Here is a 67,399-nt window from a genome sequence, read left to right as displayed (position 1 = left end):
TCTACTTAATAGCGTGAAAAAGGATACTTATAGGGTCTTTTGTAGTCATCGGAGACCTCTCCAGCTCCTCTCACATCAACGGTACAGCTATGCAGCTCCCGGACCGATGGTTCACCTAGCTGCTCGTAGGTGTAAAGACGTCGTGGCTGTCTTACCCTCACAGGTCTTGATGGCACGGCTGTAAGCGCTCTTTGCTCTCCTTCAGACTCTGTATCAGAGGCTGGTGAACCCTCCTGGGGCTCTGGCTCGCCTCCAGGAACTTCAGCGGCAACAACGTCCGGCTGGTGAGCAGGCATAGCTCTCTCTTCATGCCTCCCTCTTATTAGGAGTTCTCTTGCAGCTGCTCTGGTGACAGGGGGAACTGGTTGTTGTGCGGTCCATACACCAAATTCTTCTTCACTTGAACTCTCAGTGTTGGATCGTTGCAGCTCTGGCTGGACTCTCAGTCTCCTTGTTTGAGCTTGACGGGGACTTGAGCTTGGCTGAGGAATGTCTGCTGGAGGCTCCTCTACCAGGTAAGGGCAGGACAGTAACAGATTGCGGTGCAACACTCGTCTCCTCCCAGGACCTCGCAGGGGCTCGACTGCGTAAACAGGACTGTCTGGACCCTTCCTCTCACTCACAACATAGATGTTCTCCTCCCAATAACTCCGCAGCTTTCCAGGACCACCTCTAGGGCTCAGATTTCTAACTAACACATGGTCACCAAGCTGAAGCGTAGAACTCCATGTGCGCTGGTTGTAGCACTGCTGCCCTCTTCTGGCCGATTTCCACATATTTTCCATGGCTATGGCATAAGCCTGTTGCATGGCTTCCCTCCACTTCTCTGCATACACCACCACAGACTGATGTTCGTTCTCCTTTCTCCTGCGAGGGATGAGCAGATCAATGGGCAGAGTAGGCTCCCGGCCAAAGAGGAGGAAGAATGGAGAAAATCCAGTGGCTTCATGGGCAGTTGAGTTATATGCATGGACAACTTTACTCAGATGTTCTTTCCAGCGTGCCTTCTGGGTGTCTGCCAGTGTCCTCAACATGCCTAGCAATGTCCTGTTGAAGCGTTCCGCTGGGTTAGACTGCAGATGGTAAGGAGACGTACGGGAGTGTTTGACACCAGAATAACTCTCAAGCCTACGGAAGAGCTGATTTTCAAATTCTCTCCCCTGGTCGTGATGAATTCTTGATGGAAATCCAAAGCGAAGAACAAAGTTTAAGATTTTCTTGGCCACCGTTTTCCCAGACTTGTCTCTCGTAGCGTAGGCCTGCGCATATTTTGAGAAGTGGTCGACAAGTACCAGGATGTACTCCTCCCCACCGCTACTCTTCTCCAAATGCAGGAAATCAATGGAGACCATCTCGAACGGGGCTGATGTTTTGATACTCTGGATTGGTGTCCGAGTGACTCTATTTGGCTTTTTTCTCTTTAGGCAGCAGCAAACACGTGTGACATGATGTTCAATGTCTTGCCTCATTTTCGGCCAGAAAAAACGTTCGCGTGCCAAGGTGACAACTCTATCTGCTCCCAAATGTCCCATATCCTCATGCAGGTGCTTATAAATAAGGGCCCTCATGGACTCTGGAACAACCAACTGTGCCCGGCAGGCTGTCTCCCTCCAAAGAATTCCATCTTCATCTACATGCAAGCAGGGCCACTCTCTGAGCAGGTGTCGAACTGGTGCACTCTCTGCCACTTTTTCTTTGTACTTGAGGTACAGCTTTTTCTTCAGGCACAGGTTATGTGGCTATGGTTAAGTCAGACCCTTGTGCTGCCTTGATGTCTCTAACTGCCAAGGGCTGAACAGGTGGAAAAATGCTGACCTCTTCTGGCAGTGCGTCAATGTTGCAGGTGACAGCTGATATCCAGTTGATTTCACCGCTGCTCTCTCCTTGCACACCCATCCCAATGCATTCAATGTCCTCTTGAGGGCATTCCTCAGAGCACTCTTCGATGAGTGTGTGAATAGGTCGGTGTCTTGACAAGAAATCTGCGTCACGATTTGCAGTCCCAGGCCGGTACTTAATTGTAAACCGGTAGTCAGCCAACTCCGCAACCCACCGATGTCTTGTAGCATTGAGCTTCGCAGATTTGGTGACATAGGTAAGGGGATTATTGTCACTGTACACGGTAAAGTGGGGTGCATGTAAGAGATAGTCCCGAAAGCGCTCCGTAATAGCCCATTTTAAAGCCAGAAACTCTAGTTTCCCAGAATGGAGTTTATAGTTCTTCTCCGTGGCAGACAACGTTCTGGAGCCGTACCCAATTACTCTGAGGACTCCCCCTTGTCTCTGATAGAGAACCGCGCCGAGTCCTTCTTCTGAAGCATCCACGTGTAGGATGAAAGGCTTCTCAAGGTCCGGATAGGCCATCACTGGTGGATTAATCAGGTGGTTGACACGTTTTTGAAGGACTGCTTGGTGAACTGTGGTCCACTGCACTGGATGTGATGGGGGAAGCTGAGCTGACAGACCACTTGAGGGCTTCTTTTGGGGTCTCTTTTCTGCAGACTTGGGCCTGGAGAGAAGGTCAGAGTGGCTTTGCAGTTCTCGAGAAGTCTTGGACGTATGACCTGTAGTAACTGAGGAATCCCATCAACTTCCTCACATCTCTGACAGTAGATGGGGTCTCATATCGGAGAGCTTGGACTGCCTCTACCTCTTTGGGGTTCATCCTGTAGCCTTCAGCCGAGACGATGCGCCCCACATAACACACCTCAGGCTTGAAGAACTCACACTTTGTTGGTCTCAGTTTGATGCCAGATAGTTTTTACCGTTGGAGCACCTGTCTCACATTGTGTACATGTTGGTCGAAACTATGGCTGAAGACCAGGACATCGTCGAGGTAAGGAACACACACTTCATCTCTCAAATCCCCAAGACAGCTTTCCATGTAGCGCTGGAATGTGGCTGGGGCATTTGGGAGTCCAAATGGAATGCGTACCCACTCATATAGTCCCCAAGGTGTAATAAAGGCGGTAGATGGTCGGCTCTTCTCACTCACAAAACCTTGATGGTATGCCTTTCCTTGATCCAGGACAGTGAACCACGAGTTGCCCCCGAGATTCTCCAGAATCTCCTGGATCCGAGGGATAGGATGGCGATCGGGCAAAGTTTTTTGGTTCAATAGTCTGTAATCCACACAAAGACGGAGACTCCCATCTTTCTTTTAGGTGAAGAATAGTGTGAACATGATTCCCGGATCCATCCTCTACTTAACAGGTCTTGAATATGTGCCTTTACTTCCTGATAGAGGTGACGTGGGATGGAATTATATGTCCTTTGCACTGGGATATTGTCCTTTAGCTGAATGTCCATTTCCAGTCCTTTAATACATCCCGTGTCCCAGTCATCTTTGGCAAACACTTGACTCTCCTCCTTCAACATTTGCCGTACTTTCTGCTGCTGTTCTTGGGAGAGATGACTCAGGTCCACAGGCGGATCCCACAGCTCCCCTGATGGCATCTCAGTAGAGTGCTCCGTTACATCTGTGGTTCCTCCCTTTGGTCTTTGCTTAGGTTCAAGTGGGTATACACCGTCAACACCATGCAGCCAGCCAAGTGTGGTGCGGCCCCACAGTGTGATGTCTCTGTCAGTTGTATTTTCCACCGCCACCATAAATCGTGTCTTGTCCTGGGGGAACACAACAAGCTGCTCTCTTACTTTTAGCCCACTAGGCCATGGTGCCTCTGGGTTGGGCTCCAGCACAGCGTAAGTTACCCCCCTGTTGACTTGTCCACAATACACATTTAGAATACTATTTTGGGGTATAGTGATGGGGCGTCGGCTGAGGTGAGCAATGTGAGGGATACTCTCGGGTTGGTGCTGCTTTAACACAGACAACACAGCATAAGCAGTGCGACGGCCCACCTCTAAAGCTGAAGAGAGCCTCTGAACCATGTGACCCACTGGGTTACAGTTCCCAGAGGCGTCACTGGTTAGGGCCAGCTCTTCTATGACATTGAATCCAATTATTGGACACTCCAGGTCACTGCTGGCCACGAGGACAGGAACAAACACGGACTGCCCGCTCATTCCTGGGACAGCCTTGTGAGCCAAGGTGAACTCTACTTCAATCCACCCCTCATAGGGGATTTCTGTCCCATTCGCTGCAGACAGGTCAAGCCCACCTTCTTCGAGGAGCTCCGCCACTGGTCTCAGTTGGGCATGCGGCAAGTTCTTTGCTTTCCAGTCCACTCCAACAATTGACACTTGTGAGCCACTGTCCCATAACACAGTTGTGTCCACACCATTTAGAGAAGCTCGAACCAGGCACCTTCTTCTCACTAGCTTAGCTGTGTCTCTGCTTGCTAGTTAGAGGGGCAGCCTGGCTGACCTGGACGCCAAGTTTACCATGACGTACTGTGGTATTTATCTTATTGAGCGAGGCATAAGTAACTTTACGACAGCCAATTGCCCAGTGATCAGAACTGCCACATTTAAAACAGTGGTCACACTTGCCATCGGGGTTCGTTGTCTGGCAGCGCTGACATTTCCGGAAGATCGGTGGTCTCTGCTGGAACCTGGCTCTTCTGCCATATGGTCGGCTGAACTTCTCTACTGGTGGGGGGCTTGGGGCTTGGTGAAGGCTGGAGAGCTGGGTGGAAAGCTGCTGAATAGCCTCACAGATTGCCTTATTGCCCTGGTCTACTTTTTCCAGGAGTGTCTCACGCTTGGGGGGCTCAGTGGACTTTTTGCTGGTGAGTGTCAAATCAGGACACTCTCGGTCCATGTTAAATTCCTCCCCCACTGCTGAAACTCTGGCAGCTCGTGACTTGGAGATGGCGGCTAACTTGTTTCTTCTTTCCATTTCCAAAGTATATGCATCTGTAACTCTCTCCAGCAGCACCTCAGACACTTTTGGGTCCCGCAAATATGGCTTTAAATCAGTCCTGATTGTGTCATTCATCAGACCTGTAAGGACGGTCTGCAGGAACTGGTTCTTTATTAATTCAGGGCTATATTTGAGTCCAGTTTCAACCCTTTCAGATGCAAACAGAATCTGCTGCCTTAAGTCCATCACTCTGAGAACAAACTGAATGGGCATCTCCCTGGAGTCCTGTGCTGCCCTAGTCAGAGAATAATAAAGTTCAGTAGCATCTTTTTCAATAAAGTGCGTCCTCAGAATTTGTCTCAATGCACAAAGAGTCAAGTCCACTCTGCTTTCCAGGTAGCTTTTTAATTTTATTCCTGGACCAATGGCCTGAATTACAGCCTCCACAATGTCCGCCTCACTGTATCCTTTATTTAGGGCTTTTTGGATCTGCCTCTCCAAACTAGTGTAGCCAAGTTTATCCTTTTGATGTGGTTCACCAATTTGCCCAGCAATTTTTAATTCCTTTCTGTAAAACTGGTGAACAAAGGCTGGATTTGCATTATAAACGGGAACACTCACGTTAGAGGCAGCAACTGGAAAGTTGGACACGTTAGGCACGTTTTGAGCGTTAGGTGCAGTACCTGATGAGTCCAGCAGAGAGAGCTCTTGCATTGGAGAAGCAGACGGAGCTGACGTCTTTAGTTCGTCAATGCGGTCACAAACTCGGAGCAACAGAGACATTCCTTCATCCTCCAGCGAAACGATGTCTTCTCCTTCCAGCTTGTGGAGGATAATCCTTCTCATTTTGCGGGGTAAGTTCTTGTCCTCTTCACTTAAAGTTAATTCCAACATTGTGCACAGATCATAGAGTTCCAAAGCAGGCAAAGTCAATAATTTCTCCTCGATCTGTCCGAGCGTCTCTTCCCAGGTCACGGACATTCTCCGACCGGTAGACATGATTTGTGCTTTTACCTTAGCGTGTAGGTTTAAAAGCGTTTTAGTCCTTGTGAATGGGCCTCAGCGCTGTGGCTTCTCAGCTGGTGGCTTACGTCACCTCCACTCAGCTGTTCACCACAGGGGTGTTGTCCCGATGCGATCTCCAATCCAGGTCACGGCACCAAGATTTCTGTTGCACCCTTGAATGATATGACGATACAATCCGTTTTGCAACTTTTATTAAGTCCACGGTTCAGAATAACACATTTGAGGCACGCAGGGTACAACACCCACAACACACCTGGGCCACACTCAACACAAATGAATAGGCGTGGCTGACCTACTTTTAACGCCACACGCCGTCCAGGTACAGCCCCTTTCATGAACGTTCACTCTAATTAAAGTGCTCCGTGCTAACATGTACAATCTAACACACAAAAGTAATAATAATTTAGCAGTGTATTGTACCATCACAATTAAATATCAGCATAATAAACTAGATGAGCAACAAACATTTTTGATGAAGGCATAATCCTGGTTTTTATGTTTATAGTTTACAGAAATGTTGACCCCACAATAGTTTTATATGACATACTGCCACAAATGACCGTTTTTGTGACGTTCAAAAAAAATGTTTGGTTAGAAAGTATTTTTACATACTTTGAAATAGTAAAGCAAAAAATGAATTTAGAACTATTGCACATTTTTATTATAAACATTTTCATTTTTGATCGGATTGGAAAGGTTTCATGGTCCACTTTATTTTTTTCATTATAGGATTTAAAGGCTCTATAACATGGCCAGCTAATTAAAATGTCCCTCACAAAGAGTTTAGAGAAAACAAAGACACATCTCTAGAAGCTCACAGAAAAACTGATGATGACAGGAAGAATGAGGACAAAGGCACAAAACAATAGTGTTATTGTTCAGAGAAATAATCAGAGAAATCTGGCAGCATTTAGCAGCAGTACGTGGAGGGACATAACCTGTGATTTTACGCCATCTAGTGGTGGATATTGGTTATTTCAGAAGAAAAAAAAGTGTCAATTCTTTTATTTTTTATAAAGAATGTCATGTCACAAGAAAAAGTTGTATTTTTATCATCTAAATATACTCATTAGGATGTATAATCTGCCACATCTCACCATTTGCTTATGAATAAATAAGTCTAATGTTTATGGTTGTTATCCAAACAAATACTACTACAAATAGTAATGTACTGACAAAATCAAAACGATAATATTAACTTGTCCTGTTCATAAGAAGACTAAAGGACTAAAGTAGTGTACTGAAAATCAAAACGATAATATTAACTTGTCATGTCCATAAGAAGACTAAAGCAAACACATTTATATCATTTCATTTTATTAAAATTTTGACTCAGCAACATTCAGTGTGTGCAGACAGCTGTTCATCCGTCTATTACTAAAAATGATTGAAATGTACATGATCAAAGAACAAAACAACTCATATATATGTATATTACAAAGCAAACATAACGGCAGGTGTGTAAAAAATGACATCATCAAAACATGAATGACATCAACAAAGAACATGAACATAAAATATATGTTTTTAGGTTGGGCACTACTAACATACATACTACAGTATGTATGTGTAAGTGTGTATATATATATATATATATATATATATATATATATATATATATATATATACACAGTGTGTGTATATATATATATATATATATATATATATATATATATATATACACAGTGTGTGTGTGTATATATATATATATATATATATACTGTATGTATATATACTGTGTATACACACACAGTATATATACATACAGTAATATATATATATATATATATATATATATATATATATATATATAAAATTACAGGAGAAGAATGAGAAGAATGAGTAAAAAAGCTTTTTACGTAAAGAGCTTAAACACCACAAAATCAAGTATAAAAGTGGAAAATCACTGGAAAATTGATTATGTAAATCTAAAATATACACAACCAGTCACTTAATAAGGCAGTCCAGTCAGCATATATGCACACATAAAATAACACAACTTAAAAATCTTTCCAACCCAGCAAAACATTATTGTTTTTAGTGCAGTGATACAAAGTGTTCATTTGACATCCAGTAATTTTTCATATCATAAAAGACTGAGTTGGTTTGTACGTCTTGAGCTGTGAGGAGCAGAAAGAAAACTCTATGAACTACTTCCTGTAATTACCAACTGGAGTTATCAGCGACTTATCAACACGAGCTAATGGTGAGCCAGATTCATAGCAGCAATCAAAACATGGTCTGCTGTGATAACAGTGGCTTTGATCACTCACGTTGCGAGAGGGAGGAGGAGGGGGGCTGTACGGTGAAGGGCTGAAACACAATGTCACACTTCTTTAGAGCATAGAAATCAACCAACAGACAATGTTAAGAAAAATACACTCACCCTTTTGACTTATTCTTTTCTGTGGGAAAAACAGGAAATAAGTTACGACAATGAGCAATTACACATTAAATTACACATCGACTTACAACGGTGTAAACCTGCGTGTGAAAGGCTGATTGTCTGGAGCCCAAATGTTTGAGTGATTTAGCCTTAGAATTGGGAATTAAATTGCTGTATACATATATAATAGAGGAGGGTCCATTACCTGCTTGTATCTTAATGTTCCACAATATGGCATCATATTATCTAATTACATGTGGGGCTTTTAGAGCAAAAATCCCTTGAAAAACATGCACTCTTACACATATCTGACCTGTAACTAGGACTGGTGGTGCCATCAGTTTGTCTCCATGGCGATAACATCTCCATGGAGACAAGCAGCTGGAGAACCCCCAACCAGAAAAGTTACATAGTGAACCTTTAAAAAAAATACTAATTACCCATGACTGTTTTCACTTAGGTAGTAATGACTGAAAAGAATGGTTCTATCATTCTTTAAAGGCAAAAGTATAACTTAATATTCCATTCCAAATTGTTTACAATATGTTCAATGTGAGGATTATAAAATACCAGTATACTAGGCCAGGACAGTAAATCTTATTTTATCAACCTTTATTGAACAAGGAAAGTTCCACTGAGATTAGGAGTCTCAGAGGGGAGGAGCTTATTGTGCAGGGTTTTAGTAATAGAGGAAACCTGTGCAGACACGAGCAGAACAAGCAAAGTCCACGCTGAAATGCCTCCCGGGAAGTCAAACGCAGGACATGGTGTATTGCCACGTTTTTACAAATACATGACCACTAAACATGTTGAGCAGGTGCAGTAAAGACTCACTTCCACAACATCCTCTGCGTCGACAAACACACACACAGATGCAGCAGAGGATGAAGAGCGTCACAAGGCCGGCGGCTCCAGCGATCAGGATGGTCAGATTCAACGGATCTGGACAAACACATTCGCTCGATAAGAGTGTTTACGACTGCTTTAAAATGCATCAAGGTAAAAAAAATACTTACAGTCAATAATTTTGAGTTGTTGGGCCACACAGCTCTTGGGCGCCCCGGCATTGTTGGAGGACTCACAGCGATACATTCCCGCGTCGAGTTTGGAGACGCTCTTAAACTTCTGCTCCACACCAAACAATACGTCAGTCAGTGCATGGTAAAAGATGTAATGCAAAATGCTAATTGTTCTCTCTGTTTGACCACTCCTGAGTCTGTGATGATGAATCGCTCCTGTCCTGCTCTGCACTGTGTTTAGTCTGATGTGGTCTGTTCAATAATCGTTCTAAATACATTCTAAATAAATCATTGTGTGCCCATGTTTCACTGACCAGAGTGCCTTTGCTGGGGTCTATGTTGTACGGCGTGTCCTGTGTAGCTGTCAGGCCTTTGTTGTCCTTGTACCAGCGGTATGTGGCAGGAGGCACGCTCAGCTTGTCCTTACAGTGGAGCTCGAGACTGGAGCCCACAAACACTGGACTGGGCACCTCACAGGACGGGATATGAGGAGGCACTGACAAGAGAACAGCACGGATCAAAGGTGAATGTGTATGGTTGTGAGTTCTAAAGACAAGGGAAAGCTTGAATATGTTGGAAGGAAATGTCAGTAAGGATGTACATACACAATATAAGGATTATACCTAAAACATTTAGGGTGACTGTAGCTTCCCCAAGGTTTACATGATCATCACTAGCAGTGACCTCACAGCGATAATCCCCTGAGTCCTTCTGAGTCACCGAGTGGATGGTGAGTGTGGCTCCCTCGATCTTAGCCCGAGATGCATAAGAGCCTTAATGAGAAAGTGAAGTAAATCTGACATTATTTCAAATATATGCACTAATAAGATAATTGTGGGAATGTCTTACTTGTAAATTTATTGTTGAAGTACACAAATGTCACGCCGTTTCCTTTTTTCTTCCACTCAATCCGAGGGTTTTGGTCCTTCTCTGTCCTGAACTCACAGGACAGCACAGCATCTGGAAAGAAGGCAGCAATATAAGTGTAAAATATTATATTTAGAGCAATGGATGTGAGTGGTTCTGAATCTCACCAGTGTGTTCATGTACCTCTACATTGGGTTTACTGCTGCTGACTGCCACTGACAAACAAGCAGGGCCTGAAGGAAAGGGGGAAAAAGCACTTCAAATGAATCGGTTAATGCTGAGAAAAGGGACATTTCTCCTTCTTCTCTCTCTGAACAGTAAGAGCCAATAGACCCCGGTGGTGCCAGGCACAGAGGAGGAATGTGGGAAAGACGGATGACTCTCTGACAAGACGCTCAACCCTGACCAGATAACCTCCTCCAAGGGTCTGTCCTGCTCTCAGGCACACAACAGAACAAATGCATTTCAACCTAACAGGCAATAAACCACATTATCCAGAATTCCAATCAATATAAACATTAAACAAGTATAAAAACTGTTTTACAAATGAATAGACATTTTGTATATATTTTTGGCAGTCATTTTTGAAAACAAAGCTGATCTGTGTGACAGTAGTAACCTTATCCTCCTCAGCTGGCCTCGCTGCATGACTTTTGATCACTGCTCTGACCAACTCGACCCTCAGCACATTTCACAACATAAACACACTAAATTAATTCAGCAAATATAACTTTCAATTAACCTAAGACACCCACATGATCCACACTTAAACTTCTTAACCTTCTCAGTCAAAACAGCACAGGACTGTGTAAATGACGGAGAGCTTCTGCTGTTAGGGGTCCCATTAAAAGATCCAAGTAGAACTGGAAAACTGGTAAGAAAAAAAATATTTCCTGGTGATGCTTGGTGGGTCCTGGGAGAGCACTATTGAAATGTACTTTGCAGTGTCATAAATGAATATAATAAACTACTGTTTTTCTTCAAAGCATAATTAATGAGACATTGATGGCCTTTCTCACATACATATTATAGATATTATAATATCTACAGATGGACACATCATTTGTAATAATTTGGTGAAAGGTATTTATTTCTAAGTTACATTGTCCTTTCAAATAGATAAACCAGTTGAATCATTTCCACAAAATGGTTATATTGTAGGCGTTGAGAAATTGTCCTATCGCGCCAAAACTATTTAAAATAATGTAGTTGCCTCTGGGTGGATGAAACAAAGATCAAAACACAAGGCCGCTGTGATGTAAGTTAACTACAGACATAAAGTTTGTTTGGAAAACGCCGTTTGCCCAGACAAACATCAAATACGTGTTTCAGAGATGAAAAGTGGCCTTTAAATCTCCGTCTAATTAGCACAGAGGTCAGCGGAGGGCTATCTCCCAAATGAAACGCTGGGATCATGGCAGCATCCAAACCAGATCTGCTCTATCTCCGGTTCAAACGCCGTCACAGCGACTGTAACGTAAACACCGAGCCACGCCAATTAGACCGATCCGATCTTTGCGCGCGCAGCCCGACACCCGCGGCACCCGCGGCACCCGCGGCACCCGCGCACACGCAAACGTGCACAAAACCATCCATTTATTCTAATAATGTAATAATCCTATAGCCAACTATTCACAACACCGCGTCAGCATATCCGACTCAAGTAAGACCATGCACTTCTGTTACATGGCCCACATGAAGTAAACTGAACATGGCTTTAACAGTCGAATTGAAAATAGCAGTGATATTGTTTAGTTAAAGTGTGAAACATGAGTAGTTACAAAGGGTTCGCTCAGCCACACATGATTATTTCAACTGATATACATGCAGCATATTCCAACTAATTGCATTTAACAGTACAGCTAATAAAAAGAGGAGATAAGTCTCACAGAACAGCAGGGTGATGAGAAGAGGCCGTGTCAGCATCTCCAAAGTCAACAGATCTGCGTCCCGGGACAGCGGTGCACTTCAGGCTTGGAGTCTGGAGGAGTTGGTAAAGTCTGGATGAAGGAGGTCTTCAAACTTTGCAGGGTCTTCACGTTACATCTGCTGCGGGGGCGGGCACGCGCGCTCTGGACACGGCCCTGAGAGGGGCTTTTGCTCAAATAAATACAAAAAACAACTGCTGCAACACTTATACTTATAACTGGATTAAAATATGATCCCTGTTCCGCGTGTTATAACGTGCCCCACATTTAAGTGCGTTTTGAAGGATGAAATCATTCAATGGAGAAACAAAAGGAAAAAAGAAATAATGATAATAATTGTATGCAGAAAAAAAGATTAAACCAGAATTCAGTCAGTCTCAAGACAATAATTCCTCAAAGATAATTATTTGTTCAAATACAAAACTGAGCTGGGTTAAAGTTCATGGGTGGACAGTTGTAATCAAAGGTGCAGAGATGGGACAGCTGCGGCCCAGCTACTGTGTCCTTGGCTATTGGGTTTCTGTGCACCAGAGCAGCACACAACATCACATTGTCAGTGAGTCGTCCTGTGCACACGTGCTCACAGTTGGTGCTCACACAGAGAGCCGCAGACAAGCTCTCCTCTCAGACACGTGCACAAGAAAGAACACACACTCAACCAAAGACACTGAGACTCTCAAACCCTCAGCAGCACCTGTTCTCCATCTACAACCTCAGCTGCTGCGCTCATGTAGACCTAATGTCATATAACACACACTTGACACATCAGTCACAGCACAACTGGGCCACAAAACAAACGGTACATTCACACAGAATGCTCCCGACACAACTCAAGGGGTTGTTTGAGTGTGTGGGATTGAAATCACTCAGTTACTGGGTTTGACTATGTCTGAGTTAAGTCTCAATCTTTGCACAATTTTGTTTCATGTATCTTAAAATTCCAGCCCTGGAGCCAAGTGCACACATAACCGTGATGCAGTTGTGTCCAGGGACTCCTTTGATCTGAGCGAGGATCATGGCCTACACTTTAGGACTATTGATACGAGAACAGGCAAATACGGCAGTTTGCTCCAGAAACATACTGACATCAACACTAGCTATAAACTGTAATAATACCTTTAGTGTCTAGCCTATGATAATATAAAGCATCTTAACAAAGTACTTTGAACTGCTCCTATCATGACAGTCCCAGCAGGAAGAAGGAAACAAGTTTTGACAGGAAGAACAGATACACATTAACTAACAAGGTATTAAACCAACTGCCAGATTGTGAGAGTAAAGATAAAACAAACCATAAACCCACAGATAAAACTGGAGTACAAATAGAATTGACTTTGCTAATACAGATCATTGCCATACAAAGACAAAATGAAGACACTTGCACTGCTCTCTGTAGTTCTATCAGGTAAGTAACATATCCATTACCGTTATATTACTGTGGTGTTCTATGATCTCTTTCTGCTTTTAAATGTAAATTAAAGGACATTTTTAAGGATTTGTGTAACTGTTTTCCGAACAAATGATTCGTTCTTACGCTGCGTATTAAAGTTAATGCAAATATTAACTGTTTTCTGTCCACGCACTTTCCCGTTATTGTTTTCTAGTACACTCCAACATGGTAAATAATTAGTAATATAATAATAATTAGTTTTTAACATTTTGCCAGGTGAAATGAATACAAATTATTAAAATATTGAAAGAACTACTTCTTACAATCAAAAAATATTTGTGTATTATTGACATTATAGACACTTAAAGAGGTTGACTTGAATGCAGTCACCTATTTATGTCAAATTTGGCAAATATATCAAATCATTATTTCTCAAGACTTGCGTTGTGTCCTTCTATAATCTGAACAGGACCCAGGCATGATCTAAGTGACTCCCATCCTAATTTTAGCAGCATTGTTGATTGTCACTTCCTGTTTGCAGTTGCTTTGGGATTGCCGGTTGAGCAGAAGGAGGCACAAGCTCCTCTTCCTGCAGCAGACCAGCGCCCTCTGGTGGGCGACCTGTTGCCTGTCATGGGCCATGTGGTGGTGGAAAACCCTGCACCTCAGCCTAAACTCAGCAAAGAGCTCCAACTGTCTGACCCACAGCTGGATAAAAAGGAGCAGATGGAGAGGCCAGAAGTCCAGATGACTGAATTTGTCGAGGACCCACAAGTTAAGACAGATTCAATCGGAGACAACAATGAAATAGCAACAGAGAAAAAAGATGAACTAGTTGAAGAAGTGAATTTAGAGTCTGAGTTTACGGAACTTGAAGATAACAGGGGGCTGTGGTGGAATCTGGAGCCAATGGCAGAAACTATTGAGACTGTAGAACAAGATAAGGACAGTGAACCCAACGAGGCCAAATACGACTTTGAGCAGCCTATTATGGAGCTGGAGCCTTTGATCAATGAGGAGGATCTGCAACGTGACGAGCTTTTACACACGGACAATGGTGTGTATGAAGAACCAGCAATGTTCTTGGAGCCAGATGGCAATGGAGATCAGTTCATGAATGAGCAAAATGCACCACTCGCTGTGGCCATGGAAGAAGAAGGCCCTATGTTCGATGCACTGGGAGGACTTTCCTCCAGTGATGAGCTGTTTATGAGGCTGGAGTCTGAGGAACAGGCTGACATGCTGCCATCTGTGGAGCAAGTGGTGCATGGTAAGATCTATATAACCTACACCAGTCATAAGGAACAAAGACTCACAATAGGCCTATGTTTAATGACTTTTTGCCCCCCACGTGATACCAAAAAAGGTTGTAGTAGAAGTCATAATAAGGAATAGTAGGAGTAAAGCGTATAATACATGCCAATTATTATTAAGTTGCAGAGGGTTAAATTCAAACGTCTTCCAACAGCTTGAGCTTGCTAGTGTAACTGTGGCCTTCTGTAGGGTTAGTACTGCAACAAAGAGTGTAACCTAACCTTTAATCCACAGGGCGGCGCTCTTGTTCTGGTGTTGCGCTTCAAGGGAAGTGTTTCCAGTTTTTCACAAATCCTAAGAAAGCAGCTGAGGCAGAGGTAACACCATTAGGCAATAAACAATATACAGAGTTAAGCTCACACTGCATTATGTTTATGACTGTTCTATCTTCAGATTTTTTGTCAAGAAAGTTCCCCTGGTGGCCACTTAGCTTCGATCACAAGCCTAAACGTCCACAATGAGATGATGGCACTGATGAGGCGAAATGGAGGCACCAGGAGGACGTGGGTTGGTGGGATTCGCTTCTTGGATGTAAGTGGCAATGATAAGTACATTCAAACAATGCAAATTAATTATTAAGTGAATAAAATGTGCCATTCTGTGTCAGACTGATCGTTTTGTGTGGTTGGATGGATCTCACTGGGGCTATGCTGATTGGTTGTGGGGCGAACCAAACAACACATCCAATTTAGAGGAATGCGTGGAAGTGCTGGCATCAGGTAAGTCTCAACTGCAACACACACACACATATATATATATATATATATATATATATATATATATATATATATATATATATAGTTATGATTACAAATACTCAAAATTGCTTAACCTTTTGTGTGTTACTCAGGAAAGTTCAATGACTTCACATGTTGGGAACCTCAGGCCTTTATCTGCTCCTACCCTTATCTGTAGGCTAAATGTTATAAATAAATGTACAGATGTTTGTATAAATAACAATAAAATTATAATATATAAGCATCAGTTATGTTCTCATTTGTTTATTATACATTCTCAACTTGGAGCATCCATATTTCAGAATGCCCTTTGTGAAATGTTTGATTAGAACAAGCTGATTACAGAGCTATGGTCCATAACTTCATCATGTATGTCAAGTTAAATACACACACCACATCAACATTTCGACTGGACCCAAAATGAAAACTGGGCTGGACCAGGAACGAACCAAATCCAAATTAGGAATAAAATTGGCTGTATGTGTGAATGGACCCCACATGTGTTCAAATGTCATGATTCTGTATGAAGACTGTGTGTTTCTGTATAGATTCAATGGAGGAGTGTGTGGGTCGGGTTGTGAAGAGCAGGATTTCATGACTGTATGTGACTGTCTGGTGACTTACTTGCTTTGTATTTGCGTATGTCAAGTAATTCTATAAAAATAGATGATCCTTAATGAATAAATTTAAGCCTATAATCTGTCACGGTACAGTATTTGGTATTCATTATTCCTATTTGGATTAGGTATTCGATACAGAGCTGGATGCTTGATCAAGTATCCCTTAAAATTTGTGTTAAAGGTTTTACTAAAATTATGTTTTGAATATGTAGGATGATAAAATGCATTGGAATTTCATGTTCACAATGTGCTTGATATCAGAATACATTTGTCATATGAATAAGTCACCTTTCCAGCTCAGCAGATTCAGCCTTGATGCAGTAGTTGAGTATGTATTTACATCTAGAACTCTGCCATTTATAATGAAAATATATTGCTTATAAGGTCACAAAATGCATCTCTGTATTAAAATGTGTATTGCCAAGAATATTTTGAGAACAGGCCTAATTTCTATACATTATTCATACTCTGTGAATGGTTCTTCATAATCTTGTGAAGTCTTAGTCTTAGTGTGGCTTCAGCTCACCCAGAGGTTTATGCACTTGTTTCTCTTTGTGGCACTGCTGTTAGTTAATCATTCACTATAATATATCCTAACCTCCACTTCATTATGTTTGGGTACATTTGATTAATATCTTTTGTCTTGTAGCAGCTGGGCCTTTTGTATACCAGTTCACACCTCACATTTAAATAGCAGGAGCTTAACACTTATTAATGGATGCACTGACACGCTAGTACTACACATGTCGCTTCTGTAAATCCTTATGGGACTCACATGTTGCAGGGAATGAAATGTTCCACTGGCACACAACCTTTCCGTGACATCTGGACATGGAGGTGAGGATTACCAATTCAGCAGTGACAACTAGTAGCTCTTTATCCCCCTATTATTGTTTTGGCCAGTTCCATATATATATATATATATATATATATATATATATATATATATATACACCACACATATTGATTCACCCACAACAAACACACACTAACAGCATGGGTAGTAGTAATGCTTTAAAAACATGCCCTGGGCTTTTGTGAGCCTTTAAGGCTGACTATTGTTCTTTTACCCGGAAAGGTGACTTTGGGTGGATTTAGGAGGCTCCAACGTGCATTTCCAGTCTATTCTTAGTCATATAGTTTATTGTAAGCTTTGGAGTAAATAATAGGGGTAACACATTTTATATTTAGACCATACATACTATTACAAGTATAAGAATTTTAAGATGCCCTGCATAGTGACTTGAAGTCTTGAAGATATTACTAATCATCACTAGTGAAAACAAACCAGTATAAATAAAGTTGTATTTAGAAAAGTTGGCATAGCTATCTACAGATCTTGAAACTCCTGAAATCCCAATTTGTTTTGTCCTGTTACTAAAGTGTGTATTGGCATGACTAGACATCTGTCTCCCCAAGTCATTTGTGTTACATGCCCTAGTATTTGCTGCTTCCATTTGCAGCGATGAATTCTCTGTGCTCAACTCTGAGGCATGTCTGTATAATCCCAAATCCATCAAATGCCTCTGTCTCAATGGCCACCCATAAAATGTTTGCATTGTGCGTGGCCATTCCAACTATGTCTACTATCCTTTCACAGGACAAAAATGTCAGCACTTATCGCTGCACGCTTTGTTACTAAACACTAAACTCGGGGGTTAAAAAATAAATAAAAAATAATAATTTTAATTTTAATTTTAATTAAAATACTAGTTAGATGATGAAAAAGTCTCCAAAGGAATAAACGTCCAGTAGACAAAGAGCAAGTTACTAGACTTGAATTACTATATTGCATCCTGGTTTGCATGTTAATGTCTTTAAAATCCATAGTTTTCAAACAATAAATAGCTAAATAATCAGTTAAAAAGCAATTTAAGTAAGTGAAGCAATTAAATTAGATATCAGATCAACACAAAAATACATAATTAGCTTTGTAAATAGCACTCACATCCCAGCCCCTCAAAAAAGTAAGTAAAAAAATATATATAAATATTACAGCGCGCAGGGACATAAATTCATAATTGAGTTATGGTATTTCTGTTGGGACATGGGACCCCGGCCATGGTCAGGGGTGTGTCATGAACAATACTGCATCTATAAACATGAGCACATAACAGGCCATAGCACACACCCAGAGGAAAGCAAGAGTTGACCACTTTCCACAGGTAGGTAACTTTTCACATTTCTTATACATCAGTTGTATTGTGTGTGTGATTGGACAAATTATGTTGTAGTCATAGAATGTACACTCTTTTTTCCTTTTTGAGCCAATATCTGGAACTTAGCAGAAGATAATGTCTAAGTGACTGCTTTTCTGTGAATCAGAGTGGGTTTCATCAGAGGCGTTCATACCATCCGTGGTATATTCATTTGAGAACACAGCGTTTCCATCTTTCTCCATACTGTTAATAGATGGAGACTCTATCAAAAAAACAGACTCTGCTGGACAGACGGACTGAAGAGGAGCAGAAGCTGGCTGAGGAGGGTATGCAAAATCAGTGAAATATCTTTTAAGGGGCACACAATATTGAAAGGAGTAATTTGTCTTCAACAGACCAAAAGCTTATGGCTGTGGAGGCTCTGGACCGCCGGAATAATTGGGAGCCCAGTGTCTTCTACTCATTGGGAAAAGAGTCCTTCTGTTTTGTGGGACATGACATCAGCATCAGAGAGTCTATAGATACATATGGTGCTTTGATATGGCCTGGGGTAAGTGTAGCATTCAGGGAAGTAAAACTAATGCTCGTTTGTTGATATTATAACTGCAATTTGTTTATAGTGTGTTGCTTTGTGCCATTTTTTGGAGAATAACCAGCAACAAGTTAACCTTATGGATAAAGCAGTCCTAGAGATTGGTGCAGGGACTGGGTTACTTTCCATCGTGGCAAGTCTGTTGGGTAAGTCATGTTTTGTGGTGAAAATGATCTGTTGAGAATTAAGATCAGAGGAGATAAGTCAGTCTAGTCAAAGATATTACAGTATATGAAGATCTAAGCGTGACAGAAAACGGAAAATGTTGTTAGTAATCACAATATAAAAATGACAATCATTACACCATTTTATTTCCTTAGGTGCCTGGGTGACAGCGACTGACAAGCCAGATATTTTGTCCAATCTGACCTTTAACCTCTTGCGAAACACAAAGGGCCGCACACGCTACACTCCTCAGGTGGCTCCTCTGACCTGGGGCCTCGACCTGGACAGGGACTTTCCACAGCCGTCTTACCACTACGACTATGTGCTAGCAGCAGATGTGGTCTATCACCATGAATGTTTGGAGGAATTACTGAAAACCATGCATCACTTCTGCAGACCGGGTAGCGGCACAACTTTGTTGTGGGCCAACAAGATCCGTTTTCAGTCCGACCTAAAGTTTACTGAGTGCTTTACAGGGAATTTTAACACTGCAATGCTGTCTGAGCTCCCCCAGGAGGACGTCAGGATATATATGGCCACAGCAAAGTGACAGAGCATTTGGTGTAGTGACAGTATTTCATCTGTGGTTTAAACTACTCAAAATAAATTGTCTCTTAGAAATTATAAAATGTTCACACATTTTTTTAAATCATTCTTTATTATTCTGATTGACATTCCAAAAGTGTTTGACAACATGGTATGGTAGTGAACTTTGTTCATGTTTGTGTGATGTGTTTAAAATCAACTAATACATACAATTTCTATAAACTGTATTGATTACAATCAAAATAAAGTTCATGCTGGAAAAGGTTTGATAGTGTTTGAGGACACATTTCCAGATTACATGACGACAGCAGCAAAAAAAAAAAGTTTAAGTTATATTATACAAAGCCTAAAGGTGCACTATGTAACTTCTCTGGTGGAACCTGATTGTTTCCATGGTAAAAGTAAATACTTAGCCCTGAGTGTTACCTCACTTGTCTTCAGATGATTTGATGAAGATTATTATAGGCCTACTATAGAACATTCCAGGTAAAGCAAACACACAAGTGGCAGACTCCACTGGAATGTTACATAGTGCAGCATTAACACTAGATATTATTAAAAAAGGCCTATATAATCAGTCACAGGGGATCCATGACTCAATTTGTTTCAACTGAGCAACTCTTTTGTGTGGCAAAATTACTTTAGGACATGCAGCATGTGGAAGACTTTGGTTGCTCTAAAATTGACTCCCTACGGAGGTCGTTAGGGACTGTTCCGTCTGGACCCCAAACATTCAGCTCTCCATAAATGCCCATTTCGATCATCTCTTCCTGCCATGGGATGGAGATGTTGCCTGTGGAAAACTCGTCAAAAAAGGTCTTGTCATGATCATCTAGGGCAACGCCTTTTACAGAGGAAAAAGCACCAACGTCATCCAAACTTTTAGCATACACCACTTTGGGATCAGGTACAAAAGGAGGAGCCAGGATGCCTGAAGAAGCCGAAGAAATATATTTTAACAAGACACAAACAAACACATAAAGTTTATTATTTATTTTTTAATTTGATGTACCTTCATTCAACTTCCTCCAATTGATATTTTTAAAAAACGGATGTGCACGGAGTTCATCACAGCTTCCATTTTTGAAGCCCATTCTATTGCTAGCTTCTTTTGCCAACAAGCCTCCACAGAGACCTTTAGCATCATCACTGAATATGTCACTGTATGCAACTTCCAATGTTAGCATACGCTCCTTCATTTCCTCCTTTTCCACCTAAACAAGAACAGTTATTTAACCAATACATTTTTGACAGAACGCTGTACAAATACCAACCTTCTCTCCTCTGTTCCTAAATGGGTTTTTAGCAGCGATAAACTCAAAGAGAGTTACACCAAGAGAAAAGTAGTCACAAGAGTGGTCATACTTCTCTCCTTTCAGCATTTCGGGAGGCATGTATCCTGTGCATGACAGAAAGACAACCATTTGAGAGTGTGCAAATATCTAATATAAGTTGAATTTCATCTTTGCACAAATACCTGGTGTGCCGGCATAACCCTTTGTCATCGTCTTCCCCTCTTTCAGCTCTACTGCTAGGCCTAAATCTGATATACGTACATTTCCTGAAACAGAATGATTTAAGTTAAAATACAAACACAGATAGAAATTCATGAAAAGTACAGTTACCGTCATTGTCTAACAACACGTTTTCAGGCTTCAGATCCCTGTATATGATTCTTTTCTGGTGTAAATGCTCTAAACCCTGGATTATTTGAGCAATGTAGAAACAGGCCCTTGTTTCATCAAACCCTGGGTTGTTCTCATCCACCAGGTAGATATGGTATCTTTATAAAACAGAAACACAGTTATTGATGAATAAAAAGCAATTAAACAGTATGAATATGCACAGATCAAACAAAAACAATTAATATATGGCAAGTATTTAGATTAGGTTACATACAAAAAGTAATGTGTTATCTTAAATTAAAAAAGCACAATGAGTTTATTATTTCCATTTCTTGTACTAAAAAAGGTCAAGTTACTTGAGATCTCCACCATTCATGATCGTCATAACCAGACAAAGTTCCTCTTTAGTCTGAAAAGCATATGCGAGGGACACAATGAAGCGACTGTGAACCCTCTCGAGGACGCGCTTCTCCACCATCGCGCCCTGAGAAACATACAAATGAAATCTACATTATAAAAACAGGCAAATCACGTTTTCAGCTTCAGCAACGCCAATTACACAAAAAAGTACAGGCCAAATGAAGCAAAAGGCTATGTGCAAGTTTGCAGGGCGTGACATTCAGGTGAGCTTTCAAGCCCAAGTAATCTCATCTCTGCCAATTAGATTTGTAATACAGGATAAAGACAGGGTAATGGGCCAAGATGAGTAAACCAGGACGTCCCATGGAAGACGTGAGCCATTTGTCAATTATATTTGTCAACTATTTATGTAACAATTACTCAGCATTACAGTATTGCTCTCTATTGCAGGAATATATAAACTACATTAGATCTGCATTCGTCTCAGAAAAGCAAATGTTACTCACCTCAAATCCTTTCCTCTTCTTCAGTCTCTTCTTGTTTAGTTTTTTACAGGCATACAGTTTTCCTGTGGCTTTCATTTGACATGCTGATACCTCCCCGAACCCTCCTTTGCCCAGCACACGGAAATCCAGGAACCAGTCTGCATCCATGGGCTGCATTTCAAGCCACTTCCACTGCAAAAATCTCTTCAGGTACATACTTTCTAAAAAGAAAGTATAGGGTGCCTCTCGCAGATATTTTAATGTCGAGGCCAGTGAGGGGGCAAACAGACCATCGCCTGCGGCCTCTTGAGCTTCTTTCACTTTAGCTACGATCTCCTCAGGGAGAAATGGACAGTAATGCTTCGCAGAAGCATCCATGTAGCGCTGGACTATCTTTGAGGCCTTCTTGACTCTTTCAGAGTCTTCTGCCATATCGTAGTCCTCGAGATCCTTCCACAATCGACAAGCTCCATGATATTCCTGCTTGGAATCAAGAAATTCCCTGAACAGACGTTTGCCAATGGGCTGATCTACACATGTAGAATCAAAAGCCAAATCCAGAGTTTCTCTCAGGTCCTCACACACAGTGATGTGCGGTAGTTTGAGGCGTGAATGGTACTTCTTATCCCGCGCTGCTGCTGAATTAGAGCCATCAATACTTCCTCGAGCATTAATGTAGGCTGAATTTGCAACCACTGTTGTTAAACCACCGATATCCATGGTGTAGAGCAAATGATCATGCAGCAAAGACAGTCGCGAAACCCCTAAAAACTAAACTAATGTGTAGACTTTGGAGACGTTGCAGATGCCTGTGGAGGTTGGGGTCTGAACTAGTTACAAGGACTGTAACAGGAGGATGCCACACACACCTGAGTCAACACCTTTCAATAATCCTAACACCTTAATGCCCCAGACAAAGACTCAAGCTCTTGTAAGAACAGAACAGTCGGCATCACAAAAGGTCAAATAAATATATCATGCATGTTCTCCTGCATATACATATTTGACCATGTGAAGAGTCACTGCAGATTGTATGTAGGCCTGTAATGTGCATTGTATTATCTTTATCATTTTAGATGTTGACCGTGTTTCTTAACAAGCCTTCCAAACAATATGTAGTGGACAGTCAGCCCTTTTGATCACAATAAGACACATTTAACACATCAACATATCATAATATATAAAGAAATGATTATAGAAGCAAATTAAAACAATCTATATTTAATTTGAAAACTTATTAGATTACACAAAACGTATTTGGAAGAGTCAGTACACATTGCTCAGTTTAAAAGAGAGATCTTTGAATGGGTACATAAAGACCTATACAAACACATTTGTTACAACAGTTTTGGTAGGTCTATTTTACCACTGGCCTCTACAGGATACTCTACACTACAATTGTCATAAGATTCTTACACGTAACAAAGCTTATTTACCTATTAAGAACCTGTGTTATGATGGGGTTTACCTTGCTGGTGCCATTATTTTGCAAACAAACACTACCAAGGCGTTGCAGGGCAATGTAGGAAAACTCTTTAAGAATACAAAACAAATCTAGCAAACATGAAAGCAGCTGCCTACAGAACAGAAGGAAGCCAGCCCAACACAACCAGGGTTAAGAAATCAGTTCTAAGTTTTGCTGGAACACAAACAAAAATATATTGACAAAATGGTGCAGCCACATTGTTGGATGGTATGTCAGCCATATTAGTTGAGTTATCAAAGTCCTTGGTGTTGCATCATCAGCATGTTAAAGCAGACAATTTGACCATCCTGCAACTTTTGATCACTGGGTCTGCCGCATGTTCATCGCAACAGAGAAAGAAATTCCAAGTACTACATTATACATTCTCCAACAGCAGTACGTTTTACAGATGTTTCTAGAGGGATGGCTTATCAAGACTGGACATAGTGACTTTGTTGAGCAACAGTTCCCTTCAACACCTCAACGGTGCAGGTGCTTGTGATTCAAACACAGAAGTAAAGGCGCATTACACACCTGCGTTTCTTTTTCTCCACTGAACCTCTCCCCTGAGTAAACCAGAAATGCAAGCATTGAAAACTGGGGAAAGGGGACTAAATTCCCACAGGTGATTTTAAGGACTGTGCTTGTTGGAGTCAAGTGTAAATAGGTTAGTCTTCATCCTCATTCTCATCATACTCATCCTCTTCATCATCATCTCCCATGTAAGACACAGGAGTCTCCACACGTGAGCCGCTGTAGTGAGAGTCATTTGAGCTAGAAGCCATGGTGCCATCAGTACAACCATCGCTGTCAAAACAATGTACAAAAGGTTACAGTGTAATACTTGTGTTGAGGAAATGAAAGTCTGTAAAGAGATCACACCTGCTAGCAGGGTATCTGGCTCCATTAGCAGAAGAGCCACCAGTCATGTAAACGTTGCTAATGGGTCCCTTGGCCATCTCTGTAAGGAAACATAATTTGAGTAGATTTTAGAGCTGGCAATAGAAACCGTTCAGTCGTTAAACTCAGAAAGGTTTATTGCCATTGTCGAACAGAATTCACAAACAAGGAACCTTCTTTGGCAAGGTGCAAAATACAACAATGAATAGAAACGGTAGCAAAATATATCAAAAAGGACATGCGTACAATTTTACAATTTACAGAAAATAATAGACTTGGTCTGAATATATACACAATTTACAGTTGGTCAGAATCATGCAAAAATGAGCAGTACAATGAATGATTATTGGTTTGAATAATAGCTAAAGTGGCAGGTGTTAAGTGTTCATGTGTCCAATGGCAGAGGGAGCTATGATTAATGCCTGTAATTCATGAAATCTTAATGCACTCACTGAAAAAACATTAAAAAACGGTGCCCAGCAACAAACAGATAGTCTGCTTAGCATGCCACATATTTGTAACATGGTCAAAATGTGTGCATCAACGTACTCATCCATTTTAATGCTTGAGCATGCGACCTGCTGTGTCAAACATATTATCCCCTTTCCATGGAGAAAGGTAAGGGAGGAGTTCCAGTGTACCTCACTCTAGGGCTACAACAACTATACTAATAGAGGCTAGTTGACTATTTTTACAGTGATAGGACAGCATATACAGTATGTATGGAAAAAGCAGCAACAATTCAGAACCCAGTTTCACATCCAACAAAATCTGTTAAAATATTGCTAGAACTCCTGTTATTTTGACTTTAGTTGCTCTCTACTGCCCCCTGCTGTCTAAGAACCTGTCGCTGTTGGGCCTCTGCAGTTATACATGCTTTGTTATACTAATGTTGACAACTTCTCAAGTCCCTAAAGTGTCACTTATAAACAGGAAGTTGAAACCAATGAAGAGGCCCAATGCATCAAGCAGCTAACCTACTAGCTCATGTATGAAACTTTAACTTAAATATAAAGATATACCATATTATGCTCTTCGTTGAAATCTAAAAGATTCACACATACAGCCTAACCTGGGAATTTACCTGGCATTTTGCCAGAGCAGCAACATGAGTGAATGAAGCATGAACTGAATTCCCTGCACATCAGGATTGAGTAATTTCCCTGGTAACTTACCAGGCAGGACTAGGTGTACAGTGTGAATAAAGTCAGTGCTGAGTGTTTTGGTAATCTACACATTGCAATTTTCTAGGAATTATGGGTAAATAAGGCTGTCTTTGATACTCACCAATAACATAAGGCTCGAGGGCTTTTGGCACCAAACTGCGTGCAACCTTTAAGTCCTCTGGAGAACATTTTCCCACCTCCAAGCCACAAGCCATACCCATGCGTTTCAACACCTCAATATCGTCGTGGATCTCAAACATGCTATCAAAATTGAACAAATACTCAAACCTACAAAAGAAAAAAGGGATTTGTTTAATGAAGATCAATGATTTGTTAGTTCTACATAAGTTTGAACAAAGTAAATACTTGTCATTAGAAATGCTACAGTCAATCACTGTCTTCTTGCTGGTGTTGACAATAATGAATGGAAGATGTATAATTGAATTTGGAGGTGGAGGTCTATTTGCCTGTTGTTCAGTCTGTCTGTTCCGTTGCACCAAGTTCTTGAAAGCTATTTGCTGTACAGAAAGAAAGATAATTTCAGTGAATATAGTTTCCAAAGTCAATTAAGGAATTCAATTAAAGAAGAAATATATTTTTATTATTACAAACAATAACTTCACACCTGTAGAATGAGCTCCTGAAGCTGTGACTGTTTTTGTTTTATCCTTTCGAGCCGCCTTTGTCTCTCCACCTACATTTAACATAATGTTTTGATATGCAAATATTAGAAACAAAAAAACAACAGAAATTAAACTAACACTGCAAAAATCAGAGTAATATTGAGTATTCTTACCTCAAGGTTTTGGCACTCCTGAGCGGAGTTAGTGGGTAAACCAATCCACTTGATTTCCTTCTTCTCTTTTGAGATTATGTTCATGGCCATCAGCACATTGAGTGCATCATAAACACGCCTCCGAATGTTTTTCTGGTCATACACATGCTATAATAGATCGAAATTACAAGATTTTAATCGAAGGTCCAGCATAATGTTTAAATATATTTCCAGAACTTACTGCGTCATTAGGGGACATGTGGTTGTCTGCAGCTGAGCTGAATTCTGCAACAAGTTCATCAGCCACTTCATTGTAGGTTGTGACACCTTTCTTTTGTACCTTCTCACAGACTTTCATAGAGAAATGTCTCAGGCCTTTGCCATTCTTCTCTCCTTTCTTCCCACGTTTACTAGAGACACACTTGTTAGTTATAATTTTCAAAAGGACAAATGTTTTTTGACCAGCATACACTTACCCAGATGACCAAGGAGAGGCATCTGGTGGTTGGCTCTGTGTAAGGAACTGAGAACTGGGAGTGTGTGGACTGTTTATCAATATTGTATTGGATACAGTTGGCCTCTGTGGTGTTCCAATCACCTAAAATATACATACAAAAAGAATGTTAGAAACACATTACAGTAACCAATTAAACATGCTGTAAACCGCTCTTTTACAAAAGTGATATACAAGCTAATATCTGTTATGTATGTATAATATCTATATATAAAATCAGATGATGGGTATAATCCTGCTGACTGTAGAATTGATAAGCTTAGGATCAAGTGCCTTTATCTTTCTTGTGTCTGGTCACTGCACATGGTCTATCACCAAGTATTCTGAGTGAGCACAGTGAAATGCCAGTAACAGAACTCAACAACTGTGTGTAACTTACCATGTGTGGTATATGTTGCATATGTGCAGCAATATTTACATTTGATGGCCCAAGTGTTTTTGGTAGCAATTGCTTGGCCACAGGGGTAACTGTGGGCTGAACAGTGACCAATGACAGGACACCTGTTTGGAAATAAAAGTTAGAAACAACTATCTTGAAATAAAAAACAAATGCAATGTTATTTTGTGCAGTATATTGTATAGTATATTGCACAATACCTTTACTAGGACTCAGATTCTGATCAATAAAGACCTTTAGTTCTCCATTTGTTTCAATGAGACCAGCCTAACAAAACAGAAATATGCCATCTTAACAAGCTTAGCTTAACATTCATGTCAAAGGATGAGTTATTATTACTTACATCTTTTGCCATGATCCCAAAGGACCAAGGATGTTTAGCTTCAGTTTACAACTTCAAGTTCCTTTTGTCACTTTTCAAGCCCTTGAAATTCACAGTATAAACAAGCACATTGTGAATCAACTTTCGTTTTACTTGTTAAAGTTATGCTCTCCAACCAATGTCAAAATCAGCACTTTTGTTACAAGTAACTGAACACATTTGATTACATCTTTACACAATTACTTACAACTCTACAACTTTTAAAGTATTCAAGTGTCCTGGGGCCTGTACTAGATATCGATCTCGTATAGAACTTTTGCTTAATGTCATGAAACATGCTTTAAAGCTTCGCCATTTTGTGTGGACATAATCAATGCAACGGAACATAGTGGCGAAAGATACAAGTACCGCACTCGTAAAAAGAACCTTTAAACATCTATAGCCAATAGCCAGTGTATAGTTTTGTTCAGTAAAGCAGGCTAACTGTTCTGCTAGCTGTTAGCTGAGCAAGCTAGCGCACGTTTTGCACGGGTTGGAATTGCTCAAATGTGACCTTTGTAGGACCGATTCATATAAATATACAATTGAACACATTAGTTCATAAAATGATTTAAAACCTAAGAGGTTTAAACAAATTAGTATAGGTGTTTTGTGCACTTACGAGTGCACTCTGCTGCTTCTTCGACGGCTGTTTTTGTTGGCATTGAGTTTGGAGGAAGAGGAGGTCTAAATCCCCACAGAAACAGGAAACTACAATAATAGGCTTTAAATCTGCTTTTAATGCCTTTACTAAGGGGTACATCTGTTTAAATTGCCTTTAGAATATCATATAAACCTTAACCTTATAATGTTACAGAAATACAAATAACAGAAGTTTGGTGGCAACAACAGGCTTCTACAATAGGCCAAAAGCAACACAGTAATTAATAGAACTAATGGGCTTTAAGAGGACAGTTTTGATGTAATTTGCACCCATAGTAATGACGCACATATTACAATTGATGAAAAACCGGCATCGACTATCTTTGTCAAAAAAATAAATATATTTAAAGCAAGATTTTACTTGTATTTTGATGTGAAATATCTTTGCACATCTAATGGACATCACTATTTACAAAAAATACTTTTGATGAAGTGCAGGACTCACATAGTAGGACTTTTATCCACAAAAGAACTGACACGTTTAATTTGTCGTGAGCCCGCTACCGTGTGTTCGTGTTTTGGTAAAGAATTCGTATTATCGGCCAATGAAACATGCACTTTGAATTAACCTTGCACTCCCGCTTTCCGTTTGAAGTGAATCCAGTTGTGATCTAATAACCAGATTTATACTTCTGTTGCGGTAATGATCATAGCCTTGTTATATTGTAACGATCCATCCAACTGTCAACATGATCGGCTCTCTCGAGTCTACGCTTTGTTAGCCTCGCGGCGTTAATGGGCTAGAAGCAGGCTAGGCGCTAACAGAACCAGCTGTCACAATGTTACATGAAGTAATTACAGCCTTGAATGCAGCACGACTACCATGACGGATCATAAACATTCTTTAAAACAAACGAATAGCAGCGATTGGCCGGGCTACATTTTGCGTAAACTAAACTTGTGATCTGAGGCCAGGTCTTACCGGGGCAGTCAACACCAGGGAGCTAGCAGCTAGTTAGCTTCTGTATCCACTCGAGGCTAAGCTACTACAACAGTGCGTCTCTCAATTGGATCTTGGCGGTGCCTCGTTTGATTGGACAGCGTCGATGAGACGAAAGCAACAACCTTTTTTCAGGGGCAATCTGCCTGCGCCGTATGATATATGGAGACAGTGACCCCTGTCGTTCAGGAGAAAAAGTGCATCAACTGTTTCAAACATCACACAACTAAATCAAAAACATTAACTGGAGATCAAAGGATCAGAAGAATCAGAAAACACTTTCATCACAAGTTAAAGAACCTTTGGGTACAATAGAGCCGCATTCACACCATTAACATGTAGTGCCTTAGAGCCTTGGCAAAAAATAAGATCAGATGTTAAACTAGTTTTTGTTTTTGTCAAAACAATATGAAATCTGAAACATAAAAGTTTAGATATTAGCGTAAAAAATGTCCCAGTGCGGGGTAATTGAGCCATGTCTTGGGTTGAATTGAACCACTTCAGAATCAGGTTTATTGCTATCGCCAATTAACATAATTCACAAACATAGGAACTTGCTTTGGTGATTCAGTGCAACATAAAACAAAGAACAATGATAAAACAACCTATATAAAATCAAAAGGGGCATGCATTAAAGAAAAACAATATAAATCTGCTATATTATAAAAATAGGCTTACCATGTATACAAAATGTACAGTTAAATTTAGTAAAATGTACAGATGTAGTGCAAAAAGGGAATAGTGCAGTAGAAAGTAAAAGGTGCAGTGTACTTTTGAACCAAAACTAATAAAAGTAATGTTCTCATCTCAGAACGGGTGTTTTGAAAAACACGGGGTCATTTTTTTCAATACAAAATTCTAGTAGGTATTAGTATACACTGTCAAGGCTCCATAAAATGGGTATTCGCAGAAATGATCTTGAAATGTCAAAATGCCACAAGTACTTTGATGCTCTATACGATTGTCCTGCAGACTTCATACAGGACATGCCGTGTGGGAGAAATGTGTCTGCAACTGTTTAAATGTATAAATGTGTAAGTGTTTTGTCAATTAATTCATTAATGTATGTTTTTGGTTCTTGTTTTTGGTTGTTGTGCTTAGGTCTCTGCACTGGCTCCTGTGACTCAGAGAATATACTTTAAAGCAGCTCTGCTTGTGTACAAGTCTCTCCATGGCCTAGCACCAAAGTACATCTTGGACATGTTAGTGCCATATGAACCATTTCAGACTCTGAGGACCTCAGGGTCCAGCCTCCTGCTGGTGCCAGAGTCAGGACTAAACATGGGGAATCTGTGTTTCAGTTTTGTGCTCTCAGTCTTCCTGAAGATGTGAGACAGGCTTCTAGGCTGACATTGTTCAAATCCAAGCAAAACACTGTTTTGTTTAGATGTGCATATGACTGAAATGATTTTCTTTGCACTCTTCTTTTTTATGTCTTAAACTGTTTTGTGTTTCTGTCAGGTCTTTTTCCTGTTGTGTGAAGCGCTTTGAATTGCCTTGTGTATTGTACTTTCCAAATAAACTTACCTAATGTAATTTTCCATGTTTCTTTCCCTTGTTTGTTATTGGGAGTGGGGTGAATAAACAGTGCCTTGTTCAGCTCACAATATTGTGACTTTTTTTGATAAATCTTTTTTAAAAGAGAGATTTACCTAAATTGTTTACGGTATGTTTTATAGCTTGAAAAATTAGAAACATGACAAAAAAGATTTCCTCCAAATAAAATTGCTTTTTTTGCAAAACTGCTTTTGTAATTTCAGACTGAACATATAACCGTTTCCTTTCCAATGTGCACAAACATTTGGACAGGATTCAAGGCTGCATGCTTTCAAGTTATGATGTGATGACATATGCCAACAAAATAGTATAGCTTTCGAGACTTAATGGATGGCTTTAAGTTAAGAACTATTTTCTTAACTGCACTGCTACAAAGATTTTGCTTGACAGGACAGTGTAGATTCAAATGGGAGAGCGTTCAGCAGTTTGATAGTTTGGATTCAGTCTCACAATGCAGCAACTTTCCCCCTTTATCCAAAAAAGTTACAATAATTGTATTTTTATTATTATTATTATTATTATTATTGTTAAATGTGTTAAGACTGATAAATGCCATCAAGTATTTTGTACAAACACGATGCTCAAATGTATCTAAAGGAAAGGTGGGGAAACAGACTTAAATGTGAGAATGAAATTTCCCCATGTGGGACAATAAAGGAATATCTTATCTTATCTTAATAAAAAAAATGTAAATAAAGACCCACATCTAATTGCCTGTTTCTTTACCCAAAACAAGAATGATGTTTCTTACATCCCAGTTATTCCATTGTAAGTGTTCATGTGTTTGGGGATTATTGCTCTCAGAAATATAGGCATCCCCTTTAATAACTGCCATGAGTGTTCTGGACGAGCACTTCCGCGCATGCGCATCATGAACAATACTTGGGCTCTCAAACTGGTCTAACAGCGGTGCGAAAATGGTAGGTAACCAAAATAAACATTAAGCCAATCGCAGGACTTGGCTTACTTAAATGTACATATCCAATATTGTGATGATACCCAAAATCCACAATGCCTTCCATGCCTTCAGTTTGTAAGGGATAGCTCTTTGGTACACTGCTGTTATAGGGAAGGAAGGTCAGTGATATTTTGAGAGCAGCCTAGCTAGCTCCTCGTCCCGTAATAGTCAATCAAGTAACTTCATTTATAGCAAGTGTTCAGCATTTATACGCTGCAAGTTGCGTCACAGTATCCAATCTTTTATAAACATACTGTCAGTTTATGCCTGTTATTAAGCTATCATACATTTTAGCTTACACGTTCTGGCTAATTTGCTAACGCTAGCTAGTCACTTACTAGCACTGGCTGCATATGTAGAGAGGTTGCTTAACAAAAAGTGCAACTATAACAACCACAAAATTATTATCTACATACTACAAGTCCAAAAACTCCCTAAATGAAACAGAACTAGGTAAAGGCAATACAAGGCGCTCTAAACAATGAGTTTTGCACTCAAGCCAATCTCCGATTTCAGGAAACGCAATCCTCAGTTTGGTGTCCTGATAACTTTGATAGCTCTTACTTATTGTCAAATATGGTTTTGTTCTTAAATCATAAAGTGTTTTTAACTGGTTAAACATTTGGAGGACAGAGCAGTGTGTTTTATTAAATATGTTTGTGGCAGAGATTTGTTACTCTTCATCTCCACGATGATGGCATCTCATTTCCCTACTCATGTTACGTCTAGCAGTAGTTTCTGAGGAAGCTTTTTTAAGTGGGAGGGGGAACAGCATGTGCCTGAGAATCCACAACATTCCCCTTTCGAAATGTCCATACTGTCTCCGAGTTAGATATAACCAGCGGCCCTTCATACGAGCTGTAAACTTAGAGGTCATAGAGTAATCTTTAGAAGTAAGATTTTGTTTTCAACGTTTTCCTGAATGTGCATAGATCTATGTACCTCCTTGTGTGTTTTGTTTTTAGCATTGCTATGTTTTTTCTGCTGCTGGCTCTGATTTCAATCCCAGTGCCTGACAGCCCCTGTCCTGTTGTGCTTCTACAGCATAAGCTGAAGTCTTCGCAAAGGGACAAGGTACGGCAGTTCATGTCCTTTACACAGGCTGGGGAGAAGACAGCCGTGTACTGCCTAACACAGAATGATTGGAAACTAGAGGTTGCTACCGACAACTATTTTCAAAATCCAGACCTCTACTGCAAGGAATCTATGAAAACATCAGTAGACCGCAAAAAGCTGGAGCAGCTTTATAATCGCTACAAAGGTAAGTTTTGAGTCAGTAATTTACAGCAGTCAGCAATTCTGATTTACACACCTCTTGTTTTGTTTTTTTCAATAGACCCCCAAGATGAAAATAAGATTGGTATAGACGGAATTCAACAGTTTTGTGATGACTTGTCGTTGGATCCCACCAGCATCACTGTACTTGTTGTTGCCTGGAAGTTTCGTGCTGCCACTCAGTGTGAATTTACCAAAAAGGAGTTTATAGATGGCATGACTGAGCTGGGGTGAGTGTTGTCATTACTAGTTTCTGACATGGCCACCCGCCCAGGGACATAAACAGTGCTCAGGGTATCTTTGGAAGTTCTTTTTAGTGACTCCTTGGAGGGAGGGCTTCTATTTATAGCTTCACTAAACTGGCTGCAGTGCTTGGAGTGCTTCAAACAAGTAAAAGGTTGCATTTGCTTGACATCACAACTTTCTAGTGTTTAAAACTGATCCCAAGGGCAGGTCTTGCAGCTTAAATGTCATATTACAGAGTTGTAGACCTGGTTTATGGTTCTTTTCTCTGTAAAAACTGGCCTCTGTCAGAATAAATAAAAAAAAGTGAAATAATTTTCACACAAGCTTCAGAAAGTTTTACCATTATTCAACTCCAAAGACTAGATTGTTGACAGTTGAAATTACTTCAAGCCATCAGATTCAGATGTCAAGTTTATTAAGCTAATTTGTTAGCATTAAACGACAAGGAGCGCACAACTCCAAGCTTTTAAATGTATTAAAGTAGGGTTTGTCTTTGGACATTTGAAGTTTATGTGTCATGTTAGTGATTTGCTTTCAGCGTTGCCACTTCTGTGACGCAACAACTCAGTTGGGTTTTATTTGTGATTGAATCTTTTCCCAGATGTGACAGTCCGGAAAAGTTGAAGGCACTTTTGCCAAGATTAGAGCAAGAACTTAAAGATAGCGGAAAATTTAAGGACTTCTACCAGTTCACCTTTAACTTTGCAAAGAATCCAGGACAAAAGGGTCTAGGTAAGGACAATAACATGAAGGAAATTAAGCATCCAGATATTTCCAATGAACTCAATGTTTTGTTTACTTTTTACAGATCTGGAAATGGCTGTAGCTTACTGGAAGCTTGTTCTTTCAGAACGATTTAAGTTCCTTGACCTGTGGAATAAATTTCTATTGGTGATCACAATACATTTTTTTCAAATCCATACTGTATATCTTGATGTTATAGCATACTTTACATGTCATTTTCTTTCTACTTGCTCTTATCCATTATAGGAACATCATAAAAGATCCATTCCTAAAGACACATGGAATCTATTGTTGGACTTTGGAAATATGATTGCAGATGACATGTCTAACTATGACGAGGAAGGTGAGTGTCTTTAAAAATGCAAATCTCTTAAAACGTACTGTATATCTTAATATTCTTTTGCGTCTCTTTTAGGAGCATGGCCTGTCCTTATAGATGATTTTGTGGAATTTGCACGCCCTATCGTAACAGGATCAAAGCGCAAAACTCTCTAATTTATATACCAACTCTGGACGCCCAGGTTGTTTTCTTTTACAGTGACTTCATAGTTTTTTAAGACTTGTACAAAAACAAAACTTGTAAACTTCACCATAAAAACAGAAGCACTTGAAACTGTCAGGAATCCACCTCACAGAGAGCAGTGAATAAAACTGGCCACATTCTTGTCCTTGCAACATGAGATGTGGGTTGGACATCGCCAGTCACACCTTTTTCTGTGGTGGAAGCTCAATATCCTGGAGTACCTTAGCCTTGCCTCTGGATGAGAGTAACATGCCCGCCAGGACACCTTAGCTGTGATGATAGCGGCTCCAAGAGAAGGTTCACTGGGTCTGCCTGAAAAAAACCAAGGCGAGAAAGTTGTGTGTTTTAAGATTCTTCAAAGTCAACTTCGTTATGTTTGTAAAGCTCTGGGTGACCGTGCAAAGCTCTAATGTCTTGGGACATAGTGCTCACTACACCAGCACAAGGACTGTTGCAGTTTTTACTGTAAATACTGTATCTATTGGGACAGTTTACATAGAGCTATATGAAGAATAATATAATTGTCAATTTATAAATACAATTCTTTTATGTACAGTAAATGCTGAGATCTCTTACGGGATGCCTCAATATTTGTGGATGATGCTGTTATTGTTAGATGGATTTGTCATGTCAAGGAGTTGTGAGCCTCTCAATGAAAGCATGTTTAAAACATTTACATAATTTTGGGCTGTTTTCAATAATAGATTTCACACAAAGGAAGTACTTTAATTTGAATTATTGCTGGTTTGTGATAAACCATATTTCCAGGCTAATCTGGGAACAAGTGTCATGTAGTCAGTCTTTCCACAGCACAGCCTTTTTGTTTCTGAATGTAAAGAAGTCATTTTAATTTTTTATGTACCGGTAGATCTGTCAGACATGTTAATTTAAGCAGGTAATTTAAACAGGATTGACCAGTTCAATAAATGCAGACCTTTAGGATTGCATGGTGCATATCTGTATGTTATGGCATAAAGGCAGGACATGAAAGCGGGCATAAACAGGACAGAGTATGCCTTAACAGCATCTGTCAAATATGTTTTCTGTTTGAGCCCATCTCCAGTGTTACTGAAGGTAGTGAAATTTGAATATTGTTAATACATAATGCAAGTAGCTGAGTATATTGTTCATTCAAAATGAATAAAGCATGAGTTTTTCATAATCACAAAAGCATTAGGCTTTTTGTTGAAATTCTTTGTCTAAGTAAACTCACAAAAAATAACAGTATACACTTTTTAGGTGGAGTCTAGAACCTGGTCAGTTGATGGGATCGTGGAAGCGTTTCTATTGTTTTTGTGTTGCTGAAATAATCAGTGACAAACTTAAAACATAAAGTTATGCCTGCTATGCCCCTTCTCATCTCCTTCCGCTTTCAGAGGAGGGCTCAGATTCACTAGTTGTAGATGAGGTGATATTTGGACTCTGCAAAGGTGGCACACTTGGCCAAACTTAGTATGTGCTATTGCAAGAAGGTTTCTCCAGAGTGTGTATGAGGTTCCAGGAAATGGGCAGGTATTCTCAGGGCAGGGCATAGCTCTACATCCCATCAAAAGGACTTGATGGTCTTTCTTCTGTTCCTTTGTGCAAATTGGAGCAGGACAAGAGCTGACAGAGCCACAAAATTGCCTTCGGTTGACCAATGGTGTCAATTTGCCTGACCAATTCATCAGAAACAGGCTTCATGAGGGTCTCGTCCTCTATTTGCCCCTGTGTTCTGAAGTCTGGCTCTGGTGCTCCTTTTGCATTTGCCATTAAAAAAAGAAATACATCCTCTTCTCTCCTGGCCCCTTAGACTAAGTTAACTCAGACAGACATGTACAGATCTGGAGAAGTTGTGAAAAATTATGCTGTAACATCATTCAGCATGAGCAGTTTGGAGGTGGGTTTGTTTTGATCTGGAGAGGTACATCCATGGAGGGATGCACAGACTTGTACAATATGACCCGCACAAGCTCGCTGACTGTTAAAAAGCTTAAGGATAAAATCCTCAGCCTCTAAATGATCCTGGAATGACTGTGTGGGTCCGGTGTGCCCAGCTTTATGCCTAGCTGTATGTTAGGAGTATGCAGAATGAGAGTATGCTGCCGGATGAGGTGCTGGAGGGCTGATATCAAATTATACCAATGGCTAGAGCGAGCCAGAAGGACTGAAGGACAGAAGGGCCGCACAGAGGCCCTGATCATGGCTGCACAGCACCAGAGCAACAGAGGCCCAGATCTACCACACCAGACAAAACCCAAGGTGTAGGCTGTGCACAGAGGCCCCTGAGGCAATCCAGCACATTACTGCAAGGTGCAAGATGCTGGCAGGGAAAACATACATGGAACGCCATAACCAGGTGCTGGCAGAGTGTATAGGAACATCTGTAAAGAGTACGGACTGGAGACCCCAGGGTCAATGTGGGAAACATCTCCATAGGTGATGGAGAACGACCGAGCCAAGGTCCTGTGGGACTTCCAGATACACACACACCAAATGGTAAAGGCGAACCAACCAGACATTGTAGTGGTGGATAAACACTAGAGGGAAGCTGTTGTGGTTGATGTGGAGATACCAAGTGATGGTAGCATCAGGAAAAAGGAACACGAGAAACTGGAGAAATACCAAGGCCTCAGAGAGGACCTGGAGAAGGCCTGGAAGGTGAAAGTGGGGCCCGTGGTCACCGGAGCACTGGGGGCAGTGACCCCCAAACTGGAAGAATGGCTACAGCAGATCCCTGGAAAAACATCAGACATCTCGGTCCAGAAAAGTGCAGTGCTGGAACAGCAAAGATACTGCACAGAACCCTCAAGCTCCCAGGCCTCTGGTAGAGGACCCGAGCTTAGAAAAAGGGACGAGACCCAAACTCAAACATTCCATTATATTTACCTGCTCTGCCTTCACTACTTCTGCACTTGCAATATAGTAGTGTAATTCTCCACTCCTTCATGCAAATACAGGGCTCAGGTGCAGATGATCTTGGGCGTTCCCTACAGAAGCCCCTCCTCTTTTGCAGTCAGGTAAAGTACTCAGCTGACAGTGTTATTTGCCCGCACTGCAGCCATTTCGCTTCGAGCAGATACAATTAGAAACTAATGACCACTGGATCTGGAGTAAAACCAATGGATAAAGAAGCAGAAGAAACTGAACCTCTTTCAGATAATGTCACAGACGAGTAAGCCTAATTTGAAATTGTTTATAACTTCAATTTATTTATTTATTTTAACTTGTTTTTAAAATGCTTTAAGGAAAAGAATAATGTAATTCCATTAACTACACATCTTTTAACTAATTGAAAAGGGTTTTGTGTGGGGGGCTATTTCTACTTGACAGTAATTTAAAACGACAGTCAATCGCTCGGGTATTTGATCTGTCTGCCTTAGAAACTCTACCCTCCTGAAGCTGCTGTAGTTTTCCTTCATTAGATAATAGTGTATGGGGATGAAACATAATCCCAGTGTGGTTCTATCAGACCTTTTTCAGCAGTCATTTCAAAGCTTCTCGATTGTGTAGCAGGACCGACCTGTATGGATTTGAAAGACCTGATGATTTTGAATCTTACAAAGACATGATGGATTCATATGCCACAGTCCTCAACCGAAGGTCACAAAGGTGGTCCAAACTGCTTCTGGAGAAACCACACGTAGAGAAGAACGTGACAGGTATTTCAAATAGAACAACTTAATTGAAAGAAATGTGATATGTATTATCAAGCTTTTGTTTTTTTTGCAAGTAAAGAGATTTGTAAGAAAAGGTGTGCCTAATGAACATCGTGCCAGAATCTGGATGGCAGCAAGTGGTGCCAGGGAAAAACAAGAGAGTAACAATGGGTACTACCAGTCTCTACTGGAAGCTGAGCATGACACAACACTTAAAGAGACTATTTACACAGGTGAGACACGCATACTTAATAAAAACCTATTTGTTCTGAATCAATGTTTGCATTTCACAGACATGCATCGAACCTTCCCTGATAACATCCTTTTTAAGACAAAAGCGGAGTCATGCTTGCAAAAAGCTCTGTTCAATGTCTTAGTGGCATACGGACACCATAATAAAGCTGTAGGATATTGTCAGGTAAGGAGCTGAAATTTGTAACTTTACACAAACATTTGTTTTAGAACAGGATGATCTTGTTCCCCATGTTCCTGCTTAAAATCCCTCAACCAGAGGACAGTCAATCCTGAGTGCTATGTTAAAAATAGATTTGTATATGTTTTTTACCAATCAGGGAATGAATTTTATTGCGGGATATCTCATTTTAATCACCAAAGATGAAGAGAAATCCTTCTGGCTCTTGGATGCTCTATTGGGCAGAATACTTCCTGGTTTGTATATTTAGTCATGCTTACAATGTTTGTGTTTGCTTCAACATCATCAGTTTCATTCTAATAAACAATTGTAGACTATTACAGCCCTGCTATGCTGGGACTGAGGACTGACCAGGCGGTTCTAGGTGAACTTGTGAGGGCTAAAGCTCCAGCTGTGGGTCAGCTTATGGACCAATATCCTGGTATATGGATGCTGGTAGTCTCTCGTTGGTTCATTTGCCTCTACATTGACATTCTTCCCATAGAGGTGAGAAAAAAATCTGTCCAATGCATTAGCCAACTGATGACCTGAGGTTCCTTGTTTTCCAGACTGTACTGCGAATTTGGGACTGTCTCTTTTATGAAGGTTCCAAGGTGCTTTTCCGTGTTGCTCTGACTCTGATAGTTCACCATCAGTCAGAAATCCTGAGAGCTCGCTCTCTTTCTGATGTGTGCGAATGTTTCAAACAAATCACCCATGGAGAATTCACTCTAGACTGCCACACCTTCATGCAGGTGAGTCCTGTTCACATCCTTTTACACTGTTTACTTTGGATTCTGTTTTACATCATACGACCTTTCTTACACAGAAAATATTTACTGAACCTGGAAGCCTATCAAAGGCAACTATTGATAAATTAAGAGAAAAATGCAGACAAGTTATTGAAGAAGGATCTCACCGGCCATAGGGATTTTTACACTGTATTTTATGAGGGACAGACAATTTTGTACAGTATAGGTCATATTGCTAGATTTACTCAGTGTTCAACAGAAAAAAAAACAAATTTCGGTTTAAAATAAACACTGAAATCCTTTGTCGTTTACGCACTTTTATTGATCCTTTTAGAAATAACTTAAATATGAATGCATGAATACAAATAACAATGCTACATGACCATGCACCTATATGGCACACAGTGAATTAAATCAAATGTCTTCTTCCCATGAAACCTTTGAAAAGGCACCAACATTGACATTATGGCTTACTGTACATAAATTGTATGACAACTGCAGTGAAACATTTCCCTTTAGCAACCAAAATATCTAGTGGTAACAAATATAGCAACATACATATAAAGCCTGCAATATCTTCATTCTAGCTAGCCAATAGCATTGTTCATTTCCAACACCTGGTAAAGTGGTATTTTCAAGCTGACAATGACATGGCTTTACTTTCCTTCCTGTGCAATGAATAAAAAGTAACTTCCTTTGATGGCAAATATGTACAGCTTTGAAAAGGTCAAAAGGTAGAGTTGGTGAAATATTGACCTTGCCCAACCCAAACACAGTAAGTTTAAAGTGGGTATGGGTTTTGGCTAAATATAGCAAAGTATCCTTTTTTTGTAACATTCAGAAGACAAACTTTGGCAAAATTACATTTGAAATCCCTTCAATAAATTATACACAGACTTTAAGAACTCTAGTGGACCAAAGATCCATATTGACTTTGTTGTAAGGGCTGTGGTTCTAAGTAACAGATTAGAGACTTGCAAAGAAACTTGAGTGAAAAAGGTTATGACGAGAAAAGCAAAAATTAGAATAAGTGTTTTTTTTAAATGGAGGCCATGCACACTGAGCTTATAGAAAATTACACACCAATTTAAATAGTCTGATAGCCTGCATGACTCCTCTTCCTGCCAATCATGTAGGCCAAAAGCACAACCAGCACAAGTCCTGCCAAAGCTGCCCCGACAACAATAGGAATCACCAAGTCGTCTTGATCCAACAGGCATTCTAGCGCTGAAAAATGTAAACCACATCAGACATTACATTACTGTATTTTAAAAAAAGGAGAACGAAAAAGACCAGGAAAAAAATTACCAGATCCAAATGCATCTCCTGTCAGACCAAATGGCTGCACATGTAGAAAGTATGTTTTAAGAGAAAAGTTCTGGGACACCTCTAGGGTTTGCTCTGACCGACACATGTATGAGAAGCCAAGGTTGCCCTGGAGATAATCCAGGCTGTCATTGTGGGCAGAAAAGCCTTCTATAAAAGAGGAAAACAAGAAATCAGTCACATTTACAACACATGTATATTTCACAATGCCTCAACTCTTACCTGCCATGTCTGGCCAACTTGCAGAAATAGATACACTATTCAAATTGTACCTTTTAGATGTAGTATTCTGAGAATAAAAACAAAGAATTAACAAAGTGAGAGAGAGTGAAAGTGACATTAGAGCGATAACAAACTTACCAAGGTGAATTGGAAAGTCAGTTCTGTTTGTTGGGGTGAATTGAGTTTCAAAATGGCCCTTTCTTTGTCACATGAGCCTGAGCTTGCAGTCTCATTTGGATTAAGGTTGACAACTTTTTGTACAATCTGTAAAATTAAATTGAAAGTCAGATGCAAATCACAGAGATGTCTTTGTATTTTAAGTAGCGCACCGTATTTAGAGAAGCAGAATGTAAGGTAATATTGATCTGGAGAGCCATCTTTGCTTTCAAGCAGACGGTGCCGGTCTCGTTTTTGACACTATAGTCTCCTTGAGCAGGAACACCGGGGCCTTTGTGAGGTGGAGGTACAGACGTCGTTGGTGGAGGTGGAGGTACAGACGTCGTTGGTGGAGGTACAGACGTCGTTGGTGGAGGTACAGACGTCGTTGGTGGAGGTACAGACGTCGTTGGTGGAGGTGGAGGTACAGACGTCGTAGGTGGAGGTGTGGAAACAAAGTCAGCCGCACCTTGATGCAAAACAGTGGCTGCAAAAAATAGAGTGAATCTAACAACACTACTTTTTGTCGGTAGATGGCAATATTGTCATAATGAACAAACAATACACAGTACAAATGTGATGGGTATTACTACACCTTTAATGTAGTTTGAAGTCAACAATTACAATATCTAAGAACTATAACAAGATCTAGCTTTGCGAGCATCATACAGTTAAGCAAAACGGTTTAACTTACCAAAGAGTAAATGCAGACTCAATCCCACGTACAATGCAATGCACATCTGTGCCATTGTAAACGGATTTCTCCAAAGTTTGATTTCACGATGTCAGCAGCGCAGACCAGCTGCTACTTAGCCAAAAGATTCTCCCGCTAAGCTAACTTTCGATTTTCAATAACCTCTCAAAATGAACATATGCCTTTCAATGAAAAGCCGCTGCAATAAAACGTTTACTAGTTTCTCGAAACAATTCAACAAACTAATGAGCAAAGCGCATAAAGTGTTATGTAGCGTCGTTAACGTTAGCTGTTTACAGCTGCAGAGTCTGAGGACTGGGTCATGTGACACGGCTCTTAAACAAGAGCAGAGTCACGTGACCGCGGCAATGACTCCAAAACAACAGCAGCTGCGACTGTGGTTCTATTTACTGCATGACGTAAAACACTATCACACGCACGCGCACGCACACACATACAGGCGCACGCACACACACATACAGGCGCACGCACACACACATACAGGCGCACGCACACACACATACAGGCGCGCACACACACACACACACATACAGGCGCGCGCGCGCACACACACGCACGCACACACGCACACACACATATATATATATATATATATATATATATATACATATATAGATATATATACATATATAGATATAGGTAGATATATATACTTAAAATATCCATCCATCCATCTTCTGCCGCTTTATCCGGGGTCGGGTCGCGGGGGCAGCAGTCTGAGCAGGGACTCCCAGACTTCCTTCTCCCCAGACACTTCCTCTAACTCCTCCGGGGGGATCCCGAGGCGTTCCCAGACCAGCCGAGAGACATAGTCTCTCCAGCGTGTCCTGGGTCTTCCCCGGGTGGCTCTTCCCGGTGGGACATGCCTGAAACACCTCCCGAGGGAGGCGCCCAGGAGGCATCCGGAACAGATGCCCGAGCCACCTCAGCTGGAGGAGCAGCGGCTCTACTCCGAGCTCCCCCCGTGTGGCCGAGCTCCTCACCTTATCTCTAAGGGAGCGCCCAGCCACACGGCGGAGGAAACTCATTTCGACCGCTTGTATCCGCAATCTTGTTCTTTTGGTCACTACCCAAAGCTCATGACCATAGGTGAGGGTAGGAACGTAGACCGACCGGTAAATAGAGAGCTTTGCCTTTCGGCTCAGCTCCCTCTTTACCACAACGGTCCGATGCAGCAACTGCATCACTGCAGCCGCTGCACCGATCCGCCTGTCGATCTCACGCTCCATCCTTCCCTCACTCGTGAACAAGACCCCGAGATACTTGAACTCCTCCACTTGGGGCAAGAAATTCTGTCCATAAAAATTATGAACAGAACCGGTGACAAAGGGCAGCCCTGGCGGAGTCCAACATGCACTGGGAACAGGTCTGACTTACTGCCGGCAATGCGAACACAGCTCCTGCTCCGGTCATACAGGGACCGGACAGCCCTGAGCAAAGGGCCCCGGACCCCGTACTCCCGGAGCACCCCCCAAAGGACACCCCGAGGGACACGGTCGAAAGCCTTCTCCAGATCCACAAAGCACATGTGGACTGGTTGGGCAAACTCCCATGAGCCCTCGAGCACCCGATGGAGGGTATAGAGCTGGTCCAGTGTTCCACGACCGGGACGAAAACCACTCTGCTCCTCCTGAATCCGAGGTTCGACTATCGGTCGGATTCTCCTCTCCAGTACCTTGGAATAGACCTTACCCGGGAGGCTGAGGAGTGTGATCCCTCAGTAGTTGGAACACACACTCCGGTCCCCCTTCTTGAACAGAGGGACCACCACTCCGGTCTGCCAGTCCAGAGGCACTGTCCCTGAACGCCACGCGATGTTGCAGAGACGTGTCAACCAAGACAGTCCTACAACATCCAGATACTTTAGGTACTCAGGGCGGATCTCATCCACCCCCGGAGCCCTGCCACCGAGGAGTTTGCGAACAACCTCAGTGACTTCAGCTTGGGTGATGGATGAGCCAGCCTCCGAGTCCCCGTCTCTACTTCCTCTTCGGAAGACGTGACTAAGGGATTAAGGAGATCCTCAAAGTATTCCTTCCACCGTCCGACGACATCCCCAGTTGAGGTCAGCAGGCCTCCACCCGCACCGTAAATGGTGTTGGTGAGACACTGCTTCCCCCTCCTGAGGCGCAGGACGGTTTGCCAGAATTTCTTTGGGGCTGACCGATAGTCCTCCTCCATGGCCTCCCCGAACTCCTCCCAGGCCCGGGTTTTTGCCTCTGCGACAGCATGAGCTGCGGCTCGCTTGGCCTGCCGATACCCGTCGATGACCTCCGGAGACCTACAAGCCAGAGTGGCCTGATAGGCCTCCTTCTTCAGTCTGACGGCATCCCTTACTTCCGGTGTCCATCGGTATCATTTTTATTTTTATTTGATGCGTCAAGTTTGGTTTATGCAGGTGCTACTTCATAGCGTGATTTTTATTTCCAGATGGGAAATGCATTTTGAGAAAACTGCCTTAGAAGTTACTATGTTCAACACTTGATTAAACATGTTGTTTCGAAAGCTTATGCACAGAGTGAGCAAACTGACAAAAACAACAGCAAATATTTGCTAGTAGTGTCTCGCCTTAAAATATTTTTGACTACCAAGTTACCACAGAGTTTATTGTGACTGCAACAACAAACAAAGAATATAGTTGCTATATTTTAAATGATAATGTATTCAATTCAAAATGGTAATATTATTATGGTTGAACAGAATATTGGGGAAGTTAATGTTTCCTTGTTCAATGGAAACAAATGCTTTTGCCCCCACCTGTACTGTACAAGGAACTAGGGAGACATTATAAAAAGCACATATTCAAATATAAACAGTTTCTCTGGTGTCATTTCACACTGCACTGTCCTGTTTAGTAAAGCCTACTGGCCAAATACCCTTAAAAAAAAACATTCACACATTCATCATAAATCATAGACCAGTGCAGTGTTTATAGGATGAATCTTAATTTTCATAATTTGGAGGAAAATGCCATTTCTGACTGAAACAGGTAGAGTTTGCTACATTATTAGGACTACAAATATTCCGATGTATGTCAATTCATATATATAAAAAAAAAAATTGGGCCTTGTTTTTATTTTCTATTCAAATTGTCCTGCTCTTACAAGCACATGGGGGCTGCAATTGCCACGGCATCAGAATCTCTCTATAGCCTTGATTAATATCTCATTAGTTTAGACATTTCTGCTGTTTGTGTCACATTTAACACAATTCTGATGATTCAAATTATAGTTCATTATAAGTGTTTAGGTCACTCTACCAAACCAAAAATATTCACCTGTACCTGTATTAATCATTATTGGCCTGTCAACCCATCAAATAACTATCATACCACCAGCAGTTATCTGCACTCACAAACATTATATCAATCAGGACATAATTATTTTTTGTGTGTGGAATTCTAGTGAAGTCTGTTAGCCATGCCACTGCTAAAAAACCACACGCTGTTGATTTTTGCACATCACAGCTGAGTGTAATTCTGTGCAAGCAAAAGAACGCTTGCACAGAATTAACAACACGCTTGCACAGAATTAAGAACACTCAGCAAGAGATAAAACATGCATTTGTGTACTCACATCATCAAGAAGAGAAAATATCACAAAATCTTACTGTATATTAATTTAAGAACCCCTTTGCCATCACATCATTGGCACTTGACTTGTGTCTTCTGCTGTAATATTTAGCTTCACCATGGTGTGTAAAATGTCTCCAAATTACAAAAAACTATTGTGAAAGGAAACATCAAGAAATATCAATACTGTATAATTCCACAAGAATGAGACCAGCTTCATGAATTCAAACTTTCTGAAAGATAAAGTAATGGTAACTCATGTCCAAGGCTGTTCAACCAACGTTCATATTTCAACTATTTTATGTGCCTTTTTCAACCACATATGAGTTTGCATCTAGATATGATTAAAATGTTATCTGGTCTGATTTAAAGTGGAATAACAGATTAAAGCAACAAAAATTTGGCAATTAATTTTAAATCTACATTTTTACAGCCGTCAAAAGGAGGCGTAAAAAGGGCAGGAACAACACATGTGCAAAATATTTAATGGCAATACAAACATTAAAATTGATGGAAAATATATATCAAACAAAGGCTTCTAAACAAAAATATCAAATCATTTCAAATACAGAATAAATCATGGCAAATCCAAACATGAAATAAGCACATAAGCTTTAATGTGACTTACAATTCACGTAAACACATTTTTGCTATACAGATTTAATTTACATTACCTAATTTTGCTTCTAAAATGATCACAATAAATATTTTTTAGTTCTTATGATTATATTGTGACCTAAATGATCAATTAACCAATTCATATTTACCTCCCAACTAAATGTTAAGCGAAAGAAAAACAAAAGGTCTGAATGTATTTTTTTCTTACATTTTTTTTCCTAAATTGTGAGATAGTAAATGTTAAATAGAAATTAATGTGTGTATACTAACCAGAGTGAAAGTACGTGCACGTCCATGGGCAGGTAGTCAGTTCAGCCACTTCCTGTGCTGTATCTGAAGTAATCTAAAGCAGCAGAAACACTGTCAACACAGAGCAGAGGGAGCCAGTACGATGGAAAGTATTAAGAGTGTGGTGCTCGTGCTACTCATTTTCCTGAACACAACATCTTGCAACGGTGAGTGTCGAGTTCTGTGACTATGTATTGACTTCATTAACAAAACATATGTCAGGCATCATCACGATTATAGTTAAACTTTTGATTGTATTATTCATCGTTCATTATTTATATGGTGCACTGAATCACCAAGACAAGTTTCAATGTTTGTGAATTCTGTTCATTGACAATGGCATAGATGATTTACAAGTTAAAAAAAAATGTGTTTGTTAGTTATTTAATACTTTAGTTTATATAGGTGGCTGAGGAAATTAAGTCCGTAGTTGTGATCATTTAATGTTTATTTCTCTCAGCATAGGCTCTGAAGTGGAAACAACAAAACTGTCCAATATGTTCCTAAAGATGTTTTTATTATTTCATCCATAGACTTTAATTTAATCCTGGTTCTGTTCATTTTTCAGATTTAAATATCTCAAATATGTGCATTTTTGGCAATTTCTAAACATAAAATGCCTCATTTCTATATGAAAACTTTACATGATAAAAACCGTATAATACTCTTTATATTAATTCATTTATTTTTTTTTATTTTTTTTTTACATTTATGTGATTAAACTACAGGAGAAGTTTCAAATTGATCTCGTTAACTTTAAGACCTTTTCCTGCTCAACATCACATTTTGAAAACAAAATGATGGCGGTGGACTTGATTATAAATAGCAGTTTAATCTAACTTCCAGATCTGTACAAAGAGTAAAGTTAACAGACTAAACCAACGTTCATAACGGTCCCTGAACCTGAATGCCAGAGTGCGTCATGGCAAAAACCCGAAGAAAAGCGTTAACTTCTGCTTTGTTTTGTCATAAGAAGGGTGCAAAAGTTGTCCACTGTTCCAACCACAGAGAGATAAAGGGCCTTTTACAAAGACAAACCTCAGAGTTGACACAGGAAGACCTGTGAGCGCGAGCGTCCACCTCTTCCGCTCTTGAGTCATCTGAAAATATAACAAATCACCCGACTACGATCTACTGCTGCAACGATCATTATTTATCTATTTTAAATCTAACTCAACTATGCAAATCAAGTCACGTGACTTTTCCCTCTCAGGGACGTTTGCTCGTTCAAAAATAGGAGAAATATTGTTTTATTCGTGTCGTATTTTTATTTCACTCTGAAACGCATAAATAGGCTTAAATAATAGTTTTTTTTTTATTAATCATCATATGAAATAATGAAATAATGAATGTGTTGTGAAATTGGTCTACCCTATATTTCTTACATTTATTTATAATAATTATTAGTAGGTTATTATTAATAAAGAGGGTATAATCTCTACATGAGTTTTTTCTTATAAAGTTTTTTTTTTAATGGATATGGGCAAGCTCAGGGTTTTATTAGGCCTATTTTATTCATTCATTTGAATACGTTTTCCCTCACGGAAGTTTAGTCAAATGTCCCCCGTGTTTTGAGGGTATTTTACTACTTGAAGTGGTGTAAATAAACAAATTATTTGTAAAAACAAATAAATAGTAAATTTTCAAATAGTTAAAATGACCCTGAATGACTTCAGTAGCTTATTTTTACAATAATGCTTGTTATTTTATGGTAGGTGTTGCACTATTTTATTTAATATTATTGTCCCCTTTTTGTGATTTGCCCATTACAGCTCTTTCTGTCAGTGACCCAACGATTTGCTACATCCTCGATGGGGTCCTCATCCTTTACTGCATTATTGCAACAGTCTTGTTCCTCAGAGAAAAGGTTAGCCAATGAGACATTAACCTTGCTTATTGGTCTTTTAGTTATTGTCACTAAAATATACTTTTTCATCAAGCTATTGCATCAGGTTCCAACAGTCGTATCTGTAAGTATTAGTTTATTTTATTTTATAGTGTAAAAATAAACATTTATATTTCCCCCCCTTCATTAGGAATCCATTGGTGACATTTATCAGGTAGGAAAATATTGAAAATTCACAAACATGTCATAACTTAAAAGTATTTACAGTTTGTACATCATTGTAGGAGCTTGGGGCGGACAAAAATGCAGATCCTTATGAAATGCTTCAGCCATTCAACGTGAGTAAAAATGGTATGGTAAATGTTTGCCCTGTTCAATGCAACTGATTGTGTTGAATTGTTATCTCCTGTAGAAGAGACGTGAAAAGAAGAACCATAGATCAGAGGTACAAAGATTAATATTCCACCGGCTTATCTAAATAAAAATGCACAGTGTTTTCCAGAATCATAATTTTTGGCATCCCCAACACAGGCCGCACAGTACGACAGAGGGCAGGAAGTGGCGGCAGTTCCTGGGACATCCTCATCTGCTCTTCGTTGACAACTATCACTGATCGAAAAATATCCCAATATTTTTGTGAAGTCGTCTGAAACATGTCCTTTCATCTACAGTTTAGGTTGTTGGATTTACGGTCCTTCAAAACCTCAATGCTGGTTATTTCCACTAAATAAAGCCACATCAAAAACACTTGGAAAAATGGTTTAATGATGTTTACAACAAAAGATACCTGTACAGTTACAGTAAAAGATTATCTTAAATGTGTATAAAAACAAAAATACAGCAGACAAATGCATCAAAACCTATTACGTATCCTGGTTCACATACTTAAAAACTACACAATCGTTCAGTTTTACGCCACCACAGTCGGAGGCAGGCTTTTTTTTTTTTTTTTTTTTTTTTTTTTTAAGTTTGCCAGTTTTTTTTTGTTTTTCCTTTTTCATGTTCAGGTAGGATTAACGTCCCACTGTGAATGATGGAAACCAGAACTCTTTAGAATTATGTCCTGGTTGGTCACTCATTAACAAAAATGAGAACAGTAAATGGGAACACATTCGTTACAAACACCCCAAACTTTATGAAGTTAATGTGTTACAGAAAGCATTGATGGAGATACAGTCAGTATGTACATTTAGTATGGCATTTCAGTTTGTTAAAAGCAATGGTCATTTGGACTGAATTGATATTACACACGACACCCCAAACATACAAAAATACAAATATCCTCAAACCTACCAAGAGTAAGACAGTTCTGTAATTAGTTCCATGCTGTGACAGAAAAAGGATAACAGACAAAGTTCAACAGACAGTCTCACACAAGTTAATATCTCAGAAATATACCAAAATATACATCTAAGCTTTGGAATTACTGAGGCTAGGACTGAAGCCAGTGCTGGGTTTGTCTCTTAATACACATGCTGCAGGGCAGAAAGGAAGAGACAGACAGAAAGTAAAGATTTCTTTGGTATCTGCATTTGTCAAAAGTTAAATATTTGGATTTTTGCTTTGGGATAGTGCTCATGAGATCATAAAACCTCACTTGAAATAAAGCATTAAACAAAGTGTCACTGAAGCCCATTGGCTGGGGCCGTAGGGACACAGTCCATGCAGAGTAAAGGACCGTGATGCATAGTGTCACAGCTGATCCGTCTGTCAGGAGATGCAACATCAAAACAAAGAAGAGAGTGGAGACAGCAATGGGACAATTAAGTCTAGAGACCACAGACGTGAAAGAATAAGTCACAACGCAATGTATAAGTCCAGAACTGTGGGGAAAAATAAGTGGAACCAACAGCGTCAAAGACAGACAAAGACATTGAGTCCTGAGCATGTACAGTGTGCACAGGAAAAAAAACCTCAGTGTGTATTAGCAAACATCACCCAGCTTCTATCGGACTGGTTCAACTACATGTGTGTCTCAGAGCCCTCTCTGCGCTGTCAGACTTCCCCCAACCCCCACCCACAGGCACTGAAACCACTGCACAAGCAACACCACAGAGCATTTGGCCTGGTGTTTATCTATTCTTTTTGTGGACATTCACATGCACAAGGAGCAGACATTATAAATGATGAAAACTGTGGTGCGCAAAGGCAGCTGGCATTTGATGCGGAGCAGAGTGCGGGGATGGGCGAGACAGTGTCACTCATATACAATCAAGTTCAAAAGTCTTTGGTTAAAATATTGTTACCGCAATGGAACAAGAGCAGGCTGAGACACTCATGTGAAGTCACAAAACTACCTGTACTTTGTCAGAACTAACACAATAAAAAGATTGTCAAACTCAAAAAGACGTCTAAACAAAAGATAGAGCGCATAAACTGTAAAGATAAATTTAAAAAGAGAACAATAAATAATGAATGCAGTACAGTAATAAGGCAAAAGGAATAAAAGGCAGGATTTGATCAATATCCAGTTTGTGTATCCTGTCTCCCTCTTGTGGCCTTTTGAAAACAAGACAAAGTACAGGTAGGAATGGGCTATAACTTGTATTATTCGTATATATTTATTGTGTATTTAGAGTTTTAAAAACTCTTTTTTCGTGTTTTATACAGATTAAAGCAGGATTCACTCAATCTTGAGCTAAAAAATGAGGTATACAACATCCTTTGCCTTACCGGCACTCTACACTACAACCAACCAGTGTGGTGCATTACCAAACTGTGTTTTAGCAAAACTAGCATCCCTTAAATCTAGCAACAAACTAAAGCAGAAAAGGCATTAAAGCTAGTTTAGACCCAATCAGCGTTAGGACACATAAAATCATCATGTCATCGTTTTAGGGTTCAATGGAACAGCCTTTATACACAAAATGTTGTCTTGCCACTTTCTGTTGAAACCTGCTGGAAGACGCAGATTTACAGCTTGCACTTCCAATACACACAAAGACAGTGACACACACACACACTTGCTGGAATTTGTAGTAAAGCTTTTCTCACAGAATTTCTTCCTGTTACATCTAAAAACATAGGTAGCCATATTATCGCAAAATCAGAAATGCCCAGTACACTGTAGTGTTTCAGTGATAGCGACGCACCAGCAAAGTTCAAAGAGCTGGAAAGAAGCTCATTTCTCCTGTGCACTCGCTCACGCTCTCACACACAAACACACTCACACACACTCGCACAACAATGCTACAATGCTCATGTCTCTGTAACAATAAGGCATAAAGGATAAGGTTAATTTTTTAACAAAGAAAGCCAGTGATCTTGTCCTCTCACAAAACAAAAAAGGCATATTCAAAAGCATTGCAAAAACAGCAAACTAAGTCCACATCAACTCAAATAATTTTCTTGATCTGGTTCTGAAACTGAGTCTACTTTTTCAGCCTCACCTCATCATGAAGGGCAGACAAACTTCCTTCACACAACACGAGGAAGTCAAACGCACAAACTACTCAGTCTGATGTTTCGTGTCATTTTTGGTCTCGAGAGATTTCATGAAGAAAAAAGGAAGATTTTAGGGATTTTTGTGTAAATATGACAACACTACATTCAGTCTTGATAACATAATGGTTAGAGTATAAAATATGAATATCTTACAAGCGCTTATATATAATTGTATGTATAGAATCAAGAAAAGGTTATCCATTCTAATTCCACAGATAAATATCTCAGTAACATCCTATGATGGTAATGGTAACTCAACTTGTGAGGATACAGAAGACTAAAAAAGAAAGCCAGCAATATGAACTAGACACTTGCCTAACTGCAAAGAGAAAGGCTCGACCTTTGGCAAGAAGGAAAAACAACAACCATTAGTCCTGCAAATCTCTCATAAATAGTAGTATTAGAAATAGTAGTAGTCGATTATCACACAGTTCCTATGGTTCATGTGTGGTTTATCAGGATAGGCCTTTAACGGCAATCTGCACTGATACATTCTACATGAGTCGAAACACAGAAATGTCTGAAGGTGAATCTTATATTTAAGTGCTGCTGAGGTATATTCAGTCAAAAAGTAGTACATAAAAAATTAAGATATTCTTTTTCTTACAGGCATAAGGTTATACCCACTACGGTTTACCTTTGGAACAGAGTAATGCTACTTTACAGTGGGCTTCAGCTCAGAGATAATTTGGCAGGTATTACAGGTTAAATAAAACATTTTCAGGTTACATGCTGGTATTCAATGGCGGTGCGGTTGTAGAGGAGTGGTAAATATGGATTTACAAATTTGAGTCTCCACAAGAGGGGTCTGAACCACCAAACCTGATTTACAGGATGTAGTCATAAAGCTATCAGAAAGCATGCAGGCCTCTAAACAGCTCCAGCAGCACGTTGGTAAAGCTAGGTTTCTGTGACCTTTATCCAGCAGCACCTACTGAGGAAAATGAAACAGCCCCTGTGTGCTTGGACAGGCACAGCAGCTACTGAGGAAAACCACTTTGGTTCAAGCTGTTGTTTATGGCTGAACAGTAGAAAACTAAAAGTAGAATCACCTTTTTCAGTCAAAACAGGGAAATCAAAGAACACGCAATCAACATTTGGCTATAGGGAAAAACAAAATATTTGAGGAAAAAAAAAACCTGAACTAAAACCATTCGCTTTTTGGTCATATGGGCTGCCAATTAGGACATGCTCAGAGACACTCAATTAAAAAAAATCTTTGGAAAATCGTCATAAAAATATTGCATTTCTATTTTCAATTGACAAGGAAAGATTTTGTAATCATAAATAGACTAAGCTACCCCAACTACAAACAGCAAATATTTGAACAAATATTTTTGGTATATCTTAAAAGCACGTAAGCCAGTCACATGACTGCAGACAAGAGAGTTTCTTTCCACACAACAGACTGCAGCTTATCAATCCAGTTTTTGGTACAGATACTGTGCACAAGTAGATAGAACGGTACTACTATCACAAAGTAAAATACAATACATTACCTCTATCAAGCCAATGCACTCCCTTGTGGTATGACAAAAATCATCCCCAAGCCCTACATCAGTTATTGGACTTTCAGTGCATGTCCAAGTTGAAGACAGCACTACAGACGTTCTGTTTGAAACCTAAAATAATCTACATCTTGACAAATAGCCACCATTCAACACAAGTCACCCACTATAAAACAGACTGCTTGTTGCAGCGTCTCCTAAAGCATTTCATCGGTCAAGAGTCCAGGGCCTGCAACTAGACCTTTGTTTTACAAGGCTTAGTGGAAACTCGACCACCAAGGCAACGTTACTCAGTGTTTCCAGATAGAGAACCAAACCTGGTCCCTCTGACCCTTAAAGCAATGATAACCTTTATATCAGCCACTTATTACTTGTTTTTAAAGCCTTATAACCACATTTTAAAACAATAGATTATAGTTAACTTATCTTGCAACTTACAATGTTATGAAGATTTAAATAGGTATGGTAGCATAACAACCATGATATGGTTTATAACAAAGTCCAAAAATGTGATAATGTCAGATGATTGGTGAATATATATATATTTTTTAAAAGATAGACTTGTTTCAGGAGAGTTCAGATGATATTCTGTACATACATGGCCTATAACCATGAAGTATTTCTACCTGAACATGTGAAACAAGACAGTAACTACATGGTTACCATTGGGGAAAAATAAAAAATAGAAAATATATTAGAAAAGATTTAGAAACACAAATTTCCAACCCTAATATCAATTGAGGTTGTTTTTGGTGGCAGCAAAAGTTAAATAGAGAGAATAAAAGAATCTACGGTGGTTAGTGAAGCACATTTCTTATTAATGACCTCCCTATTACCTACAAAGTGAGACAGAAGTAGTGCACGATATAAGTAATAGGGTGTTGTTTGTGACGCAGCTTGGCCAGCTTCACTGAGCTTTGGAGGCAGTAGTAATAGTAGAGGCTTGCACGGGCACAGCTCCTGTGTCAGTGGTGACCTGCAGCCCCCCTGCCCCAGCAGACAATAAACTCACTGGATTAGCCTGAGTGAGAAGTGACAGGTTCTGGGGCAGGAACAGGTTTGTCACCAGGTTGGACGTGTTACCGGCACTGGTGTTAGCAAACAGCAAGTTGCTACCATCCAGAGAAGTGATGGGGATTGAGCCAGAGGCCAGAGCTGCTGAATAAAAGAAAACAACTTTCAAAGGGCTGCAAATGACGTGAAATTATAAATAATAGATCAATTCTGAAAAAAATTTAATTCAACAAATGATCAACAACTTTTAGTTTAGGGTTACCTTGTATTGTTGCTAGTGTACTGTTGTTCATGAGCGCACTACCAAGACTACCAGGAGCCAGACTGAGAAGAGCCCCTCTATAAAAACAGAGACATTTAGATAAGACATAACGGAATAATTTTGATAAAAAAAAAAAAATAAAAAAAAGCCAAAACAGACCCTGGTGCAAACTGTGAAGATGCCATCAGACCAGGGTTGAATCCAGCCGCGGCAGCCATGGCAGCAAAACTAGCAGTGGTGGGTAACTGAGCGGACCCGTGCAGTGCCGACAACATCAGCTGGCCCGTCTCCAGAGAAGTGGCAATGGAAGACGCAGTGTGTGCCTGAGAGCCCACTTTGCCCTCTGTGGCTTGAATGACAGGGGAAGGACTGAGGGATGGAGAGCTGGTCGCCGTGGTTACAATAGGTGCTGTGGAAATGACTGAAGCAGTGTTTGTGACTCCAACTGTAGTGGCTTAAAAAGCTTACAGTCAGATACATTGTTTACAGTTCAGGACACTTAGTTTGATATAAATACAGACCTGTGAAAGGCAAAGAGGAGACACTGGTGCTGGTGAGGGGGATCACAGGGTTTACCGTCAGAGTGGTGGGTGTGCTCATAGTTGGGCTGCTCACAAGACTCGCTGTACTGGCCACCTTAAACGACAGATTCCATCAAAAACTGCCATTTAAAAAAGGTGAATAAGCAAAGTATTGGTGAAGATTCTTACCAGAGGGCTGTTGGGTGTGAAAATGGTTTTGATGGGCGTGCTACCTCCATTACTTCCACTGCTAGGGGGGTTAATCCTCTTCTCTTTTTGTCTACGATTGCAGAACCATACTCTGATAACCTCCTTCTCCATGTTCAGCTGGTCAGCGATCATGGTGATCTCCTCAGAGGTAGGTTTTTGGTTCTGCTTGAATAGGCAAAGAAGCCAGAGATTTCCAGTCAGAACAAAGTCAAACTAAATGCTCAATGAAAACTGTAGTGCACCTATAAACTTACCTCTAGAAAGCTCTTTTCTAAGGCCACTCGGATGTTGGTCTCAATACTGGTCCTCTTCTTGCGCCTGCGGTTGATGCCCTCTATGCCCATGCCTGGGGAGCCCAGCGCACTGGGGCTGGACAGCGCTTGGTCGGACGACAGATTCTCTGCACAAACAGCACAGACACAAAGCAAGGGGAGCCAGGTAAAGACGGGGGCTGCGACATGTATCCAGTTGTACAGAAACAAGGAGGTTTAGAGGCAAACCTGCATCATTCAACCACTTTTCCAGCAGTGGCTTGAGTTTGCACATGTTCTTAAAGCTTAGATTCAAGGCCTCAAAGCGTGAGATGGTGGTTTGGCTGAAATCATTTCCATACAGCTTCCCCATTGCCAGGCCCACATCACCCTGAGAAAACAATTATACAATTAAAATAAGAAAAAATTGTGCACATACAACTACAATAAAGGTTATACACATGACATCTCAGCAAGGAGAATAAGCTATATGTGCAGCAGCTGCATTGTTATTTTTGCAATTAAAACAGAGTATAGTAGGCCTACTTTGTCTTTAGTTGTGTATCATTTAAAACTAAGTCTAGGACTCGAGTGACATCACTGCTCTCACTCTCCAAAGCGAGTTGGAGATGCGCAGGGGCAGCTTCATTGTACAAGCCACTGTTTAAACAGACACAGGCAGATCAGGGTCATATTCTTTGATCCACAAAGAGCAAAACGGTCTTTAGATGATGAAAATCTGCCACATATTTAACTAGAAACCATGAAAAAGAGAAAAGTAAAAAAGACTTATGATGCATCCAGCTGCACCACTTCTTACAAAAGTCAAAATTATGTTTCATAAATGATACAGAAAGTGTAGTTTGCAGCCTTTAGGGTCTTCTAGAACCATGATCTGTTCTGCAGAAGGGCTGGGCTTCTGGAGCAGAGGCAGAGCAAGGAAATTTAGCAACTCATTCATAATGAACAGAGTGATGATACAAATAATATTACAGCTAAAATGCACCAGAATACAGAATGTTTGAACACATATGTTCTCCAAACCCCCTTAGGATTGTGATTCAAGCATTATATAAAATTAAATAGCTTTAATTAATTAAAAAGAAAAAGTTCGCAATGTATTTACATATATGTATGCATTTTTACAAGTTTGAAGGGGATTGGGGGCCTAGGGGCACCACTAAGCATTACTGCTTAGGACCCCGAAATGGCTAGCAGCAGCCCTGACAGAGTACAGCAAGTACACACCCGATAACAAGTCAGACCACTTTTGTCCCAGTCAATTCATTTTAAAAAGCTGAAAAGCTCTGAATGTTAACTGGTGTCCAGAATTTACCATTAGCAATAAAACTTTGTAGCTATAATTGCTTTAAATCAAGATAATTTAATCCCAAATATAGTCAAATAAACATTTGCCTTAAACAATTCATTTCAGAAATGGCGGAGGGACCATAATTTGTCATTGCTGATCTAAAAAGAATGAGTGAATACACTTCAAAAGAGCAGTTCATAGCGTGGACTGAGCGAGCTGTAGACAGATGTCTCAGTTCCTGCATTTACATACAGTTTAGAAATCTTTTCCTGGCGTGTATGTAAACATAGTGAGTGAACCGCAAAAGCTGTGTAAGTGACGGTTATGAGGGAGGAACCCTTAAGTTTGCCCGCAACATTTTTTTTAAATTAAATGTCTAAATGAAATAAAATGCCCAATTGCCAAGTTAATTAATTAAAGTGAACTGATTAAACAAAATTGAAGCATCGAAGCGAAGAGGGTGCTGGCTATAATAGTACACTGCTACAAAATACTAAAAAGGGTTGAAGCAATCTAATAACAAAGAGCTAAACACAGACTAAGATGGAGTCAAGACATTTACCGACTAAATGTAGTACTGAATACAGTAAGGATGGGATTGTTATACAAGTTTAATATATAATAATATAATAATATTTGAGAAATATACACACCTGGGTGAAGCCAAGTTTGATACGTCGTTGTTTGAAGGTCTTTGCAAACTGCTCCAGCTCCTCCAGATCGCTGGGCTCCTCAAGGGTGGGGGTATCCAACCGCTTTGGGGGGGTCTGACTGTGGACAATATTGGTGGTAGCTGTGGTTGTGCGGGTCGGAGTTGCAGGCTGTAGAATAAAATATAATAACCAATTACTGGACCAACAGGAAAAAAGCACAATATAATGGAATAAGTCAAGGTTTCATTCCAAACCTGAGTTGTGAGGGAGATGTTTGCTTGAGTCGACAGGAGGTTAGCTTGGCTATGAGGTAGTTGAGTTAAAAGACTTTGGGCTTGCAATATACCTAAGAACGAACGATACAAATGTAAAAAATGAACAAATGAACAAATCTTTTATGGACCTGACACCAATTTTACAGACCCTGCTGACCCGGCTGTGTTGGAGAGATGATAAGCTGCGTGGACAGAGGTGTAGTGATGTGGTGGCCTGGCTGGACCAAAACAAACTGGGGCAGAGTTTGTAGCTGCTGCAATGAAAAGTGATTCTATATCACCAAAAAAAATGTTAACAGGGAAACCACAGGGGTCACAAGGCTTATATATGAAGGTTCTTTTCTTTTGATGCTCTTATTTTACTCTGAATGTATGTAATTGAATTATTTGCATTTGAATGATATGAACAGAATTTTTAAAACATCCCATCAAGTAAAAAATATTGATATGACAATTATGTCAAAAAATGTTGTTAGAAAATGCAAAAAAACAAAACAAATTTCAGTGTATACAAATACAAAGTCTTAAAATTCAGTGTATGAAAATACAATGTCTTAAAATTAACTGTTAAAATACAGATGATGTTTTTTAATTCGGTACAAGAAATTCAGAGTAAACATTTTCAGTGTCTCAAGGTTTTGGTTTGACTTCAGGTTGAATCCAAACTGAAGCAGTCGAGCTCCTGATCCCCATGAGCACAGTCCTGCTGCTTCATACCTTCTGCTTTACTTTTAAAATTATGAAAGAGACTTTAAAATAATGTTTTGAGTATGTGGTCTATAATTGTATCTATATTAATATATTATTGAATGTTTAGTTCAAAACTTGGCCGTTAGAACGAGTTATGGCGTACGCTATACTGGAGCGTCCTCTTGTGGCTTTATAGAGCTGTCGTCAGGCTGTCAATACGTGACATAGAAACATCTCAGTCCCTCATTTAAACTTCCCTCAATACCATCAAGCGACGAGACAGAATTGAAATGTTCAAGGATATATAAGTGTGCATACAAGTGCTGTGCCACACAGAGCAGGAAAATAAACATAGCCAAGGGAAGTGTTTTTTTTCATGAGATAAATTTTAGCCTCGAAAAGCATCTGCAGGTAATTCTTAAAATAGTGTTAGAAAATGTAAGGTGATATTTGCTTTTAGTCTTGTTGCGATAAGTGAAGATTAAATGAGAGACTGAGACTGCTCTATGTCAAGTATCGACAACCTGACGACTCAAAGCCACAAGAGGGCGCTTATGAGTAACATACGCCATCATTCTTTCCATCAGCCAAGTTTTGATTATTAATATAAATAAAATTTTAAAAGCAAAGCAGAAGGTATGAAGTAGCAGGACTCTGCTCATGTGAAACAGGTTTTACACAGAATTGTTTTGCACCAAATTTAAAAAAAACACAGCTGTATTTAAACAAAAGTGAATTTTAAGACATTGTATTTTCATACACAGAAATTTAAAAACAGTACAAACTGAATATTAAAGCATTGTATTATGTACCATAGATTTTTAAAACATGGTTGTTTTTTTAACATCATTTTCAATACATATGTTTTTACTTGATTGGGCGTTTAAAACATTATTCAAATGCATAGTAGAAAAAGCTTCAGTTGTAGTCATCTGGACTCAGTTAGAAAAAATAGACGTTTCGACTGAGTCCAGATGACTACAACTGAAGCTTTTTCTACTATGGAACACGCCTGGACGAATGAGGGATTACACAGACATTATTCAAATGCAAAAATTGTATTACATAAATTCAGTGTAAAATAAAAGCTTTGGTGATGAAAACACTAAACCTTCATACTTACAGGGGTGATCTGGATAGGCTGAGACATGGGCAGTTGTGTGATAGGAGTAGCTGCAGAAGCGGAGATACTGGCTCCTGTGGTGCTGTTCTGCTGACTGGCCGAGTGTCCTGCCAGTCCTGCCAGGAGCTGCACCTGGGCCTGCTGGATCAACAGTTGCTGCTGAGCTGGACTCAGGGTCAACTGGACAGTCCACAGGAAAACCACACAATCAGACAATCTCACATAGACAGGCTATTCATACTTAAATTTAATGCTAAAATTCACATTACATGACTTCATGTTGCCACAATGCGCAAAATGTAGAGGCTTTTTGTTAGATTTAAAGCTTTGTATTTTAAGTATCTATGTTTTGGTTTGTTTCCAACGCTTTTAATGCCTGCTCTACTGTACCGGTCTTTTTCTGTTGTAATTTTGAGGACCCTCTCACAAATTAGATGGTTCGCCTCAAGGGGCTTATCACCCAAAGAAATCTTTTTGAAATGATATCATTGGTCTATTTTATTTCTCGTCGTTGCCCATAATCTGGGGTGTCCAAACTCTGGCCCGGGGGCCATATGCGGCCCTCAGACCAATTTTGGTTGGCCCTCCGGCTTCCAGCTAAATTGGCCCAAACAACAGAAATTATTACTTTTTACTGTAAAATTGGAAATATTCTGCTATGATAACCTAAATAACACACATTTTGATGAGATACAGACGTAATATTAATGTTCCAAGCCTAGTGTGGAGGCTTATCAAAACAACATCAAATGCAACATTTACAATGATTCACTTCAATGTCATTTCATCTGTGGCCCTCCGCACTTTGTGTTTCAAATTGCGGCCTTCAGTGAAAAAAGTTTGACACCTCTGCCTGCCATACATGGTAGTTACCACCTCGGCGTCATAGGTTTGCGTCCTGGCCTCGATCGCTTGTGGCAACACTATGAAGATGGTTCTTGACAGGCAAATAGACAGAGGACTCATGCAGCTGAGACATGAGGGAAATGGTTATATTATATACAGTTGTACTGATGCCAATGCCATGTACAAACACAATACCACATGCAGAGTAGATGTCTGTGTAAACCCACACATGCAGAGTACACAGAGTACACAGAGTACACACACCTCTATAGACTCAAGTGTACTTTCACACACACCCAAAGCCCTGACTATAAACATAGGGCTTGAACATAATAGTACTACATAAAATACTTATGTAAGGATGAACAGGCATGGATAAGTGATATTTGGTTTCGCTTTTGGCACAAGATTGGCTGTGTTGACTCAAAACCACTTACTCCAGCTATCTGTCCTCCGGCCAACATTAGCTGTGTTTGAGGCAAGACACTCTGCTGGACGGAGGTCGGAAGAGCACTCGAGTCTTCCGACTTAGACTAACAGAGATAAAACATGGAACTTAGATAGAAATATTTAACCAGAGAATCTTTTAATGTGGAAAACGCCACTAAAAAGAAAATGTAAAAGTTACCTGCTGAGCTTTTCTCAGGAAATGAATATTTTAATTAAAAGGCGAAGGAACATACAATTATCGGCAGTTTTAACACCCTGCAGCCTTCATAGTGAAGGGAAGAGCAGGCCAAGTTGAGAATAGCTAATTAAAATAACTGTTATGCAGTGCATGTAAATTCTGCATAGATTTGCATATTCTCTACCATCTGTTTCCGAGCAACCGCAGAGCACTAATTAGCATACAGGGTTGATTAATCTGCCTTGTTGCCAGGCAACTCTGGCAGAGAGTGGCTAATTTAAATGAACTTGTTCTGCTTGTGCGCTTGTCTATGTAAAGTGGGCATATGTTACTTAAACTTCACTGAATTTCTCTTTAATACGTGTGGTCTTTTTAGATAATTGCCATTTCAGGACAAAAAAACGGACACTAACCTGTTGCAGGAGGGCTTGTGCATGTGCATTTGTGAGTGCACTTGTATTTGACATCGTCTGCCTTTGAAAGTCTAATCCATTGCTGTGGATTCCTACAGACAAGTCAAACAAATATAACACATCTGATGTTACAAAACTACAAATTGTTTCAAAATCATCCGCACAGTCAATTGTCAATATAATGTTTATCGACAACCTAAAAATCAGATTTACCTGTTGACAAGCTGAGGAAAAGGCAGGTTTTAAAAATATATGAATGTGTGTGTTTGATTTAATTAACTGTAATCCCAATATCTCAAAATATGATTAGTGAAAAAGAAAGAAATGAAAAGAAGTCATGATTATTATTATTTTTACCGTTGTTGTCGTTACTGCTGTCCATTGCACATTTAGTAGTTCCTGACTGATTATTCACTTTAACATCTATGAAAAGCACAGAAAACATGCAGCAAGTTGACACATTGTTATAAATACAAATGACACATTCATTTAATATTTAACACAGCCCAGTCAAACACCTGCCTGAACACTAATAAACACAACTCACCCATTCTAGTTCCACCTGTGTTTTCCAGCATGACTGAGGAGCCCTGAAACTTAGCCGGAGGAGCCTGCCAACAGGCTGTCCGGCACAGTTCCTCCTCCCACTCCTCTTGCCTTCACTCTCCACTGGTCAGCGAGCAGACTTAAATACAAGCTGTGCTATACAGACACAGTGGCACTGTCCAGCTCACGCTTCACTGAGCAGCACTGGGAAACGCACACTGGAAAAGCCAACCAGGTTTAGGCAAACAGCGCGCCTTCCCTCTCCATTTCCTTTTCTTATAGCTCGACCTCTTCTACATTGCCGCTTTCTCTCCCTCTCCCTCTCTCTCTCTCTCTCTCTGGCATGCCAAGATTGTCAGTACTTCTGAAAAAGTTCACCCGCTTTCTCTCTCTCTCTCTTTTGCTGGAATGAAACAAACGACAAGAGCAGCTGGCAGCCTCCACCACCACCTGCACCTCCCCTCCTCAAACTCCATAATGAAGCATAATCAGTATTCAGCTGATTAAAGTCGTATGCAAATTTGCCTCTGCCTCGTTAGCAATGCAAGGCTTTGAAGTCCTGCGAGCAACGCATTTCACACAGAGCTCTGAAAGCTTTCTGCATAATTTAAACCCCTATAAATATTTATCAGCTCATTAGCATATTAATTGGATGGCTTTTGGAGGACGATAAAAAACAGGGGAATAAGAGCGACACAGGAGGAAAAAAGTGCTCAAACTCAGCGAAGTCGAGGGAGGGAATACAGCAGAACAGGACCAATTATTCTAAAAGTGCACAGCTAAAAAGTAATTAACTAAGAGCAAGGAGAGGGACAGCAATAGCCCAGAATGCAGTGTGGGGACTGTCGGCAGAGGTGTCAACATGCTAGCAAGGCGGACTCCCTTAATAAAGTGTCTAAGCATCTGAAGGAATCAGACGGCGCTTGACCAGAGCGGGGTCCGGGAAGTTGGGAGAGGGGGGTGACACTCAATCGGAAATAAAACAACATTAATCCTTCACAGGGCCGTCATTACTGAACCCCCCGTGGCCACAGCATTCCTCTGCGAGCAGCCAAAGAGTGGGTGGCGGCTGTTGCAGTCACTGTTTATGAAGTGTTGGGGGATTAGCATATTTAGATTAGCTTAACATTCCATTAGCGTTTCATTTCGGCGGGCTTTTAAATTCATTTCCCCCCTTGCTCAGAAGGTTAATATAAGAGGACAAATCATTCCTGCTGGTGCGGCACAGGTGTCCAGAGAATTTAAATGTCTGGTGGAGCTGCAGAGAACGGAAAGCTTTTGGCCATGTCGTGCTTGAATAAGTTAAAGGTTTTGGGACTTTAAGACTGTGGGCAAGTGCACTCCAACCATTTCATATTGGACTTAAGCACACAATGGGATAGACTTTTCCTCACTTTAGATCTAATATCTCATCTGCTGTTATTACACACTGTAGGGACATCCATAACAGAGAGGTTAAATATGAAATGTATGGCCTGATTTTAAAGGCAGTGTCATTGGTTTTAATTTCAAAACAGTCACAAAGTTTACATGCACACAGGTAACTCAAGTACGCTCCGAACACACTTGCCCCAGTCAACATGCAACTCAAACAACCAAATAGGTGTGATCGAGGGACTAAGCGACATTCAGGGGTGTCTAGAAATGTATCAATAGCATTAGTGATGACATTTTGTAGCTATTGAATGAGAGGAGAGTAGGCCAGTTACCCGGTTTTCTTGGAGTGCATGTAAACATTGTGACAGCCTGAAACATTTAAATACATACTAAACATGTAAAGTTATATGGTTGACTGGTTTGCAAATATCGTGGTGTGGAACAATGCTTCAGCTTGTGCAGTGAATTTAAAATATGTATCTCATTAACAGCATAATACAGGCAGTCTGACTGAATTCAGCAGAGTTAAACTTAATGAGCACATCTACATTCAGCACCGGCTATATGCTAAAGACTCACCAGTTTTATTTAATTGCAAGACTGTGGTGTGTGTCCCTTTGTGTGGACTCAACAGGGAATTATGTTGTTGCATTTAAACATCATTGATGGTACAAAATGAACAAGAATAAGTGTATACTGCCTTTGGTTAGTCTATTTAAAATGCAAAGTGTAAATAACTACGCTATAAAAACAACAGATACATTTGTGGTCCTTGTATGATCTTTCCACATTTTTCCATACTAGCTAATCAATTTGAAACAACTTCTTGTATTAATCATTATATAGAACAAACATTTTTTTAACAAAATAATAATGTCTACAAATTGAATACTATCGTTTTATGGATTTTGTAATTTGTTCATGACGATTCTGTAGTTGTAACTTTTCTATGGAGCTCAACAGTCCCACACCTCTAAGGCCACTGAGGATCTGGAAATGTGTATTTAGTTTAAACACGACAGAGGATGGGTAGCTATGTGGTGACTAATGGCAATGGCAGAGACAACCATTCACTCTTTCAATCACATGTGGAAGAGTGAAGGAAGGGGCACTTCAGTTGCCATTTCTACCCAACACATGTCTTTGGACGGAGGGAGGAAGCCGGAGAACCCAGAGAGAACCCACTGTAACACGGGGAGGACATGCAGATCATGTGACGTTTGTCTGACCCGGAAATCGAACCCATGATCTCCTTATTGGGAGGCAGGAGCTCTAACCGCTCTTCCACCGTGCACTCCTTAAGATTTAAAAGTTACACTAAAATGATAAAAATTATGTTTCCACTTTAGAAAACATCCAGCAAAGTAAGAAATTATGAAAGTCTGGTCTGACGGGAGCCTTCATGATGGAAGCCTTCTCAGTACGCAGGGACGGCATGTCTTGAATTTATTACTGCAATTGATGCATTATTCATAGCAACTGTGTTTACAGTAATGAATATTCATGACGAAAGTACAAATCTAGAAAGAGGGAGGAACTGTAAAACTGATTAAACGAGAAGCAATGAAGTGAAGACGACTGAAAGATGAAGCCATTACATTGATTTTTGTTTTTAAATAAATAGTAAAATGTGTATTACTTGCTTCACTTGCACAAAGTAAAGTATATTCAATAATCTGTTTGAATAAAGTTTTACTAGTACTTTCATTCCACTTTGATGCAACTACTAACCAGTTACTTTGCCTAATATTACTTTGTTCATAAGCTTCCTTCACTCTTCCACATGTTCATTAAAAAGAGCGCATTCAAGCTGAGTCTTGCCCGGCCTTGAATCCAGTACAGACTATGCCCTGCCTGTTATTGTGGCTCTCCGGAAGTGGGCCCCTGCACCCCTCCCTGTGCCTGGGGGAATCACAGGTACAGTCAGTACAAAAACTTTGGTAGTTGATGGGTAGCAGACCATAAAGATAGATTCAATCATTATATAGTTTTTTTTCAATTACCAACTTTTGGTTATAATCTAAAGTAGTTGTAGAAACACTAGTCCCTGTTAAATTAATCTGATTTAAAACTATAAAGCAGACGCGAGGACCGCGTTAGCTTGTTTATTAGTTATCACACCATCAAGTGACTGTCGGCATGAACTACCGCCGCGGTAAAGAGTGTCAACTGTGCACGGTACAAATGCTGTTGTCCTGCCGCTGCCACACCGATAAGATTCAGCGGACACGGGAATATGCTGAACTCCGCATTCTGCCTCAGCGGGCCCGCATGAATAACACAACAGCCTGCTGTAGCACAAAAGACAGGGGAATATGCTGCCATGAAAACACGGAGAGAACCAATGCGCATCTAAATGACATTAAACATTACATGTTCGTGTGTACATGTGTTCGGATATCTTCTAAACAGACAAGTGCTCTCACTGCGCCGCTCACAAAATGAATATGCAAAGCCCTTTCAAACGCTTCGTGTGTGTGTGTGCATCAACACAAAGCCCAGTGTTAGCAGGCGAGCTAATGCTAGCGTGCTAGCATCTTCATATCAGTCAAATTGCGTTACCGAAAAATCTGAATATGACATGTATGGATCCCAGTCACGTCGACGATTACTAATAAAATATGCTAAACTGTATTTGTCGGCAGATATATGAATATGCAGCGACGTACAGCCATCTAATCACACAAAGGGGGAGGCATGTTTCCATGTAATTTGCCACAGTACTGCATAGCTCGTTTCCTCCTCTATCAATTTACAACTGGCTAGCTCCGTCTACACTGCGAAGGCACCGATTACCATTAAACCCAGAAATGCAATATCATTTTCATCTGCATCCAGCAAATGGTAAATTGCGAGCAACAAAGTTTGAATATGACTATGAATATGTAAAATGCTGTAATCATTACCTGGTCCTGAACTCTCATCTTGACTCGCTGCTCCTCCGTCCGCCATTTTGAATATTTAACCCGAGATCCCAGCCCCGAGCCTCAACCTACACGCGCTCACACAAACACAGTGTGGAGCAGAGTGTGGAGGAGCAGAGTGTGGAGGAGCAGAGTGTGGAGGAGCAGAGTGTGGAGGAACAGTGTGTGGAGGAGCAGTGTGGAGGAGCAGAGTGTGGAGGAGCAGTGTGGAGGAGCAGAGTGTGGAGGAGCAGAGTGTGGAGGAGCAGAGTGTGGAGGAGCAGTGTGGAGGAGCAGAGTGTGGAGGAGCAGAGTGTGGAGGAACAGTGTGTGGAGGAGCAGTGTGGAGGAGCAGAGTGTGGAGGAGCAGTGTGGAGGAGCAGAGTGTGGAGGAGCAGTGTGTGGAGCAGAGTGTGGAGGAGCAGTGTGTGGAGGAGCAGTGTGGAGGAGCAGAGTGTGGAGGAGCAGTGTGTGGAGGAGCAGTGTGTGGAGCAGAGTGTGGAGGAACAGTGTGGAGGAATAGTGTGTGGAGCAGAGTGTGGAGGAACAGTGTGGAGGAGCAGTGTGTGGAGGAACAGTGTGTGGAGGAGCAGTGTGTGGAGGAGCAGTGTGTGGAGCAGAGTGTGGAGGAACAGTGTGTGGAGCAGAGTGTGGAGCAGAGTGTGGAGGAACAGTGTGGAGGAGCAGTGTGTGGAGGAACAGTGTGTGGAGGAGCAGTGTGTGGAGGAGCAGTGTGTGGAGCAGAGTGTGGAGGAACAGTGTGGAGGAGCAGTGTGTGGAGCAGAGTGTGGAGCAGAGTGTGGAGCAGAGTGTGGAGGAACAGTGTGTGGAGGAGCAGTGTGTGGAGGAGCAGAGTGGAGGAACTGTGTGGAGGAGCAGTGTGGAGGAGCAGAGTGTGGAGGAGCAGTGTGTGGAGGAGCAGTGTGGAGGAACAGTGTGGAGGAGCAGTGTGTGGAGGAACAGTGTGGAGGAGCAGAGTGGAGGAACTGTGTGGAGGAGCAGTGTGGAGGAGCAGAGTGTGGAGGAGCAGTGTGTGGAGGAACAGTGCGGAGGAGCAGTGTGTGTGGAGGAGCAGTGTGGAGGAGCAGTGTGTGGAGGAACAGTGTGGCGGAGCAGTGTGTGGAGGAGCAGTGTGTGGAGGAAGAGTGTGGAGGAGCAGTGTGTGGAGGAGCAGTGTGGAGGAACAGTGTGGAGGAGCAGTGTGTGGAGGAGCAGAGTGGAGGAGCAGAGTGTGGAGGAACAGTGTGTGGAGGAGCAGTGTGGAGGAGCAGAGTGTGGAGGAGCAGTGTGGAGGAGCAGAGTGTGGAGGAGCAGAGTGTGGAGGAGCAGAGTGTGGAGGAGCAGTGTGGAGGAGCAGAGTGTGGAGGAGCAGAGTGTGGAGGAACAGTGTGTGGAGGAGCAGTGTGGAGGA

At 40.6% G+C, this 67,399-nt stretch overlaps 10 protein-coding genes and 1 long non-coding RNA gene across 33 annotated transcripts; 6 read left to right on the top strand and 5 right to left on the bottom strand.

Moving 5' to 3' along the window:
* Window positions 1-8,898: 8,898 nt before the first annotated feature.
* Window positions 8,899-12,129, bottom strand: jam2b (junctional adhesion molecule 2b). The gene is made up of 7 exons (XM_072444046.1): window positions 11,953-12,129; window positions 10,231-10,296; window positions 10,046-10,156; window positions 9,820-9,969; window positions 9,511-9,692; window positions 9,194-9,302; window positions 8,899-9,119 (listed from the first exon to the last, which is right to left on the bottom strand). Exons 1-7 carry the CDS (start codon window positions 11,987-11,989, stop codon window positions 8,929-8,931), a joined length of 846 nt encoding a protein of 281 aa, XP_072300147.1. The 5' UTR covers window positions 11,990-12,129; the 3' UTR covers window positions 8,899-8,928.
* A 1,228-nt stretch (window positions 12,130-13,357) lies between these two features.
* On the top strand, window positions 13,358-15,643 carry LOC140359180 (uncharacterized). Its single transcript, XM_072444045.1, has 6 exons — window positions 13,358-13,396; window positions 13,923-14,651; window positions 14,930-15,012; window positions 15,089-15,226; window positions 15,303-15,414; window positions 15,546-15,643. The coding sequence occupies exons 1-6, from the start codon at window positions 13,360-13,362 to the stop codon at window positions 15,608-15,610; spliced, it is 1,164 nt and encodes a 387-aa protein (XP_072300146.1). The 5' UTR covers window positions 13,358-13,359; the 3' UTR covers window positions 15,611-15,643.
* Window positions 15,644-18,453: 2,810 nt separating this feature from the next.
* mettl21cb (methyltransferase 21C, AARS1 lysine b) lies at window positions 18,454-19,597 on the top strand. Its single transcript, XM_072444044.1, has 4 exons — window positions 18,454-18,537; window positions 18,607-18,761; window positions 18,832-18,949; window positions 19,124-19,597. The coding sequence occupies exons 1-4, from the start codon at window positions 18,465-18,467 to the stop codon at window positions 19,516-19,518; spliced, it is 741 nt and encodes a 246-aa protein (XP_072300145.1). The 5' UTR covers window positions 18,454-18,464; the 3' UTR covers window positions 19,519-19,597.
* Window positions 19,598-20,114: 517 nt separating this feature from the next.
* Window positions 20,115-22,837, bottom strand: LOC140359652 (rhodopsin kinase GRK1-like). Its single transcript, XM_072444719.1, has 7 exons — window positions 22,006-22,837; window positions 21,496-21,623; window positions 21,140-21,297; window positions 20,992-21,075; window positions 20,789-20,913; window positions 20,527-20,728; window positions 20,115-20,445 (listed from the first exon to the last, which is right to left on the bottom strand). The coding sequence occupies exons 1-7, from the start codon at window positions 22,702-22,704 to the stop codon at window positions 20,156-20,158; spliced, it is 1,686 nt and encodes a 561-aa protein (XP_072300820.1). The 5' UTR covers window positions 22,705-22,837; the 3' UTR covers window positions 20,115-20,155.
* A 352-nt stretch (window positions 22,838-23,189) lies between these two features.
* Window positions 23,190-29,233, bottom strand: tfdp1a (transcription factor Dp-1, a). 2 transcript variants are annotated; one of them, XM_072444718.1, is made up of 12 exons: window positions 29,148-29,233; window positions 27,545-27,625; window positions 27,402-27,468; window positions 27,184-27,305; window positions 26,767-26,888; window positions 26,532-26,700; window positions 26,312-26,458; window positions 26,141-26,209; window positions 25,882-26,033; window positions 25,637-25,803; window positions 24,332-24,410; window positions 23,190-24,256 (listed from the first exon to the last, which is right to left on the bottom strand). In XM_072444718.1, the coding sequence occupies exons 2-12, from the start codon at window positions 27,554-27,556 to the stop codon at window positions 24,118-24,120; spliced, it is 1,245 nt and encodes a 414-aa protein (XP_072300819.1). In that variant the 5' UTR covers window positions 27,557-27,625; window positions 29,148-29,233; the 3' UTR covers window positions 23,190-24,117. The 2 variants fall into 2 exon arrangements, with proteins under 2 accessions (XP_072300819.1, XP_072300818.1); XM_072444717.1 differs by lacking the exon at window positions 29,148-29,233 and adding an exon at window positions 28,185-28,333.
* Window positions 29,234-31,524: 2,291 nt separating this feature from the next.
* dcun1d2a (DCN1, defective in cullin neddylation 1, domain containing 2a) lies at window positions 31,525-35,641 on the top strand. Of its 2 annotated transcripts, none has more exons than XM_072444714.1 (7): window positions 31,525-31,642; window positions 32,725-32,941; window positions 33,017-33,185; window positions 33,803-33,933; window positions 34,010-34,092; window positions 34,192-34,288; window positions 34,361-35,641. In XM_072444714.1, exons 1-7 carry the CDS (start codon window positions 31,640-31,642, stop codon window positions 34,438-34,440), a joined length of 780 nt encoding a protein of 259 aa, XP_072300815.1. In that variant the 5' UTR covers window positions 31,525-31,639; the 3' UTR covers window positions 34,441-35,641. The 2 variants fall into 2 exon arrangements, with proteins under 2 accessions (XP_072300815.1, XP_072300816.1); XM_072444715.1 differs by lacking the exon at window positions 31,525-31,642 and adding an exon at window positions 32,443-32,573.
* Window positions 35,642-36,980: 1,339 nt separating this feature from the next.
* Window positions 36,981-39,517, top strand: LOC140359178 (growth hormone-regulated TBC protein 1-A-like). 2 transcript variants are annotated; one of them, XM_072444042.1, is made up of 8 exons: window positions 36,981-37,622; window positions 37,964-38,109; window positions 38,181-38,339; window positions 38,400-38,524; window positions 38,679-38,775; window positions 38,853-39,025; window positions 39,088-39,273; window positions 39,348-39,517. In XM_072444042.1, the coding sequence occupies exons 1-8, from the start codon at window positions 37,543-37,545 to the stop codon at window positions 39,444-39,446; spliced, it is 1,065 nt and encodes a 354-aa protein (XP_072300143.1). In that variant the 5' UTR covers window positions 36,981-37,542; the 3' UTR covers window positions 39,447-39,517. The 2 variants fall into 2 exon arrangements, with proteins under 2 accessions (XP_072300143.1, XP_072300142.1); XM_072444041.1 differs by having other exon boundaries at window positions 37,961-38,109.
* A 69-nt stretch (window positions 39,518-39,586) lies between these two features.
* On the bottom strand, window positions 39,587-41,996 carry lamp1b (lysosomal associated membrane protein 1b). The gene is made up of 8 exons (XM_072444713.1): window positions 41,669-41,996; window positions 41,414-41,461; window positions 41,357-41,371; window positions 41,148-41,281; window positions 40,957-41,082; window positions 40,819-40,885; window positions 40,579-40,746; window positions 39,587-40,497 (listed from the first exon to the last, which is right to left on the bottom strand). The coding sequence occupies exons 1-8, from the start codon at window positions 41,721-41,723 to the stop codon at window positions 40,358-40,360; spliced, it is 753 nt and encodes a 250-aa protein (XP_072300814.1). The 5' UTR covers window positions 41,724-41,996; the 3' UTR covers window positions 39,587-40,357.
* Window positions 41,147-41,552, top strand: LOC140359649 (uncharacterized). Its single transcript, XR_011926876.1, has 3 exons — window positions 41,147-41,281; window positions 41,357-41,371; window positions 41,414-41,552. It is a non-coding gene; the product is annotated as an uncharacterized lncRNA (long non-coding RNA).
* A 4,266-nt stretch (window positions 41,997-46,262) lies between the features above and the next one.
* LOC140359647 (high affinity immunoglobulin epsilon receptor subunit gamma-like) lies at window positions 46,263-48,741 on the top strand. The gene is made up of 7 exons (XM_072444712.1): window positions 46,263-46,333; window positions 47,939-48,033; window positions 48,107-48,136; window positions 48,203-48,226; window positions 48,297-48,350; window positions 48,425-48,457; window positions 48,544-48,741. Exons 1-7 carry the CDS (start codon window positions 46,270-46,272, stop codon window positions 48,610-48,612), a joined length of 369 nt encoding a protein of 122 aa, XP_072300813.1. The 5' UTR covers window positions 46,263-46,269; the 3' UTR covers window positions 48,613-48,741.
* A 14-nt stretch (window positions 48,742-48,755) lies between these two features.
* pou2f1b (POU class 2 homeobox 1b) lies at window positions 48,756-66,107 on the bottom strand. Of its 20 annotated transcripts, none has more exons than XM_072444694.1 (15): window positions 65,992-66,107; window positions 61,520-61,585; window positions 61,163-61,254; window positions 60,559-60,654; window positions 59,276-59,455; window positions 57,611-57,734; window positions 57,442-57,533; window positions 57,188-57,355; window positions 55,472-55,613; window positions 55,226-55,371; window positions 54,951-55,136; window positions 54,762-54,876; window positions 54,400-54,694; window positions 54,241-54,317; window positions 48,756-54,122 (listed from the first exon to the last, which is right to left on the bottom strand). In XM_072444694.1, the coding sequence occupies exons 1-15, from the start codon at window positions 66,035-66,037 to the stop codon at window positions 53,872-53,874; spliced, it is 2,076 nt and encodes a 691-aa protein (XP_072300795.1). In that variant the 5' UTR covers window positions 66,038-66,107; the 3' UTR covers window positions 48,756-53,871. The 20 variants fall into 20 exon arrangements, with proteins under 20 accessions (XP_072300795.1, XP_072300797.1, XP_072300812.1 ...); XM_072444696.1 differs by having other exon boundaries at window positions 54,951-55,133; XM_072444711.1 differs by having other exon boundaries at window positions 48,756-54,119; window positions 54,951-55,133.
* Between the last annotated feature and the right edge of the window lie 1,292 nt (window positions 66,108-67,399).

Source organism: Eucyclogobius newberryi, unplaced genomic scaffold (genome assembly GCF_026437365.1).
Source record: "Eucyclogobius newberryi isolate DKJ021-1_F unplaced genomic scaffold, fEucNew1.0.hap1 SCAF_14, whole genome shotgun sequence".
Lineage (NCBI taxonomy): Eukaryota > Metazoa > Chordata > Actinopteri > Gobiiformes > Gobiidae > Eucyclogobius > Eucyclogobius newberryi.
Note: the sequence above shows the minus strand (reverse complement) of the source record. Positions and strands in the feature narration are given on the sequence as shown.

Bases quoted from the DNA above. Each gene is read 5' to 3' on its own strand.
- jam2b (XM_072444046.1), bottom strand. From the start codon at position 11,989: ATGCTGACACGGCCTCTTCTCATCACCCTGCTGTTCT. The intron at 10,297-11,952 runs GTGAGACTTATC...CCTTTCCTTCAG, and splicing joins TCTCATCACCCTGCTGTTCT to GCCCTGCTTGTTTGTCAGTG. The intron at 9,970-10,045 runs GTAAGACATTCC...TTTCTCATTAAG, and splicing joins CTTCAACAATAAATTTACAA to GCTCTTATGCATCTCGGGCT.
- LOC140359180 (XM_072444045.1), top strand. From the start codon at position 13,360: ATGAAGACACTTGCACTGCTCTCTGTAGTTCTATCAG. The intron at 13,397-13,922 runs GTAAGTAACATA...TCCTGTTTGCAG, and splicing joins GCTCTCTGTAGTTCTATCAG to TTGCTTTGGGATTGCCGGTT. The intron at 15,415-15,545 runs GTAAGTCTCAAC...TGTGTTACTCAG, and splicing joins CGTGGAAGTGCTGGCATCAG to GAAAGTTCAATGACTTCACA.
- mettl21cb (XM_072444044.1), top strand. From the start codon at position 18,465: ATGGAGACTCTATCAAAAAAACAGACTCTGCTGGACAGACGGACTGAA. The intron at 18,762-18,831 runs GTAAGTGTAGCA...ATTTGTTTATAG, and splicing joins GTGCTTTGATATGGCCTGGG to TGTGTTGCTTTGTGCCATTT. The intron at 18,950-19,123 runs GTAAGTCATGTT...TTATTTCCTTAG, and splicing joins CATCGTGGCAAGTCTGTTGG to GTGCCTGGGTGACAGCGACT.
- LOC140359652 (XM_072444719.1), bottom strand. From the start codon at position 22,704: ATGGATATCGGTGGTTTAACAACAGTGGTTGCAAATTCAGCCTACATT. The intron at 21,624-22,005 runs GTGAGTAACATT...TATGTTTCTCAG, and splicing joins AGAAGAGGAAAGGATTTGAG to GGCGCGATGGTGGAGAAGCG. The intron at 20,446-20,526 runs GTACATCAAATT...CGGCTTCTTCAG, and splicing joins TTGGAGGAAGTTGAATGAAG to GCATCCTGGCTCCTCCTTTT.
- tfdp1a (XM_072444718.1), bottom strand. The intron at 26,459-26,531 runs GTAAGTTCTGGA...GATCTATTATAG, and splicing joins ACATGTCCCCTAATGACGCA to CATGTGTATGACCAGAAAAA. The intron at 24,411-25,636 runs GTGAGTATCAAA...GTTTCCTTACAG, and splicing joins CCTCGAGCCTTATGTTATTG to AGATGGCCAAGGGACCCATT.
- dcun1d2a (XM_072444714.1), top strand. The intron at 33,186-33,802 runs GTGAGTGTTGTC...ATCTTTTCCCAG, and splicing joins GATGGCATGACTGAGCTGGG to ATGTGACAGTCCGGAAAAGT. The intron at 34,289-34,360 runs GTGAGTGTCTTT...CGTCTCTTTTAG, and splicing joins GTCTAACTATGACGAGGAAG to GAGCATGGCCTGTCCTTATA.
- LOC140359178 (XM_072444041.1), top strand. From the start codon at position 37,543: ATGACCACTGGATCTGGAGTAAAACCAATGGATAAAGAAGCAGAAGAA. The intron at 38,340-38,399 runs GTGAGACACGCA...TGCATTTCACAG, and splicing joins TAAAGAGACTATTTACACAG to ACATGCATCGAACCTTCCCT. The intron at 38,776-38,852 runs GTTTGTATATTT...AAACAATTGTAG, and splicing joins ATTGGGCAGAATACTTCCTG to ACTATTACAGCCCTGCTATG.
- lamp1b (XM_072444713.1), bottom strand. From the start codon at position 41,723: ATGGCACAGATGTGCATTGCATTGTACGTGGGATTGAGTCTGCATTTA. The intron at 41,083-41,147 runs GTGCGCTACTTA...TTAATTTTACAG, and splicing joins ATTCTGCTTCTCTAAATACG to ATTGTACAAAAAGTTGTCAA. The intron at 40,886-40,956 runs GTAAGTTTGTTA...TTTTATTCTCAG, and splicing joins TGACTTTCCAATTCACCTTG to AATACTACATCTAAAAGGTA.
- LOC140359647 (XM_072444712.1), top strand. From the start codon at position 46,270: ATGGAAAGTATTAAGAGTGTGGTGCTCGTGCTACTCATTTTCCTGAAC. The intron at 46,334-47,938 runs GTGAGTGTCGAG...TGCCCATTACAG, and splicing joins GAACACAACATCTTGCAACG to CTCTTTCTGTCAGTGACCCA. The intron at 48,034-48,106 runs GTTAGCCAATGA...TTTTTCATCAAG, and splicing joins TCTTGTTCCTCAGAGAAAAG to CTATTGCATCAGGTTCCAAC.
- pou2f1b (XM_072444689.1), bottom strand. From the start codon at position 66,037: ATGGCGGACGGAGGAGCAGCGAGTCAAGATGAGAGTTCAGGACCAG. The intron at 61,586-65,991 runs GTAATGATTACA...TGCTTTTCATAG, and splicing joins AGATGAGAGTTCAGGACCAG to ATGTTAAAGTGAATAATCAG. The intron at 57,534-57,610 runs GTCTGTAAAATT...GTTCGTTCTTAG, and splicing joins AACACAGCCGGGTCAGCAGG to GTATATTGCAAGCCCAAAGT.